Source organism: Phyllobates terribilis, unplaced genomic scaffold (genome assembly GCF_046119375.1).
Source record: "Phyllobates terribilis strain yellow unplaced genomic scaffold, ASM4611937v1 Scaffold_3__8_contigs__length_932513732, whole genome shotgun sequence".
NCBI classification, from domain to species: Eukaryota; Metazoa; Chordata; class Amphibia; order Anura; family Dendrobatidae; genus Phyllobates; species Phyllobates terribilis.
Window position 1 is genome coordinate 573,656,546 of NW_027362763.1, and position 72,089 is coordinate 573,728,634.

A 72,089-nucleotide genomic window follows, 5' to 3' on the forward strand; every position below is an offset into this window, starting at 1 on the left:
CAGAGTCATGTGGTAGCTTGTTTTTTGCGGGACAAGTTGACGTTTTTATTGGTACCATTTTCGGGCATGTGACATTTTTTGATCGCTTTCTATTCCAATTTTTGGGAGGCAAAATAAACAAAAAACAGCAATTCCGGAATTGTTTTTATGGGGGTTTTTTTATGCCGCTCCGCGTGTGGTAAAATTGATAAGGCAGCTTTATTCTTCAGGTCAGTACATTTACAGCGGTACCACATTTATATCATTTTTTATGTTTTGGCGCTTTTACACAATAAAAACTTTTATAGAAAAAAATATTTTTTTTGTATTGCTTTATTCTGAGAGCTATAACTTTTTTTTATTTTTCGGATGGTGGAGCTGTATGGCGGCTTGTTTTTTTGCCGGACAAGATGACGTTTTCAGCGGTATTTACATTCGTCTTTTTGATCGCTTGTTATTCCATTTTTTGTTTGGCGGTATGATAAAGCATTGTTTTTTGCTTTGTTTTTTTTTTGTTTTGTTTTTTTTTTTTTACTTGGTTTACTAAAGGGGTTAACTAGTAGGACAGTGTTATAGGTCAGGTCGTTCCGGACGCGGCGATACCAAATATGTGTACTTTTATTGTTTTGTTTTTTTTTTCATAATAAATATTATGGGTTCAATATATTTTTATTTTTTGGGGATTATTTTTTTCATTTTTTTTTACAATGGTGTTTTTTTTTTTTTTTTTTTTTTTTTTATATATAAACTATCCTACTTTTTTTTTTTTACTTTTATGCATTGTCCCACTATGGGACTTTCACTTTTTGCAGCCTGATCGACTGCATGGCATAGAGAGCAGCAGTTCCCTATGCCATGCAGCCTGTCAGCGCTGCACACAGGGGAGACTTGCAGTGCATGACCAAAGTAACGTCCTGCCCCCTGGTGACCCGGATGTTGTCATGACGACATTGGGTCGTCATGACAACATCTGGAAGCCGCCGCAGACCTCGCTGGACGCCGGCAGGAGAGGTGAGTATAGCTATTACCCCCCCCCCCCTTTGCCCCCGCAATGCTGCGATCGACTTAACAAATACTGTTTAGTCATATGAAATGCATTACAGGTTATTTATGGTATATTAGGTTTTTTTCCCCCCATTTTTTACAGATGATGTAAGAGATTACTCAGGTAGTACCTCTCATATCCCCTTTCATTTTTTCCTCTTTTTCTCACCCTTCGTTTCATGTTCTTTCCCCTCTTCCTTCTTCTTTTTCCCTCTTTTCTACTTTCCCTCTTTTATGCCTCCACTCATCTTCCTAAGTTTTAACTTAAATTCTCTCTCATGCTTCCATATTTTCCTCCTTTTGTTCCCCCTTTTTCAATCAACTCACTTGTTATGACTATAAGGCTATGTGCCCACGATGCAGAAATTCTCCGGATTTTTTCCTGAGCGTTTCTGCATCTCCCTGGCAGAAAAAAACACATGCGGATTGTACATGCGGATTGTACATGCGTTTTCCTGCCAGGGACAAGTGGATGTGAAGCGTTCTTCACATGCATTTCCGCATGCGGGTTGTCAATCGCTTTTCCAAGCAATTTTAGCATCACTTGGAAAGTGCTTGACAACTTGGTCACACTATATAAATCCAGGCAACCGGCATGGATTTATATAGTGTGACCGAGAGAATGTCAAAAAATAAAAAAATAAATATATACTTACCCTCTGATGGCCCCCAATGTCTTGCTTCCCTCCGTCCTGGCTGCCGGCAGCGGTACACTAAAGGACCTGCCGACGTCAGCGTCGCGTGACCCGTCACATGACCATGACGTCAGCACAGGTCCTTCAGTCCATCGCGATTTGCCGGCATGAAAGGACGAGTGCAGCGGGGGCCATCAGAAGGTAAATATAATCTTTATTTTTTATTTTATTCTTTTTTTTACATGTTCTATGGTACCCGGGTCCGGAGGAGAGTCTCCTCTCCTCCACACCCGGGTACCATCCGCACATTGAAACGCATGGATTGCGCATCTACATATGCAGTCAATGGCGGCGAAAACGCAGCACTTCCGCAAAATAATTGGTAGTGCTGCGTTTTTTTCCACAATGATAATCCGCAGCGGAAATTTCCGCAGCGTGTGCACAGCACATGCGGATTATCATTGAGGAACATGGCAGGCCTTCTACCATGTGTTTTTTAAGCATTTCTGCAGTGTTTTTGCTGCTGCGGAAACGCTTAAAAAACGCATTGTGGGCACACAGCCTATCTTCTACTTCTTGCTCCCTTCTATTCATACTACATTGTATCATGCTTTCACTTTTCTGCGCATGTCTACGCACGCTGCTATCAGCTTTTTTCTTTCCGTCTCATGTCATGTCCTCCTATACTGCGCTATTATGAAAGGTGCTTAGCCTCACCTCCCGTACCATGTAATGTGCCGCTCTTTGACCCGGAAGCCCTGGCACGGCACAACTAGATGCACATTGCCCACATATGGTGACTACCTAATACACAAGCACTGCCTCCTCTGCCTTTGCTCTGATATCCACTTTTATCTTCTTGCTTCATTTGTTGCTATTTGTTCTTTTTCCCACTTATTTTATCCTATCATTCATTTTTTGTAATCTATTTTATCCATTATCCTATTCATCCTTTTACCTCACATTACCAATATTTTTTTTCACAATTATTTCTGCTGTTACTTATTCCCCATTTTATTCCCCCTTTTTTCTCTCTATTATCTATTCATTATTTATTTAATCAGTTTTTTCATCATTTATTTTCATCTTTGCCTGTTTTCTTGGCCCTTCTTATATTCACTCATACACTTATTCTGTAGGCTTATATATAGCTTACAGGTGATCATACTATCGCCTCAATCCTGTGAGACTGCCTCCATGAACACTGATGAACCCCTGACATGCGAGGGGGGAAACATGTAGGGACGAATATGAATGCATCAAACTATAAGTACCTTATAGACATCATCTGTCTTTTATGATCTATTAGTTATTATGGTCTTGTGTTTGTGTGATTATGTCCCTGCATTTTATTTTCTTTGACCTTTATCTTTTTGCGGGTGCACTACTGAAACCATGCGTTTTCTACTTCTTTTGGTGAGTTAAGCTAACTTTCCTTGCTTTTTGGTGCATTTTATCTTGGTTTATCAATTTCCATATACTGATCATGTCCCTGTCCTGTGACAGCATATACAGTCCTACTCATCGTTATTGGCACCGATGAAGTTTAAGTACATAATGTGGAATGTCTCCTGAAAAAAAAGTCAAGTGTAAGGGTATGTGCACACGATGCAGAAATGAAGCAGAAAATTTCTGCATCTCCCTGGCAGAAAAAACGCATGCAGATTGTGCATGCGTTTTTCCTGCGGAATACATGCGGATTCACATGCGTTTCCGCATGTGGATTGACAAGCGCTTTCCAGGCGATTTTAGCATCACCTGGAAAGTGCTTGACAACTAGGTCACTCTATATAAATCCATGCAACCGGCATGGATTTATATAGTGTGACCCGAGAGAATGGTAAAAATAAAAAATACATGTATACTTTACCCTCCGATGGCCCGCGCTGTCCTGCTCACTCTGTTCTCCCGGCAACTTTGAATTGAAAGACCTGCCGACGTCACCGTCACGTGACCCGTCACATGACTCTGACGTCAGCGCAGGTCCTTCAACTCACTGCCAGCGCCGGGAACCAAGCAGACTCTCCTCTCCTCCACACCCGGGTACCATCCGCACATTAGAACGCACCAATTACACAAGTACAGATGCAGTCTTGCGGAATTGGCGCGTTCTAATGCAAGTCAATGGTTACGCAAAATTAAATGACATGCTGCGGACTTTTGAGCGCAGCGTTTACGCTGCAGAAAAATCCGCATCATGGGCACAGCACATGCGGATTTCAATTGGGGAACATTGCTGCCCTTCTACCATGCGTTTTAATGCGTTTCCGCAGCGTTTACGCAACTGCAAAAACCCCGCGGAAACGCATTAAATACGCATCGTGTGAACTCAGCCTAACAGTTTTTTTTGTTTAGAGCTTTTGTGTTTAATACAAGAGAGCAAATGATAAACAACAATTTAAAACCAAAAATAATGGGAGGGAAGAATAGAAAAACCTTAAGCTTGCTGTGACACTGGTATTGGCACCCTTTACATTAATTTAGTATGGAAACATACTTTGACTCGCCTGTGGTAAGTCACAAAAGATTCTCCTGTGATTGTCGGTGCCCATATGACATGAATTAACCAACGAATGATTACTTCACTGTTTTAAAAAGCCACATGGTAGGCCCTGTTCCTTTGTCATAATGGTGAAGACAAAGGAGCTGTCTGAGGACATCAATACTGCTATTATTAGCAAACACAAGACTTCCAGAGTATAAGACCATCTCCAAGGACCTTGGTATCCCAGTTTCAACAGTGCAGGCGCACAGCAGAACTCAGAAGGGAAGGAGCGCCATTTGACTTTTTGAATGTAAATTTTGCATTAATAATTAGCGGACGCCATGTCTGGTTTGGGAAGCCCCAGATGTGCCTAAACAGTGTAAACCCCCCCCACAAGTGACACCATTTTGGAAACTAGACCACTTAGGGAGCTTATCTAGATGTGAGGTGAGCACTTTGAACCGCCAAGTGTTTCACAAAAGTTTATAACGTAGAGCTGTGAAAATTTAAAAAAAAAAAAAATCACTTTTTCCACAAAAATGATCTCTTAGCCCCAATTTTTTTAATTTTCACAGGGGTAACAGGAGAAATTAGACCCAAAAGGTAGTGTGAAATTTTCTCCTGAGTATGCTGATAACCCATATGTGGGAGAAAACTACTATTTGGGCACACGTCAGGGCTCGGAAGGGAAGGAGTGACGTTTTGGAATGCAGACTTTGATGGAATGGTCTGCGCGTGTCATGTCTCGATTGCAGATCCCCTGATGTGCCTAAACAGTGGAAATGCCCAACAAGTGCCCCCTTTTTGGAAACTAGACCCCACCCCCCACCCCAATGAAATTATCTAGATGTGTGGTGAGCCCCTTGAACTCAACTCCCAGGTGCTTCACAGAAAATGATAATGTTGATTTGTGAAAATAAAATAAATCACATTTTTCTGTGCAAAAATATTATTTTAGCCAAAAAAAATATTTTTACAAGGGTAACAGGAGAAAGTGGACCACAAAATTTGTTGTGCAATTTCTTCTGAATAAAGTACAGAAGAACCAGGAACAGCCCTATTCGTTCCATAAATCTTCCAACTCACAATATAAACTTGTTATGAGCACTAGGTGAGTCTAATCATTAAAATATAAATTTTAATAAGAACATATAAAAACCGTATAGACGTTACCAATACCTATAGGCACAAATGCACATCAATTAGACAATATGAAAACGTAATAACACATCAAACAAACAATTGTGTTCACATAAAATACCAGAGGTATATCTCCTCACATATGTGACAGTGGTCACAACCCAACTCTACACCCAGTTCACAGTTGTCCTTCTCTTAGGGGTGAAATGGTCACACCACAAAAATACTTCACGGTATTAATAAAGAATAAGGAGACAAACTGGAGTGGTCTCACCCATAACTTTGTCCAGGAGGAAGACAGTCCAAACATCCAGACCTCTCGTATATCAAAAAGTCTTTGTCATCAGGAGGAGCGCAATGGGAGACCTATTATGCCCTAAGCATTCTGTTATAGCCCTCAAGCCCAATTGCTCCTGACCTGGCAAGGGCTGTCCACAGTTATCCCTATAGCTGGATAGCCCTACATTCAAGCGTGCGTCTCCTGACGCGTTTCACCCCTCTGGGTTCTTCAGGGGAACCAGATGCACAACAATCACAGTCCATACTACAATGTAAGATTAATATTATTCCAAAAAAGTTAAGACCAAAAAAAATGGGTAAATGGGGAAAAAGAGGCCACAAGTAGTGCCTTAAGGTTTATGGCGATACTATTAGAGGAAGAACGACAAACACTGTTAACCCTAAATGCTAGCCTTAAAGGGGTTGTCCGGTACTTTTTTTTTTTTTTTTTAAGTTGACCAATGTATTCAGCATGTGGGCATAAGTATCTCTGTAAATACCTTGTGTTGAAGATAATGCCTGTGAGCGGCGCCATCACGTGACCCCCGGCTGCAGCCAGCGCTGACATCATGACAAGTCCAGGCTGCAGCCGAGGGTCCCTCTTCCGCGTTCCACCCGTGGTTGCTGGGTTGTGGGTGGGGTTATTCCCCTGCGTCACACCCAACATCCAAGCATCCACCGCGCGCTCTCCCTCTCCCCATTCATTGGGAAAGCGCGCAGCGGATGCCGGGTGTGATGCGGGAAATAACCCCGCCCACAACCCAGCAACCACTGCAGGGACCCCAGCGCTGAGTCACGCCTCACTTGTCGTGATGTCAGCGTGGGGTCACATGATGCCTTTGAGGGGCTATCAGCAACACAAGGTATTTACAAATATACTTATGCTGACACGCTGAATACATTGGGCAATTTAAAAAAAGTACCAGACTACTTCTTTAATTCCTCTGTTGCACAAGAAGGGTTAATAAACTACTTGAATGTGGATTTGAACATCTTGAGGAGGAGTGCAGTTTAAAATGGTGTCACTTTTGGGTAAAAGTGTTGGAAAAAATTTACAAAACCAATGAGAAATCGCTGGTCAACTTTTAACCCTTTTAACTTCCTAACAAACAAGAAAAAGTTTCCAAAATTGTGCTCATGTAAAGTAGACATGTGGGAAATGTAATTTATTAACTATTGTTCGACTTTGACAGACCTGAATTAAGTTCATAAAAATTGAAATTTTTGGTCCCCCCCAAATAAACGCAAGTCATATTGAAGAAATTTTACCACTACCATGAAGTACAACATGTCACAAAAAAGACAACCTCAGAATCAGTGGGATTTGTTGACACGTTTGAATTATTACCTCATAAAAGGTACAGTGGTCAGAATTGTAAAATTTGGTCTGGTCATGAAGGTGAAAACAGGCTCGGGGTGAAGGGGTTAAAGAGTCATTTCTTACATTCGCATCTAAATGGATTTCCACCAAACTGCAGAACTGTGAGTGATGAAAGATTTTACCAAGAGTGTTACGGCCATGGAGAAAAGATATCCATCAATTCTTGCAGATTACTGTTGGACAATTGTAAGAGATGGCCTAATGCAGGAGAACGAGACAAACGAAAGAGAGTGGTCACTGAATGAGGAGCTAATGTTGTATTGCAATTTCTGTAACACTGTATAATTCGGAATAGTCCTCAGACACGTTTTAGTTATTTGAATTATTTATTTATTTAGAGGAAATTTAGCAACATCAGAAAATTTGCATAACAAAATATTCTGCATCTTTATATTTGCAAAAATAATTAATAGAAGTTTCAATACTCTGAAACATTATATGTAGCACTAAATGGAAAATCTTTGATATCATAGACACAACTAGAAATTCTCAGATTTTGAGCCAGAAACTGGTTTCATGTCATTCCTTATTTTTTGGTTAACATTCTGAACGATGCTTCTCCATGTGAAGAAGCCTCTCATGTGTACCACAGTTGGACTTCTATGTAAAACGTTTCTCGCACATAGAGCATGAAAAAGGCTTCCCCCCTGTGTGGGTTCTCTGGTGACTAACAAGATCTGATTTCTGTTTAAAACTTCTCCTACAGTTGGAAGAAGAAAATCTATTCTGAAGATCATCTGAATGAATAATTGGAGATGTCAGCTGTCCCTCTGATCTCCTGGTTTAGTCATCTGCCAAGAATAAAGCAAATTATTTTTGAATAAAATATCTGAATTTTATATTTTTTGAACATGTCTAATTAAACTGTCTGTCAAAATGGCAAGATATGTGAAAATATTGAATTATTCACCAAGACAATGACATTTCAAATAGAAAACCTCATAGAATATACTAGTAGAGCGTGGTGTTCGACTAATTGTTCATGCTACCTCTCAAATATGGAATAGAAAGCCACCAAACAATGTTATTTGGATGAAAATACCAATAAAAACCTTCTACTCATCTCACAAAATACAAGTCCCCACCCAGGTCAATCATCTGTCAGTGGAAAAACAGGTTTCCACATTAGTGGTTCAAAAGCTCTGGAAAAGCAACATGGTTTCCATAAACCAATCCAGCAAAATCCACACTCCCAAAGTTACATCTGACTTTTTTTTTTTTTTTTTTTTTTAAAAATACAAGAAATTGGCGCTTCCACAAGATAAAAACACAACACATTTTGGCTGCATCTGCCTTCATCAGGTTTCACAGAGTGGAGGCACCAATTTCTTGTATTTTTTCTAAAGCACTTTTGATACATTGGGACCTCTTGAAGGACCCTCTACAGTTTTACAAGGTGGCAGCAGACCGCTAACAATGATTTATAGGGCATATATGTTATTCTAGAGTTGTGCCTGTATGTACAACCATATAAAAGGTGACCACAATTTTTCATTAGCAATAGCTACCAATCATGATAACATCTAATACTACACTTAGATAGCGCTCCCCTGTAATCTAGGTTGCACCATGCAGCAACGTTACATTTCACACTTGCTTCAGAGCCTTGCTGTCACACACAGTGTGGGAAAGATTAAGTGCAACACGAAAGGATGAGGGGAAGTAAGCCCAGACTCTAGGGAAAAGGGGAGTGGAGACCTCTAGGCAGATCTAATAACACCCTACCGTCCCTATATTGGTTCCACACCAATTGCCAAGCAGGAAACCTTAGCCCTGTATCTCCCTAGAGCTAGGGCCTGGATAGGGAGGTGGGGGGGTGAGTCTCCACTATAAACTGTTTGCTCAAGCTAAGTTTTTCCCCCTTTAAAGATGACAAGGGAGACAGACTCCAGAGAGATAAAACCAAACATCCTCCAAGGGCATGTGAGAGGAAGTTAGACGACTGCAATAGCTCCAAGCCTATGTGGCACCCCAGGGGTCTGGTTGCCACAGTGGTAGAAATACCATGTCTGAGAGCGAGCATGGGTTTTCCTGGTCAGGAGCACTGTTGCATGCAACGCCTCCTGCCCCAGTCCAGGGAGGGGAGGAACTTGCCCTTTATAAACTGGATCTGGGGCGGGGTTAGTCTAGTCAGAGTTCCAGAGGAAGGGACAGAGCAGAGCAGCAAGGAGCTCTGTAGGAGACAGGAGCTGAAAGCCAGGGATTGAAGCTGATAGAGCTCATCCTGGCAGAAGATGCAGAGAACCGGACACCGGAGTCCGAGGCTGTGAGGATATCCACATCCAGCAGCAGAAACCACCTGGCAGGGGATTTCAGATCCTCTGGCCATAGAAAGCCCGGAGGCTCAGTCACACGCAAGGGACCGGCACCGCCATCGAGGAGCGGAAGGTACCAAAGGCCCCAAGTCACCAGCCATACGAGTGAGCACCACACGGTACACTCAGGGACGTGGGCTACTACACGACTACAGCAAGATAGCCAGGAAGAGTGCAGTCAGACGGGAAGGCCTACACCTTCACCTGGCCAGGGGGACTCTTGTTCGCTCACAGACTGACCAGGCCTCTAATGTTAGCCAGTACTCCCGGCAGGATCTTCTCCATTACCAACAGTAAAGACCCTGAACTGGACTGCACGGACTCTGAGTCATTTCTGCTGCGCCCATGCACTACGACCCTCACCATCTATACACGCTGCCCTGAGGCTATACTCCTCCCGTGGGGAGTTATACTACTCTCTGCTGGGCACACAACATCAGCCTCAGCGGTCTGCCCCGCAGCGGCGGTTCTTAGTGACCGCAATCCACGGGTGGCGTAGTCGGACATTTAAACATTAAAAACCAAATAAACAGATCCGCCACTGGTTTGACCACCCTGAGCCATGGGACCGGGTCGCCGCCACGGAGACTATAACCCCCAGCATTACACAGAGACCCGACTCCGGGTATTCCCCCACACACGGCCCAGGGGGCGCGTCACCTGCACAAGTGGAAATGACAATTTCACCGGCGACTCCCTGAAGCAGACAGAGTTTATAAACACCCAGATCAAGGTGTGTCAATCAGAGCAGGAGGGAGATTGCCTCTGGGTCCAAAAGTCAGAAGGATTAAGAAGGCGTCTGCAATGTCAAACGCAGAGACCTATGCAGCCAGATGCAGAGCGACTGATGCAGCCAGATGCAGAGCGACTGTTGCATCTGATACACCCATGACACTTGCAGTGTTGCCCAGCCACATTTAACATTTAAGTGGGTTCTTCTAATTTACAGTGTGTGTCTCCTGTAGCACAATCTGGGCATTGGGTTGGGTAATCAAATGGCAAATGTGCAATTTTCACTCTATAACATCCATTGCGTGGTAATTTCTGGAAAGTGCCTGTGTAGTCAAAATAGTCAGTGCTCCTATAGATTAATTCACTCATGGTTAAAATTTCCAAGATGGAGTCACTGTATGGGGATTTCTGCTGCTCTGGTTTTGTAAAGTAGACATGTGGGAAATGTTATTTATTAATTATTTTGTTTTACATCTCTGATTTAAGGGCATAAGAATTCCAAGTTTGAAAATTGCTACATTTTTGCCAAATTTCTGATTTGTTTTTTTCCTTCAAATAAACACAAGTCATATTGAAATTTTTTTACCACTATCATGAAGTACAATATGTCACAAAAAACATTCTCAGAATCAGGGGGATCCGAAGTATTCCAGAGTTATTACGTCATAAAGTGAAACTTGTCAGAGTTGTTAAAATTGGCCTTGTCATTAACGTGCAAACAGCCTTCGGGGGGGCGGTAAAGGGGTTAATATTGTCATTCATAAAAGTAGAATTTGGTCAGACAGACTGGACCTGGTTTTGTACGGACAATATGAGCACATTCAGCAGCACAGAAGGGAGAGAAGGTAGATTGAGTCAATAAGATATCAGGATTCTAGCAAGCCAACAGCGTCATTACCCCCAGCTTTCTCTAAAAGGCCCATCATAATATTTTTGTTAGAAAATCACTTTAACTTGTCAGCACATTCCATGGATGTGGTCATTTAGCTTTGTAGTTTACCAATCTGGGTAGATAACGTTCAGAGTCTAATCCTAGGGGGTCCTTCAGGTTGTAAGTTCTATAGAAAAGGGCTTTCAATGCCCAAAGTCATTTGAACAGTTTTGGGTGGAGGAGAATGTTGTGCTCTAGGGGCAAAATGGTGATCACACGATTGTGATACGGCCGGACTACACGACCAATAAAGCAGCCACAGCCCGGTGACTGAGCAGCAACTGACTTCTCTGCATTTAGTGATTACTACTCACCTGGGTAGTCGTATATAAGTATCTCCTCTTTACACTGCTCATCACCCTTCACATATGTCTCTGTAGTATTAACCCCTTTCTGGCCCAGGGCGTACTAATACGTATCTGTGCCCTGGGCCTTATGGGCCTGATACGAATTAGTATGCCCTGGCGATTTCGCTCGCACACAAGTTGTGCGGGCGAGATCGCCGCCGGGTGTCAGCTGATTCACAGCTGACACCCAGTGCTATGTGCAGGGAGCGGTCCCGAAATCTATCGCAGCTTTCCGGTGGCAAGAGGAGGTAAGCGCTATACTTACCTTCTCTGCCGGCGTCCTGCGGCGTCTGAGTCCGGTCCCGGATGTTGCCATGGTGACCCGATGTCATCATGACAACATCCGGGTCACCATAAAGCAGGAAGTTGCTTTGGTCATGCACAGTGTACGACCAAAGCAACTTCTCCCTGTGCAGCGCTGACAGGCTGTATAGCACAGGGATGGTTATGCATTCCTGTGCTATACAGCCGATCAGGCTGCAAAAAGTGAAAGTCCCATAGTGGGAAAAAGTGTGAAAGTTATAAAAATGTCAGAAGTAAAAAAAAAATTGTAACAATATTTTTTAAAAAAATTAAAATATATTGTACCCTAAATAAATAATCTTATGAAGAAAATAATAAGCCAATAAAAGTACACATATTTGGTATCGCCGCGTCCGGAACGACCTGATCTATAAAATTGTCCCACTAGTTAACCCCTTTAGTGAACACTGTAAAAAAAATAAATAAAAAACGAAACCTAAAACGACGTTTTATCATCATACCGTCAAACAAAAAATGGAATAAAACGCGATCAAAAAGACAAATGTAAATAAAAATGGTACCGCTGAAAACGTCATCTTGTCCCGCAAAAAACAAGCCGCCATACAGCTCAAATAAAAAAGTTAAAGCTCTCAGAATAAAGCGATGCAAAAACTATTTTTTTCTATAAAACAGTTTTTGTGTAAAAGCGCCAAAATATAAAAAGAATATATAAATGCTGTACCGCTGTAAACGTACTGATCCGAAAAATAAAGCTGCCTTATCAATTTTACCACTCGCAGAACGGCATAAAAAAAAAAATTCCTGATTTGTTGGTTTTTGTTTATTCTGCCTTCTAAAAATCAGAATAGAAAGCGATCAAAAAATGTCACATGCCCGAAAATGGTACCAATAAAAACGTCAACTTGTCCCGCAAAAAACAAGCCATAACATGACTCTGTCAGCCGAAATATGGAAAAATTATAGCTCTCCAAATATGGCGATGCAAAAACTAGTCTTTGCAAAAAAATGCGTCTTTTAGTGTGTGACAGCTGTCAATCATAAAAACCCCATATGAAACTGGCATCGCTGTAATTGCACCGACCCAAGAATAAAGACATCTAATCACTTATACCACACGAGGAATGGCGAAAAAAATAAACTTTAGGGTTAGGGTTAGGGTTGTGCTAGGGTTTGGGTTAGGGTTGGGCTAGGGTTAGGGTTAGGCTAGGGTTAGAGTTGGGCTAGGGTTTGGGTTGGCGTTGGGATTTTTTCAGAAGTAAAAAAAATAAAATGAGGACAATATGGTGACTAATGTTGAGCGCAAGTGCTCGCTACTTGAGTTTGCATCGGGTGCTCGGGTATGTACTGAGTATAGCGGGAGCTCGAGTGACATGCTCGAGTCTCCGCCCCAAATGTTTTGCAGCTACTATACAGCCAAAAAAAACTCGCGGGGATTGCCTGCCATGCACGAGCGATCCCCACATGTTTTTTTGGGGGTGTCTAATAACCGTGAAACATGCGGGGCAGGACAACTTATTCAATATGATGACCTAATGTTATCAAATTCTATGTCATACCTCTGGGTTCAAAATGTTCACTATGCCCCTTGATAAAATCCTGGAGGGGTGTAGTTTCCAAAATGGAGTCACTGGAGGGGGGGGGATTGTTTCCACTATTTAGGCACATCAGGGACTCCCCAAACGGAACATGGCTTCCGCTAATTATTCAAGGAAATTTTACATTCAAAAAGTCAAATGGCGCTCCTTCCTTTCCGAACCCTGCCATGCACCCAAACAGTGGTTTTCCCCCCACATATGGGGTACCCTTATGAAAATGCAAAATTGGGGGCTGAAAAACAGTTTTGTTGAAAAAATGTGAAAATTTTATTTTTACTGTTCAATGTTATAAACTTCTGTGAAGCACCTGGGGGTTCAGGGTGCTCACCACACATCTAGATAAGTTCCCTGGGGAGTCTAGTTTCCAAAATGGGGTCACTTATGGGGGTTTCCACTGTTTAGGCACATCAGGGGCTCCCCAAATGCAACATGGCGTCCCCTAATTATTCAAGCAAATTTTACATTCAAAAAGTCAAATGGCGCTCCTTCCCCTTCCGAACCCTGCCGTGCGCCCAAACAGTGTTTTTTCCCCACTTATGGGGTATCGGCTTACTCAGGAGAAATTGCACAACAAATTGTATGGTGCAATTTCTCCTGTTACCCTTGTGAAAATGCAAAATTAGGGGCTGAAAAACATTTTTGTTGGAAAAATCTGAAAATGTTATGTTTGCTGTTCAATGTTATAAACTTCTGTGAAGCACCTGTGGGTCTAGGGTGCTCACCACACATCTTGAGAAGTTCCCTGGGGGGTCTAGTTTCCAAAACGGTGTCACTTGAGGGGGGTTTCCACTGTTTTGGCACATCAGGGTTTTTCCTCACATATGGGGTATCTGCGTGCTCAGGGTCCATTTTTTTCTGTTACCCCTGCGAAAATGAAAAAAAATTAAGTCTAAAGTAAGATTTTTGTGAAAAAAGTTAAATGTTCATTTTTTTCTCCCCCATTCCAAAAATTCCTGTGAAGCACCTGAAGGGTTAATAAACTTCTTGAATGTGGTTTTGAGCACCTTGAGGGTGCAGTTTTTAGAATGGTGTCACTTTTGGGTATTTTCTGTCATAAAGGCCCCTCAAAGTCACGTCAAATGTGATGTGGAAATGATTTTGTAAATTTTGTTGTAAAAATTAGAAATCGCTGGACAACTTTTAACCCTTATAGCTCCCTACTAAAAAAAATTTTGGTTCCAAAATTGTGCTGATGTAAAGTAGACATGTGGGAAATGTTATTTATTAACTATTTTGTGTAACATATCTCTCTGATTTAAAGGCATAAAAATTAAAATGTTCAAAATTGCAAAATTTTCGCAAAATTTCCGATTTTTTTCACAAATAAACGCAAGTGATATCGAAGACATTTTACCACAATCATGAAGTACAATATGTGACGAAAAAACAATCTCAGAATCAGTGGGATCCGTTGAAGCGTTCCAGAGTATTTACCTCATAAAGGAACAGTGGACAGAATTGTGAAAATTGGCCCGGTCATTAACGTGCAAACCACCTTCGGGGGGTAAAGGGGTTAATATGAGTCACATCTTCACCCTGAAACAAATATGATAAAAGTCACATCTATGATTAGCTCTAATTCTACCATCTCCACTGTTCTCATTACACAAGTGTAAAGCAAGACCAAACACAAGACCTTCGCATCAGTCCACATATTATAGGGGAGATCTCCTTACACCTCTCCATCTACCTGATGATCCTGAGGAACATTGGGATCTTCTTGTTTACAGTCCTGTGGAAGAAGAGGATGGGGACATCTTCCTGGTGTTGTCCTCTTACTGGATAGAACTGGAAGAAACACATACAGGGACTGAAGTCACTCTTTACGAATGGTCTATCTTTATCTGTATGTATTTAGTCCTGTCTATTACCTGGTGATGTGTGGGGCTGGGGAACCTCCATCGTGACATCCTTTAACAGATCTGTGTGTTCTTCTAAATACTCCCAATCCTCCATTGAGAAATAGATAGCGACATCTTCACTCTCATAGGAACCTGACACATACAATCAGGAGTGTACATAGGAATCATAGGGCCCCATAGCAGAAGTTCTAATTGGGGCCCCCCCCAAAATGTAAATAATTGTCGGGGTCACAGAAGAGCAGATCTCACAACTTTCCAGCCTTTACATAGTAATTTTCCTACTGCTGAAGTCCTAGATTCCCTTTTCATTGCCCCTTAAAGTTTGATGCCAACAAAAGTGACCCCCAAACACAGTTTGATACCCCCATGGTGAATTCCTCCATATGCGCAGTATAATGACCCTACTGTACCCCACCTCAACTCCCAGGGCAAAGTATGGTGACCCCAGCACAGTATGATTCCTTCAACTGTGACCCCCATGCACTATAATGGCCCCACACTCCAGAGTATAATGCACTCGCCATGGTCCTCCACACATTAAAATAAAGCACTCACCATGGTCCTGTATGCCATATAATGCAGCCACCCATAGGGTAAAATGCAGCCCCAGTCCTCCAGTATTACCAGGATTCAATGATTTAAAAAAAAATAAACACATACTTACCGCTCCTCATTCCCTGCTGCTTCAGTCTCTGCAGCGCATCTCTCTCATCACCTCAAGCAGCTGCCAGCTCCACTGTCTGACACAGCGTGGCATGTCATTACGGCATTGCGTCAGACGCAGAGGATGAATGATGGGAGAGGGAGTGTCACATGACATTCCGTCCTCCATCATTGCTTTCAACCATGGCCGGCTCCAGGCGAAAGAGTCTCAGTGGGCCCCTTTAACACATACCTCGATTCATGATGCACAGATATGGCAGAGAAATATAGGTATACAACACAGGGCCCAGCCTGCCCCCTCATCGTTCACATATGCAGACAAGCACACACACAATACGCAGACATGAACACGCACACACACAGTACGCAGACACGCACACACATACAGTACATATTTGAACAGATTCTTAAAAACACGTAAAACAGATATAAATATATATATATACAGTGGTGGCCAAAAGTATTGGCACCCCTGCAATTCTGTCAGATAATACTCAGTTTATTCCTGAAAATGATTGCAATCACAAATTCTTTGGTATTATTATCTTCATTTAATTTGTCTTCAATGAAAAAACACAAAAAGAATTGTCCTAAAGCCAAATTGGATATAATTCCACACCAAACCTAAAAAAGGGGGTGGACAAAAGTATTGGCACTGTTTGAAAAATCATGTGATGCTTCTCTAATTCGTGTAATTAACAGCACCTGTAACTTACCTGTGGCACCTAACAGGTGTTGGCAATAACTAAATCACACTTGCAGCCAGTTAACATAGATTAAAGTTGACTCAACCTCTGTCCTGTGTCCTTGTGTGTACCACATTGAGCATGGAGAAAAGAAAGAAGACCAAAGAACTGTCTGAGGACTTGAGAAACCAAATTGTGAGGAAGCATGAGCAATCTCAAGGCTACAAGTCCATCTCCAAAGACCTGAATGTTCCTGTGTCTTCCGTGCGCAGTGTCATCAAGAATTTTAAAGCCCATGGCACTGTGGCTAACCTCCCTAGATGTGGACAGAAAAGAAAAATTGACAAGAGATTTCAACGCAAGATTGTGCGGATGGTGGATAAAGAACCTCGACTAACATCCAAACAAGTTCAAGCTGCCATGCAGTCCGAGGGTACAACAGTGTCAACCCGTACTATCCGTCGGCGTCTGAATGAAATGGGACTGTATGGTAGGATACCCAGGAAGACCCCACTTCTTACCCCGAGACATAAAAAAGCCAGGCTGGAGTTTGCCAAAACTTACCTGAGAAAGCTTAAAACGTTTTGGAAGAATGTTCTCTGGTCAGATGAGACAAAAGTAGAGATTTTTGGGAAAAAGCATCAACATAGAGTGTACAGGAAAAAAAAAGAGGCATTCAAAGAAAAGAACATGGTCCCTATAGTCAAACATGGCGGAGGTTCCCTGATGTTTTGGGGTTGCTTTGCTGCCTCTGGCACTGGACTGCTTGACCGTGTGCATGGCATTATGAAGTCTGAAGACTACCAACAAATTTTGCAGCATAATGTAGAGCCCAGTGTGAGAAAGCTGGGTCTCCCTCAGAGGTCATGGGTCTTCCAGCAGGACAATGACCCAAAACACACTTCCAAAAGCACTATAAAATGGTTTGAGAGAAAGCACTGGAGACTTCTAAGGTGGCCAGCAATGAGTCCAGACCTGAATCCCATAGAACACCTGTGGAGAGATCTCAAAATGGCAGTTTGGAGAAGGCACCCTTCAAATATCAGGGACCTGGAGCAGTTTGCCAAAGAAGAATGGTCTACAATTCCAGCAGAGCATAGTAAGAAACTCATTGATGGTTACCGGAAGCGGTTGTTCGTAGTTATTTTGGCTAAAGGTTGTGCAACCAAGTATTAGGCTGAGGGTGCCAATACTTTTGTCTGGCCCATTTTTGGAGTTTTGTGTGAAATGATCAATGATTTGATTTTTGCTTCATTCTCTTTTGTGTTTTTTCCTTGCAAGCAAATTAAATGAAGATAATAATACCAAAGAATTTGTGATTGCAATCATTTTCAGGAAGAAACTGAGTATTATCTGACAGAATTGCAGGGGTGCCAATACTTTTGGCCACCACTGTATATATATATATATATATATATATATATATATATATATATATGTACACACACATACACACTGTCATACACACAAGACACATTAGAAATACACTGCTCAAAAAAATAAAGGGAACACTTAACACAATGTAACTCAATGTAAGTCAATAACACTTCTGTGAAATCTACCTGTCCAGTTATGAAGCAACACTTGTGAATCAATTTCTCCTGCTGTTGTGCAAATGGAACAGACAGCTGGTAGAAATGATAGGCAATTAGCAAGATACCCCCTATAAAGGAGTGGTTCTGCAGGTGGTGACCACAGACCATTTCTCTGTTCTCATCCTTTTTGGCTGTTGTTTTGGTCACTTTTTCATTTTGCCATTGCTCTCACCCCTAGAGGTACAGTAGCATGAGGCGGTGTCTACAGTACAACCCACAGAAGTTGCTCAGGTAGTGCAGTTCATCCAGGATGGCACATCAGTGCGAGCTGTGGCAAGAAGGGTAGCTGTGTCTGTCAGCACAGTGTCCAGAGCATGGAGCAGATACCAGGAGATGTGGAGGGAGCCATAGGAGGGCAACAACCCAGCAGCAGGACTGTTACCTCCTCCTTTGTGCAAGGAGGAACAGGAGGAGCACTGCCAGTGCCCTACAAAATGACCTCCAGCAGGCCACAAATGTGCATGTGTCTGCACAAACGGTTAGAAACCGACTCCATGAGGTGGTATGAGGGCCCGACGTCCACAGATGGGGGTTGTGCTCACAGCCCAACACCGTTGCAGGATGCTTTGCATTTGCCATAGAACACCAGGATTGGCAAAGTTGCCACTGGTGCCCTGTGCTCTTCACAGATGAAAGCAGATTCACACTGAGCACATGTGACAAACGTGACAGAGTCTGGAGATGCCGTGGAGAGCGATTTGCTGCCTGCAACATCCTTCAGCATGACCGGTTTGGCAGTGGGTCAGTAATGGCGTGGGGTGGCATTTATTTGGAGGGCCACACAGCCCTCCATGTGCTCGCCAGAAGTAGTCTGACTGCCATTAGGTACCGAGATGAGATCCTCAGACCCCTTGTGAGACCATATGCTGCTGCGGTTGGCCCTGGGTTCCTCCTAATGCAGGACACTGCCAGACCTCATGTGGCTGGAGTGTGTCAGCACTGCAGTTCCTGCAAGATGAAGGCACTGAAGCTATGGACTGGCCCGCCCGTTCCCCAGACCTGAATCCGATTTAGCACATCTGGGACATCATGTCTCGCTCCATCCACCAACGTCATGTTGCACCACAGACTTTCAAGAAGTTGGCGGATGCTTTAGTCCAGGTCTGGGAGGAGATCCCACAGGAGACCATCCGCAACCTCATCAGTAGCATGCCCAGGCGTTGTAGGGAGGTCATACAGGCACGTGGAGGCCACACACAATACTGAGCCTCATTTTGACTTGTTTTAAGACATTACATCAAAGTTCGGTGAGCCTGTAGTGTGTTTTTCCACTTTAATTTTGGGGGTGAATCCAAATCCAGGCCTCCATTGGTTAATAAATCTGATTTCCATTGATGATTTTTGTGTGATTTTGTTGTCAGCACATTCAACTTTGTACAGAACAAAGTATTCAATGAGAATATTTCATTCATTCAGATCTATGATGATTTGAGTGTTCCCTTTATTTGTTTGAGCAGTGTATATTTAATATGGGGATTGGGGAATGTGGCAACAAGCCTCACTTACCTCCCCCGGCCTGTGTTCCGTCCAGCAAATCAGGCATGTGACTGTGCAGGGCCACCGACGTGTCTTTGGCCGTCAGACACATGGCCTTGGACCATCAGGGGGGCCCACTCGCTGTTGGGGCCCGGACCCACTTGAGGCAGCAGTCGGTATTAGGGCAGCAGTCGGTATAGGGGCAGCAGTGAGTAGTGTGGCACCCCAGGTCTGGTCACCACAGTGGCAGCAATGTCATGTCTGAGCAGGTGGGAGGTTCCTTGGTTGGGGACAATTAGCAGGCAGCACCTCCTGCCTCAGTCCAGGGAGGGGAGAAACCTGCCCTTTATAAACTGGATCTGGGGAGGGGTTAGGGAGACCAGTTAGAGATCAGCCAGAGACAAGTTCCAGACAAGTTGCAGATAGAGACATGTCAGCAGCAGGCTGAGGAGTCCCTGTAGGCAGAGGAGGAACACGAGGCCAGGAGGGGAACTAGCAGAGTGGCCAGAGACTTACAAAGCTGGACATTAGAGTCCGAGGCTGTGAGGGTTATAAGTCTAGCAGCAGAAAACCACCACGCAGGGGACTTCAAGTCCTCTTGCCCAAGGAAGCCCGGAGGCTCAGCCACACGAGAGGGACCACTACTGCTCAGGAGGGGTGAGAAGTACGGAAGGCCCGAGTTGCCAGTCATACGGGTGAGAACAACACAGTACACTCTGATATCCGAGAAAGAGTGAAGTCAGCACGGTAGGCCTACAAACTCCCCCTGACCAGCGGGATTTCCCAGTTGCTCTCAGACTGACCAGGCCTCCATTGTTAACCTGTATTCCGGACGGGTCCCTTAATACTACCAATAGTAAAGACCCTGAATTACATGACAGACTCCGTGTGGTTACTGCTGCTTCCGCGCACCATCACCACCAACATTCCTATTTACTGCCCTGAGGCTATACTCCTCCCGTGGGGAGTTAAACTTCTCTCTGCTGCACCCACAACACCAGCCTCAACGGTCTGCCCTGCAGCGGCGGTTCACTCTGACCGCAATCCACGGGTGGCGTAGTCGGACATTTAATATCACAAAACCCTATAAATAGACTGCCATTTGGGTTGACCACCCTGAGCCATGGGACCGGGTCCCCGCCACACGAGGACTACAGCCCCCAGCATCCGACACGGGTCCGGTTCCGGGTATCCCCACACACACATGGCCCAGGGGGCACGTCAACATTTTCCGTAGTCGGCAGGATTTCGTGCCCGCCACCAACGGGTACTGCGTGCCTGAAGAAAAACTGTAAACCTTACTTTGGTGGAGTTTCCCGCCATCCGCAGCCATTTCCCGCCATCCGCGGCCATTTTCCCGCCATCGGGCGCCATCTTTGGGACGCCGCGCGGGAAGAAGAGGGGCGTGGACGAAGAAAGCGCGCGAGAACTGGAGCCCCGCCTTACGCACGGGCGCTGCGCAAGGTCCTGAAAGGAGCCGAGCGGACGCTGACGTCACCAGGACGCGACGCAAGGTCCTCAACCCCGACAGTCGCCTGCGGAGCCGCAGCCTACAGAAGAAAAACAACGGAAGGTAGGCCACGGTTGACTAGGGGGGGAAAGAGGATGACGGAAGTGGAGGGAACTGTCACCGGCAGCGCGGCCGCTGCCGCAGTAATGCCGTTCACGATGCCTTATATCCCCGGAGCGGCCTGGTTGCCCCAGTACTCAGGGGAGTCGCATACCCTGAGCGACTTTAAAGAGAGACTGTATAGCCTATTCAAGGTGTACCCCCTGACGGTAGAACAAAAAGTGACCATACTGATAGGCCAGTTAACCGGCGCGGCCCAACGAGAAGTAAAGTCCTGGTCAGTCAGGGACAAGGGGACCATGAAGGAGATTTTAGCCCGTCTAAAGGACACTTTTGATACCCGCACCTCAGCAGAGATCAAAATGAGATTTTATGGGTGCAAGCAGCGGGCCCAAGACAGTATAAGAGACTATGCTTTGAATTTGCAAGAGGCCCTGAGAGCCATTAAGCAGGCAGACCTTGACAGTGTGCGGAATGCAGATAAACTGCTGACTGAACAATTCATTGAGGGTCTGCTGTCCAGCGCCCACCGAACTCAGTTACGCCTGATGGCCCTGAAGAACCCTGAGTTAGACTTTGCACAGTTTAAGGACAGAGCCATCCGGGTACTCCGAGAACCTGCACCCGGTGGCGTTGCGGCCTCCAGGCGCCCTGCTATCACTTATCACCAAGAGGCGGCGCCCCAGTCTACAGAATCTGCAGGAGCCAACGCACAGAATAGTACCCCGTCTACAGACCTGCACCATCAGGTCCAAGAACTGACTAAAAGCGTTGCCGCGCTAACCAGGACTGTGCAGTCGTTACAGGTATCCTCTCCAGGAAAGATCCAACTGGCTACCAGTCCGGAGGACGTCCCGTGGCACCGACAGAAGAGGATCCCGCCGTCCAGAGGGAAGCCAACGGACCGCTACGACCAGGATGGACAACCCATCTGCCGCCGCTGCAGCCAGCCAGGACATATTGCGAGGTACTGTAATTTAAACGGGCCCAACCTGGGGCAGAGGGCCAACCCCCAGGTGTAAGATCATCAGGCCCGTCAAACTGGCGTGACAAGTATGTGGGGGGACGACCGGTCTTGCCTGTGGTACTGGATGGCATTCCCATGAGTGCACTGTTGGACACTGGGTCACAGGTAACCACCATCCCCTATGTGCTTTTCAAGCGATACTGGGATGACACGGATATTACCCGCTACCCAGATAATGACTTGAGCATCATCGCCAGCAATGGTCAGCTCGTGACGCAGGTGGGGTTCAAGGAGGTGACCATCAAAATTGGTAAAGTTGAACTGCCGGCGCAAGGACTGATTATTGTGGACAGTGACCGTCGTGAAAGTCACCCTAAAATAACCTTGGGTACTAACGTGATTGAAAATTGTCTTTCAGAGATAATTGTTATATTACAGCAGGTTGCAATGAATGCCAGCTCCAGCCAGCAGCGGGTCTTACAAAAGGAAATCAGAGCCCTGATGAAGCGGCAACAGGTAGAACTGTCTGGTGGTGAGATTGGAAGCGTTAGGATGAGTGACCCATTCCCTATCGCCATGCCCCCAAAAAGTGAAATGATGATCTGGTGCCGGTCTGCAATCGGGTTAAGAGGTAGAGACTACCAAGCTATGGTGGAACCCGTTTACTCCGACAGTAGGCCTACCATTTTGACATCACGGGGCGTGGTTGATGTCCGCTATGGGAGGGTACCAGTCCGCATCCTAAATATTGGGGAAAGAGAAATACACTTGCCCCGGTATGCCACTCTAGCCAAATTGTTCACCATTAACCAGAACTCTGTAAAGGCCGTGGAACCCTTGCCTCCATCTCAACCAGAGGAGGGTAACGGCTCCAAGAAACAAATGGAGGACTGGTGTCAGAAACTGCATGTGGGCACCGACTCCACTCCCTCACATCAAAAACAGGGAGTCTACCGGGTGGTTCAGGAGTACGAAAGAGTCTTTAGTAAACACCCGCTAGACTTTGGGCAAGTAAAGGGGGTAGAACAGCAAATCCCCACATTAGACCATCCACCCATAAAAGAGAGATCCCGGCCTGTACCCCCTGCACACTATCAGAATGCCAAGGGTATGTTACGAGAAATGAAGGAGGCTGGGGTGATCAGGGATAGCTATAGCCCCAGGGCAGCTCCTCTAGTTCTTGTAAAAAAGAAAGATGGCACGATGAGGATGTGTGTAGATTATAGAATGGTCAACAGAATAACACACAAAGATGCGTACCCGTTACCTAGGATAGAGGAGTCTTTGGCTGCATTAAAATCTGCTAACTTCTTCTCTACTTTGGATCTCACTAGCGGGTACTGGCAGGTTCCTGTAGCAGAGTCAGACAAGGAGAAGACCGCCTTTACCACCCCGATGGGTCTCAGTAAATTCAACTGTATGTCGTTCGGACTCTGCAATGCACCAGGGACCTTCCAGAGGCTGATGGAGTGCTGTCTGGGGCACAGAAATATCGAGACGGTCCTACTCTACCTGGACGATGTCATCGTGTATTCCAAGACCTATGAGGACCATCTAAAGCACCTGGCAGAGGTGTTCGATGCCCTGGCAGGCTTCGGCCTAAAGGTGAAACCCTCCAAGTGTCATCTACTGAAGCCAAAAGTACAGTACCTGGGACACGTGGTGAGTGCTGATGGAGTAGCCCCAGACCCTGACAAGATCACGGTGATTAAAGACTGGCCAAGACCCTCCAGCATAAAGGAAGTGCGGCAGTTCCTCGGGTTGGTAGGCTACTACCGAAGATTCATCTCCGGGTTCACCAAAATGGCAGCCCCTATGCAGGACCTCCTGTTAGGTCAGTCAAGGACTAAAAGTCAGAAGCCGCCCTTTAAGTGGGACAAGCTGGAGGAGGAGTCTTTCTGCCAGCTGAAGATGGCCCTCACGGGGGATGAGATCCTGGCCTACCCTGATTACGGACAGCCTTTTATCCTCCACACCGACGCCAGTAACGTGGGGCTAGGAGCCGTGCTGTCCCAGATCCAGCAGGGCAGAGAACGGGTAATTGCTTATGCTAGCAGAAAGCTGAGACCCACAGAGAGAAACCCTGAGAATTATAGCTCCTTCAAGCTAGAGTTCCTGGCAGTGGTGTGGGCAGTCACCGAACGCTTCAAGCATTACCTGGCTTGTTCTAAGTTCACTGTGTACACAGACAACAACCCGCTGACACACCTGGACACTGCAAGACTTGGTGCCCTAGAGCAGATATGGATGGCCCGGCTGTCCAATTATGAATTTACTATCAAATACCGGACAGGGCACGCAAATGCCAACGCAGATGCATTGCCCAGAATGCCTCAATTGCAGGACGGGGGAGAGGATACAGAAGAACTGGAAGAAATTGAACTCCCTGCATTCCACCGTCATGGGATCACCCAGTGTTCACACTGCGTAAAGGAGAGGTGCTCTGCCACCGCTACGTTCAATCCCTTACCCCACCACGGCTGGGCAGAGACACAAGATAGTGACCCCGCAGTCCACCTGGTAAAAGAGATGCTGACCCAGGCTGATGCCCATCTTGATCCGGATGCTCCAGAAGAGGTCAAGCAGCTGTGGAAGGAGAGGAGAAAGCTGTTTCTCTATGAGGGGAGGCTGTGCCGCAGAACCGTCAACTCTCGAACACATGAGCTGATCTGGCAGGTAGTGGTCCCAAGGCGGGATGCGGCTATGGTCCTAGAAGCATACCATGACGGAGCAGGGCACTTTGGATGGAAGAAGCTGGAGTTCCTGTTGCGTGAGCGGTTCTTCTGGGTAGGCATTAGAGGCGCTATCGAGAGATGGTGCAGAGACTGTGGCCCGTGCAACCTAAGGAGGAAAGACCACGCCAGCCAGAAGACTCCCCTGCGGCCCATCATCACAAAGCAGCCCCTTGAGCTGGTGGCCCTGGACCACGTAAAGCTGGCTCCGAGCAGATCGGGATACGTCTACGCCCTCACAATCGTAGATCACTACTCCCGGTTCCTCGTGGTGGTTCCTGTCAAAGACTTAACAGCTCAGACGGCCGCCAGAGCCTTTCAGCAGCATTTCTGCCGTCCACACGAGTATCCAGAGCAAGTGTTGACTGATCAAGGTCCAGCGTTCGAGGCTGAAGTCTTTCAGGAATTCTGCAACCTGTATGGCTGCAAGAAGATAAAGACAACGCCTTACCACCCCCAAACCAACGGGATGTGTGAGAAAATGAACCAGGTAGTAATAGACCTGCTCAAGATGTTGCCCCTGGAGGAACGCAGCCTGTGGCCTGAGAAACTGCCTGATCTGGTGGACTTGTATAACCATATCCCATTGGGTTCTACCAACTGCACCCCGGCTTACCTAATGAGAGCAAGACCTGGTAAGCTGCCAATTGACCTGGAGATGGGAGTCCTGACACCCGAGGACACCTCACCAGAAGCAGACTGGGACACAGAGCGACAGCAGCAGTACCGGAAAGTACAGGAGTGTGTGGAGCGAAGTCTATCTCAAGCAAGAGAGAGACAAGAGAGGAATTACAACCAGTATGCTCCTGCTGCTCCAGTGGCAGGTCTTGAAGAGGAAGAGACAGCTCCACAAGTTGGATGACCAGTGGGAGAAAGACCCGTACACCGTACTGCCCTCAAGCTATGAAAACCCAAAGGTGTGTGTTATCAGTAAGGATGGAGGAGAGACCACAGCCACTGTCTCCAGAGACCACCTGAAGAGGTGTCCCAAGCAGCTGCAAAGTGCTGATGAAGACCAAGATAGCCCTCAACCCACAGAGGAAAGGGAAGAAATGGTCAGTGCAGTGCTCGGAGAATTTCCCCGGTCCTGGAAACAAATCAACAACGTCATAGTGGTACCCGTCCTTACCTTCCTCCAGCCAACCCCTCAAGAGCCCACAGAAGAACCAGTAGTGTTGGAAGAGCAAGTGGCCCCGGAGGCAGAGGATTCCGTACCAGCTGCTCAGGAGAATCAACCCTCTGGTAGTAGTGAACCTGCCATGCCCGTGGTGAGCCAAAGAGTATGCAGAAAGCTGCCCAACCTACCCGTGACATCTGCAAACACCTCTATTGCAGACATGAGCACACCCAGTACACAGGGGGTGGAATCAGGGGACCCAAATAGAGTACCACCAGATAGTGGGTTACGTAGGTCCGCCAGGAGCACTAGGGGTCAAATACCAGCTCGCTGGAGAATCTAAATGCCAAGCATATATCTACCTGTATATTGCAAATGTTTAATGTTTGTTGTCTGGTTACTAATTATGTTTTTCTAGTTACCCAACAGGGTCCATGGACTAACAGGTTATGGACAGTGAATAACCGGAACTACCTTGTACATAGTTGCACCTGGTAAGGTGCCCTCTTTTGAAGACGACCACAGAACACAAAACCCGTGGAGGTGGCTGAAGACGTGGTCCGACTCCAGATCATCAATGCCCTGTAGCCACCCCAGGGCCTACGTGGAGGGTTTAGGACGGGTCCCTCAAAGTGCATCATGGGTGACAAGGACACCTGGTTACGGGAGCGCCGTGACCTAAAAAGACTAAACTTCTTGTACATAAGTTGTTTGTTTATACCATGTTATGTTTTGCAAAATGTGTTTAGTCCTGGAGTACTACATTTCACTAGGGGGGAATGTGGGACCCCAGGTCTGGTCGCCACAGTGGCAGCAATGTCATGTCTGAGAGCAGGTGGGAGGTTCCCTGGTTGGGGACAATTAGCATGCAGCACCTCCTGCCTCAGTCCAGGGAGGGGAGAAACCTGCCCTTTATAAACTGGATCTGGGGCGGGGTTAGGGAGACCAGTTAGAGACCAGCCAGAGACAAGTTCCAGACAAGTTGCAGATGGGGACAGGTCAGCAGCAGGCTGAGGAGTCCCTGTAGGCAGAGGAGGAACACGAGGCCAGGAGGGGAACTAGCAGAGTTCGTCCTGGCCAGAGACTTACAAAGCCAGACAGTGGAGTCCGAGGCTGTGAGGGTTATAAGCCCAGCAGCAGAAAACCACCACACAGGGGACTTCAAGTCCTCTGGCCCAAGGAAGCCCGCAGGCTCAGCCACACGAGAAGGACCACTACTGCCCAGGAGGGGTGAGAAGTACGGAAGGCCAGAGTCGCCAGTCATATGGGTGAGAACAACACGGTGGTACACTCAGAGACGTGGACTACCACTACACTACAGCAGGATAGCCAAGAGAGAGTGAAGTCAGCACGGTAGGCCTAGAAACTCCCCCTGACCAGCGGGATTTCCCAGTTGCTCTCAGACTGACCAGGCCTCCATTGTTAACCTGTATTCCGGACGGGTCCCTTAATACCACCAATAGTAAAGACCCTGAATTACATGACAGACTCCGTGTGGTTATTGCTGCTCCCGCGCACCATCACCACCAACATCCCTATTTACTGCCCTGAGGCTATACTCCTCCCGTGGGGAGTTATACTTCTCTCTGCTGCACCCACAACACCAGCCTCATCGGTCTGCCCTGCAGCGGCGGTTCACTCTGACCGCAATCCACGGGTGGCGTAGTCGGACATTTAATATCACAAAACCCTATAAATAGACTGCCATTTGGGTTGACCACCCTGAGCCACAGGAGGACTACAACCCCCAGCATCCGACACGGGTCCGGTTCCGGGTATCCCCACACACACACACGGCACTTCATCTGGCCCCCTACTGCTCTGCCGCCCCTGCATCAGAGGCTTCCTCCTGCTCTGCCACCCCTACATCGGAGGCCCCTTCCTGCTCTGCCGCCCCTGCATCGGAGGCCCCCCTCCTGCTCCGCTGGCGGTGTTTGAATGCCGGCACTTCCCCAGACATGGCCACGTGTAGTGCACTGTGCAGCTATGTCTGATAGTAATGACTAGTGTTGAGCGAGCACTAAAATGCTCGGGTGCTCGAAGCTCGAGCCAAGCTCACCGTGATACTCGGGTGCTCGACCCGAGCAACAAGCCCAATGTTAGTCTATGGGATACCCGAGCATTTTTGCGGCGGCACCCCCGGCAGTCTGTAGAAAGCCTAAAAAGTGCCCAAAACGATAGTGACAGTGCTCAAATGACATGGGGACAGCATGGGGATCGCCCAGGAAGCATTTTTGACCCCCAGGTCACTGCGGTCAACAACGTGGTCAGAGGTATTAAGCCACTTTTACGGGCTCACAATAAAACGTTCAAAAACTAAACTGAAACTGCTTTCCTGTGAAATATGTTAAGGAACATCCTTTCCAGGGTAAAGACTTGTGTATAAGGTAAAATAAATAACCAAAAACAAAAATACTCCTCCACACCTTGGGCTATGTTCACAAGTAGCATTTTTTATGCGATTTTGCACTTTTGTATTGCTTTCAACCGTGACAAATGCATTCACCGGGAAATGTAATTTTAACATTTTACAACCTTATCTGGCTATGTGCTGTGTGACACATGCATACAGTGCTGAAAAGACATGGGAACAGCATGGGGAAAACCCCTGGAAGCATCTCTGACACCCAGGTGACTGCCTAAAAGTGTTCCCATCAGAAGTGATCCTTGCCGCATCAGAAGATGCAGACTTGCAACTATCCCCGTGCAAGTCCTTGTCCCAGGGCAGTGTTCAATTGTACCTCCCCCATTCCTTGCAATGCAAGCGCAAGTATGCAGCCAACCACCCACCCACCCCCAGGCTGCAATACCATACTGCTTGCTTGCACTTGAAATTGGGTCTTTTAGGCATGTGGAGGCGGAATCTGGCCACCACGTCATGGCTGTGTCGGCGGCTTGGTATCCATACTCAGTCCCCAGCCGCCCGGCAGCCGGGTGTCCACGCTTGGTCCTCAGCCGCCAGGGGACGACCAGGTGTCCATACTCAGTCCCCAGCCGCCCCGCACAGTCCCCAGGAGCCTGGGGGCGGCCGGGTGTCCATAAACGGTCCCCAGCCGCCCCTATTTGTCCCGGTGCGCCTTATACACAAGCGCGCATACCAAAACATTACCTGTGCCCTCCCCAGTGCATTTAGTGGGAAGGACAGCCTAACCACAAACACGTGGACAAGTGAATGTGGCCAGGGATGGTCCATCTCACTGACACCTTCACATTGGGTTAATATTATAGAAGCCGGGACACAGTTGGACACTGGGATGCAACACGTCCTCCAGACATAGAGGATTGCGGGTCCTGAGTCAATCAGGCTTCAACATAAAGTTCAGAAGGTAGACAGCAGCAGTGCTCGGCCTCCTACACAACGAGTAAATTATTCATGATTATGAGGCCATCCATCTCCTTAGCTTTCTGTTCCTTGGAATGCAAGCGCATGTATGTAGTAGCGGCTAGGGCTGAGGTGGTTAGCGTTTTGGCGCATATCCTACCTCCTCCGAGGATTGCTGGATGTTTTCCTGCTACTATCCCAGTTCTATGACTCCCGTTAAAACAAAGCTTCAGGTGATGAATGATGGATGAGGTGGTGGCAAAGAAGAAAGAGCAGGAGGAACAGGGACCATTCACATCAATATCAGGCCAGTCAACCACACATGTCTTGTAGGATATGTTTCTGTACAAAAAGGAGCGGTTCGGCTACACAGTTATAGGGCATACCGTGAGTGCAATGCCTACCAAAATTTTGAGGCACTCCAATGCCCCTTGGAAGTGGCATGGAGGTCAGAGGACCTTAACTAAACCGTTTTTTCCATTTATAGCAACTGGGTCTCCTGTACACTATTGGCCTAAGCAGTGAATGGAAGGCTTTCCAAAAATTATGAGGAACTGCAATGCCCCTTGAAACAGACGTGGATTACAGCGTACTAAAAACCTTCTACCCATTATTGGGGAGTGGGTCTCCCTTAGTGTTCGCCTATGCATTGAAAAGCAAAAGCTGACTAAAATTAGGAGGAAATGCAATGCCCGTTGGAAGAGTCGTGGAGGTTAGAGTTAATTAAAACAACATTTCAATGCCCCTTTGAAGAGCTGTGGAGTTCAGAGTGGTATAACAAGACGGTTTTAATGCCCTCTGGAAGAGACGTGGAGGTCACAGTAGCTTAACAAGATGGTTTTAATGCCCCTTGGAAGAGACGTGGAGTTCAGGGTGGTTTAACAAGACGGTTTTAATGCCCCTTGGAAGAGACATGGAGTTCAAAGTGGTTTAACAAGACGGTTTTAATGCCCCTTGGAAGAGACGTGGAGGTCACAGTGGTTTAACAAGACGGTTTTAATGCCTCTTGGAAGAGACGTGGAGTTCAGAGTGGTTTAACAAGACGGTTTTAATGCCCCTTGGAAGAGACGTGGAGTTCAGAGTGGTTTAACAAGATGGTTTTAATGTCCCTTGGAAGAGACGTGGAGGTCACAGTAGCTTAACAAGATGGTTTTAATGCCCCTAGGAAGAGACGTGGAGGTCACAGTAGCTTAACAAGACGGTTTTAATGCCCCTTGGAAGAGACATGGAGTTCAGAGTGGTTTAACAAGACGGTTTTAATGCCCCTTGGAAAAGACGTGGAAGTCACAGTAGCTTAACAAGACGGTTTTAATGCCCCTTGGAAAATATAATTCTTTAATTCTCTGCAGAGAGCATTGCAAAAGACAGACAAGTGGGATGCTGATGCTAATGATGACATCATCGCCACTCACCATCTTGGTGGACTCCTCAAAGCTTGTCAGGATGGTACATATCACATGAGCTGATCTGGCAGGTAGTGGTCCCAAGGCGGGATGCGGCTGTGGTCCTTGAAGCATACCATGATGGAGCAGGGCACTTTGGATGGAAGAAGCTGGAGTTCCTGTTGCGTGAGCGGTTCTTCTGGGTAGGCATGAGAGGCGCTATCGAGAGATGGTGCAGAGACTGTGGACCGTGCAACCTAAGGAGGAAAGACCACGCCAGCCAGAAGACTCCCCTGCGGCCCATCATCACAAAGCAGCCCCTTGAGCTGGTGGCCCTGGACCACGTAAAGCTGGCTCCGAGCAGATCGGGATACGTCTACGCCCTCACAATCGTAGATCACTACTCCCGGTTCCTAGTGGTGGTTCCTGTCAAAGACTTAACAGCTCAGACGGCCGCCAGAGCCTTTCAGCAGCATTTCTGCCGTCCACACGGGTATCCAGAGCAAGTGTTGACTGATCAAGGTCCAGCATTCGAGGCTGAAGTCTTTCAGGAATTCTGCAACCTGTATGGCTGCAAGAAGATAAGGACAATGCCTTACCACCCCCAAACCAACGGGATGTGTGAGAAAATGAACCAGGTAGTAATAGACCTGCTCAAGACGTTGCCCCTGGAGGAACGCAGCCTGTGGCCTGAGAAACTGCCTGATCTGGTGGACTTGTATAACCATATCCCAGTGGGTTCTACCAACTGCACCCCGGCTTACCTAATGAGAGCAAGACCTGGTAAGCTGCCAATTGACCTGGAGATGGGAGTCCTGACACCCGAGGACACCTCACCAGAAGCAGACTGGGACACAGAGCGACAGCAGCAGTACCGGAAAGTACAGGAGTGTGTGGAGCGAAGTCTATCTCAAGCAAGAGAGAGACAAGAGAGGAATTACAACCAGTATGCTCCTGCTGCTCCCCTGGCAGGTCTTGAAGAGGAAGCGACAGCTCCACAAGTTGGATGACCAGTGGGAGAAAGACCCGTACACCGTACTGCCCTCAAGCTATGAAAACCCAAAGGTGTGTGTTATCAGTAAGGATGGAGGAGAGACCACAGCCACTGTCTCCAGAGACCACCTGAAGAGGTGTCCCGAGCAGCTGCAAAGTGCTGATGAAGACCAAGATAGCCCTCAACCCACAGAGGAAAGGGAAGAAATGGTCAGTGCAGTGCTCGGAGAATTTCCCCGGTCCTGGAAACAAATCAACAACGTCATAGTGGTACCCGTCCTTACCTTCCTCCAGCCAACCCCTCAAGAGCCCACAGAAGAACCAGTAGTGTTGGAAGAGCAAGTGGCCCCGGAGGCAGAGGATTCCGTACCAGCTGCTCAGGAGAATCAACCCTCTGCTAGTAGTGAACCTGCCATGCCCGTGGTGAGCCAAAGAGTATGAGGAAAGCTGCCCAACCTACCCGTGACATCTGCAAACACCTCTATTGCAGACATGAGCACACCCAGTACACAGGGGGTGGAATCAGGGGACCCAAATAGAGTACCACCAGATAGTGGGTTACGTAGGTCCGCCAGGAGCACTAGGGGTCAAATACCAGCTCGCTGGAGAATCTAAATGCCAACCATATATCTACCTGTATATTGCAAATGTTTAATGTTTGTTGTCTGGTTACTAATTATGTTTTTCTAGTTACCCGACAGGGTCCATTGACTAACAGGTTATGGACAGTGAATAACCGGAACTGTACCTTGTACATAGTTGCACCTGGTAAGGTGCCCTCTTTTGAAGACGACCACAGAACACAAAACCCGTGGAGGTGGCTGAAGACGTGGTCCGACTCCAGATCATCAAAGCCCTGTAGCCACCCCAGGGCCTACGTGGAGGGTTTAGGACGGGTCCCTCAAAGTGCATCATGGGTGACAAGGACACCTGGTTACGGGAGCGCCGTGACCTAAAAAGACTAAACTTCTTGTACATAAGTTGTTTGTTTATACCATGTTATGTTTTGCAAAATGTGTTTAGTCCCAGAGTACTACTTTTCACTAGGGGGGAATGTGGCACCCCAGGTCTGGTCGCCACAGTGGCAGCAATGTCATGTCTGAGAGCAGGTGGGAGGTTCCCTGGTTGGGGACAATTAGCATGCAGCACCTCCTGCCTCAGTCCAGGGAGGGGAGAAACCTGCCCTTTATAAACTGGATCTGGGGCGGGGTTAGGGAGACCAGTTAGAGACCAGCCAGAGACAAGTTCCAGACAAGTTGCAGATAGGGACAGGTCAGCAGCAGGCTGAGGAGTCCCTGTAGGCAGAAGAGGAACACAAGGCCAGGAGGGGAACTAGCAGAGTTCGTCCTGGCCAGAGACTTACAAAGCCAGACACTGGAGTACGAGGCTGTGAGGGTTATAAGCCCAGCAGCAGAAAACCACCACACAGGGGACTTCAAGTCCTCTGGCCCAAGGAAGCCCGGAGGCTCAGCCACACGAGAAGGACCACTACTGCCCAGGAGGGATGAGAAGTATGGAAGGCCAGAGTCGCCAGTCATATGGGTGAGAACAACACGGTGGTACACTCAGAGACGTGGGCTACCACTACACTACAGCAGGATAGCCAAGAAAGAGTGAAGTCAGCACGGTAGGCCTAGAAACTCCCCCTGACCAGCGGGATTTCCCAGTTGCTCTCAGACTGACCAGGCCTCCATTGTTAACCTGTATTCCGGACGGGTCCCTTAATACCACCAATAGTAAAGACCCTGAATTACATGACAGACTCCGTGTGGTTATTGCTGCTCCCGCGCACCATCACCACCAACATCCCTATTTACTGCCCTGAGGCTATACTCCTCCCGTGGGGAGTTATACTTCTCTCTGCTGCACCCACAACACCAGCCTCATCGGTCTGCCCTGCAGCGGCGGTTCACTCTGACCGCAATCCACGGGTGGCGTAGTCGGACATTTAATATCACAAAACCCTATAAATAGACTGCCATTTGGGTTGACCACCCCGAGCCACACGAGGACTACAACCCCCAGCATCCGACACGGGTCCGGTTCCGGGTATCCCCACACACACACGGCACTTCATCTGGCCCCCTACTGCTCTGCCGCCCCTGCATCGGAGGCTTCCTCCTGCTCTGCCACCCCTACATCGGAGGCCCCTTCCTGCTCTGCCGCCCCTGCATCGGAGGCCCCCCTCCTGCTCCGCTGGCGGTGTTTGAATGCCGGCACTTCCCCAGACATGGCCACGTGTAGTGCACTGTGCAGCTATGTCTGATAGTAATGACTAGTGTTGAGCGAGCACTAAAATGCTTGGGTGCTCGAAGCTCGGGCCAAGCTCACCGTGATACTCGGGTGCTCGACCCGAGCAACAAGCCCAATGTTAGTCTATGGGATACCCGAGCATTTTTGCGGCGGCATCCCCGGCAGTCTGTAGAAAGCCTAAAAAATGCCCAAAACGATAGTGACAGTGCTCAAATGACATGGGGACAGCATGGGGATCGCCCAGGAAGCATTTTTGACCCCCAGGTCACTGCGGTCAACAACGTGGTCAGAGGTATTAAGCCACTTTTACGGGCTCACAATAAAACATTCAAAAACTAAACTGAAACTGCTTTCCTGTGAAATATGATAAGGAACATCCTTTCCAGGGTAAAGACTTGTGTATAAGGTAAAATAAATAACCAAAAACAAAAATACTCCTCCACACCTTGGGCTATGTTCACAAGTAGCATTTTTTATGCGATTTTGCACTTTTGTATTGCTTTCAACCGTGACAAATGCATTCACCGGGAAATGTAATGTTAACATTTTACAACCTTATCTGGCCATGTGCTGTGTGACAGATGCATACAGTGCTGAAAAGACATGGGAACAGCATGGGGAAGACCCCTGGAAGCATCTCTGACACCCAGGTGACTGCCTAAAAGTGTGCCCATCAGAAGTGATCCTTGCCGCATCAGAAGATGCAGACTTGCAACTATCCCCGTGCAAGTCCTTGTCCCAGGGCAGTGTTCAATTGTACCTCCCCCATTCCTTGCAATGCAAGCGCAAGTATGCAGCCAACCACCCACCCACCCCCAGGCTGCAATACCATACTGCTTGCTTGCACTTGAAATTGGGCCTTTTAGGCATGTGGAGGCGGAATCTGGCCACCACGTCATGGCTGTGTCGGCGGCTTGGTATCCATACTCAGTCCCCAGCCGCCCGGCGGCCGGGTGTCCACGCTTGGTCCTCAGCCGCCAGGGGACGACCGGGTGTCCATACTCGGTCCCCAGCCGCCCCGCACAGTCCCCAGGAGCCTGGGGGCGGCCGGGTGTCCATAAACGGTCCCCAGCCGCCCCTATTTGTCCCGGTGCGCCTTATACACAAGCGCGCATACCAAAACATTACCTGTGCCCTCCCCAGTGCATTTAGTGGGAAGGACAGCCTAACCACAAACACGTGGACAAGTGAATGTGGCCAGGGATGGTCCATCTCACTGACACCTTCACATTGGGTTAATATTGTAGAAGCCGGGACACAGTTGGACACTGGGATGCAACACGTCCTCCAGACATAGAGGATTGCGGGTCCTGAGTCAATCAGGCTTCAACACAAAGTTCAGAAGGTAGACAGCAGCAGTGCTCGGACTCCTACACAACGAGTAAATTATTCATGATTATGAGGCCATCCATCTCCTTAGCTTTCTGTTCCTTGGAATGCAAGCGCATGTATGTAGTAGCGGCTAGGCCTGAGGTGGTTAGCGTTTTGGCGCATATCCTACCTCCTCCGAGGATTGCTGGATGTTTTCCTGCTACTATCCCAGTTCTATGACTCCCGTTAAAACAAAGCTTCAGGTGATGAATGATGGATGAGGTGGTGGCAAAGAAGAAAGAGCAGGAGGAACAGGGACCATTCACATCAATATCAGGCCAGTCAACCACACATGTCTTGTAGGATATGTTTCTGTACAAAAAGGAGCGGTTCGGCTACACAGTTATAGGGCATACAGTCAGTGCAATGCCTACCAAAATTTTGAGGCACTCCAATGCCCCTTGGAAGTGGCATGGAGGTCAGAGGACCTTAACTAAACCGTTTTTTCCATTTATAGCAACTGGGTCTCCTGTACACTATTGGCCTAAGCAGTGAATGGAAGGCTTTCCAAAAAGTATGAGGAGCTGCAATGCCCCTTGAAACAGACGTGGATTACAGCGTACTAAAAACCTTCTACCCATTATTGGGGAGTGGGTCTCCCTTAGTGTTCGCCTATGAATTGAAAAGCAAAAGCTGACTAAAATTAGGAGGAAATGCAATGCCCGTTGGAAGAGTCGTGGAGGTTAGAGTTAATTAAAAACAACATTTCAATGCCCCTTTGAAGAGCTGTGGAGTTCAGAGTGGTATAACAAGACGGTTTTAATGCCCTCTGGAAGAGACGTGGAGGTCACAGTAGCTTAACAAGACGGTTTTAATGCCCCTTGGAAGAGACGTGGAGTTCAGGGTGGTTTAACAAGACGGTTTTAATGCCCCTTGGAAGAGACATGGAGTTCAAAGTGGTTTAACAAGACGGTTTTAATGCCCCTTGGAAGAGACGTGGAGGTCAGAGTGGTTTAACAAGACGGTTTTAATGCCCCTTCGAAGAGACATGGAGTTCAGAGTGGTTTAACAAGACGGTTTTAATGCCCCTTGGAAGAGACTTGGAGTTCAGAGTGGTTTAACAAGACGGTTTTAATGCCCCTTGGAAGAGACGTGGAGGTCACAGTAGCTTAACAAGACGTTTTTAATACCACTTGGAAGAGAAGTTGAGTTCAGAGTGGTTTAACAAGAAGGTTTTAATGCCCCTTGGAAGAGACGTGGAGTTCAGAGTGGTTTAACAAGATGGTTTTAATGTCCCTTGGAAGAGACGTGGAGGTCACAGTAGCTTAACAAAATGGTTTTAATGCCCCTAGGAAGAGATGTGGAGGTCACAGTAGCTTAACAAGACGGTTTTAATGCCCCTTGGAAGAGACATGGAGTTCAGAGTGGTTTAACAAGACGGTTTTAATGCCCCTTGGAAGAGACGTGGAGGTCACAGTAGCTTAACAAGACGGTTTTAATGTCCCTTGGAAGATACAATTCTTTAATTCTCTGCAGAGAGCATTGCAAAAGACAGACAAGTGGGATGCTGATGCTAATGATGACATCATCGCCACTCACCATCTTGGTGGACTCCTCAAAGCTTGTCAGGATGGTACATATGTCAGACATCCAGATCCACTCCTGAGGTCTTATGTGTGGAGTCTGACCTGAATATCGATGGCCTTGTTGCAGCTGGTATTCCACAACTGCTTTCTTCTGCTCACAAATCCTTTGCAACCTGTCACCACACACATCACACACCAGTCGGTGTACCGGAAGCTGCAAACGCTGCTGCAACACAGCAAGGGCGGCGGAAGCTGTAGCTGTCTTCCGAAAATGAGCTGACAGGCAGCGTACTTTGATGAGCAGATCTGGCAACTCAGGGTACGATTTAAGAAACCGCTGAACCACGAGGTTAAGCACATGAGCCAGGCATGGTATGTGTGTGATCTCGCCTCGCCTCAGAGTCGCCACCAGGTTACGGCCATTGTCACACACGACCATGCCTGGATGTAGGTTTAGCGGTCTCAGCCACAGATCTGCCTGCTCTTTCACAGCTTTCCACAACTCACAAGCAGTGTGAGGTTTATCACCCAAGCTTATGAGTTTCAGCACAGCCTGTTGCCGCTTGGCTGAGGCAGTACTGCAGTGCTTCCAGCTTGTAACTGATGTGGTGATATCTGAGATGGAGGCTGAACATGAGGAGGAAGAGGAGGATGATGCGCAGGAGCTGTACACTGTGGGGGCAATGCTGACTGACATAGGGCCCGCAATCCTCAGTGTGGGGAGGATGTGTTCCATCCCAAGGTCCGACTGGGACCCGGCTTCCACTATGTTTACAGAGTGTGCCATCAGGGAGATGTACCCTGGCCACAAGCACTTGTCCACGTGTCCGTTGTCAGGTGGACTCTCCCAGTAACTGCGTTGTTGAGGGCACGGCAGATGTTTTGGGACACGTGCTTGTGTAGTGTGGGGATGGCACACCGGGCAAAATAGTGTCGGCTGGGGACCAAGTACCGAGGGACGGCCACCGCCGTAAGGTTGCGGAAGGATTCCATCTCCACCATCATAAAAGTCAGCATTTCCCAAGCAAGCAGTCGTGAAATGTGCGAATTTAGGACTGTGGCCTGTGGGGCGTTGGCTGCGAATTTGCGCTTTCGTTCAAAGGTGGGGGATATGGACAATTGAATGCTGCGGTGGGACGTGGACGTTGATGCTGTTTCTTGAGAAACTTGCATAACAAGTGAAGACTGAGAGGAGGGGGCATCTTTGCATGCAGTATGGACAGGGGATTGCCTTGCACGCACAACAGTGGGTTCTCTTACACGCACAACAGCGGAAGAAGCAGTGGTGAAAAAAAGGTAAAAAAGTGGATAATACAGAGATTTGAACCGTGCAACTGCCAAACCACAGTTCTAGTTATCTGGCCTACACCAGACTCTTTTAAACAGATATATTTGTGTCTGAACAGTCAGCGAGACACTCAAAATGTATTTTTTTATGCAAAAAGATGGATTACACCCAGATTTGCACCGTGGAAGAGGAAAACCACAGTTCTAGTTATCTGGCCTACACCAGAATCTTTTAAACAGATATATTTGTGTCTGAACAGTCAGCGAGACACTCAAAATGTTTTTTTTATGCAAAAAGGTGGATTACACCCAGATTTGAACCGTGGAAGAAGAAAACCACAGTTCTAGTTATCTGGCTTACACCAGACTCTTTTAAACAGATATATTTGTGTCTGAACAGTCAGCGAGACACTCAAAATGGTTTTTTTTATGGAAAAAAGGCAAAAAAGTGGATAATACAGAGATTTGAACCGAGGAAGAAGAAAACCACAGTTCTAGTTATCTGGCCTACACCAGAATCTTTTAAACAGATATATTTGTGTCTGAACAGTCAGCGAGACAATCAAAATGTTTTTTTTTAATGGAAAAAAGGCAAAAAAATGGATAATACAGAGATTTGAACCGTGGAAGAGGAAAACCACAGTTCTAGTTGTCTGGCCTACACCAGACTCTTTTAAACAGATATATTTGTGTCTGAACAGTCAGCGAGACGCTCAAAATGTTTTTTTTTATGGAAAAAAGGCAAAAAAGTGGATAATACAGAGATTTGAACCGTGGAAGAGGAAAACCACAGTTCTAGTTATCTGGCCTACACCAGAATCTTTTAAACAGATATATTTGTGTCTGAACAGTCAGCGAGACGCTCAAAATGTTTTTTTTTATGGAAAAAAGGCAAAAAAGTGGAAAATACAGAGATTTGAACCGTGGAACTGCAAAACCACAGTTCTAGTTGTCTGGCCTTCACCGGACACTTTTAAACAGATATATTTGTGTCTGAACACTCACAGACACACTCAATTTTTTTTTTTTGGGGGGGTGGGGAATACCAAAAGGATAATAAGACGGGTATTTGTACAGTCTGACTGAGGGAAAAAAAGAAAAAGAGGATTTAGATGAAAAAAAAAGGATTTTTCCTGGCCCCTGAGACCTGGGGCTAAGTCTAGCAATTTGAAAAGCAGCACACAGGACTGTAATGCAGTGTTTGTTGGTTTAACCACTGCGTCTCCTATACAGCCTGCCGGCCTGCCTGCCTGATATCTGGGATGGATATTAGTCCTGAGAAGGACTGTTTGTTTGATTTTGCAGGCTTTAGAGACCCTAAACTACCTATTTCGCAGTATAAATCTCTCCCTAACTCAGCAGCACTCTCCCTACACCGTCTAATCCGGAGCGACTGTGCCCAAGATGGCGGCGCCCGGTTTTTAAATGCTCAAGGTGACGCTGTGTGGCCAGCCAATCACTGTAATGCCCACAACCAACATGGCTGCGGCATTACAGTGACTGGCTGGTAATCCCTGCATGTTCATTGGCTCTGTAAAGAGCGCCAAACATGCAGGGAGGGAACCCGAGCTCCCGCCCGAGTAACCCGGAAATGCTCGGTGCTTGCCGAACATCCCGAGTAGTGAGATGCTCGGGCGAGTACCGAGCAGTGTCGAGCATGCTCGCTCAACACTAGTAATGACGCGTCAGGGGCGACACACAAGGACAATTAAAGGCGCAGTGTCGCCCCTGCTGTGTCAATCATTATTACCAGACACAGCCATGCAGCACACTGCGCGCAGCTATCTCTGAAGTGCCGGCATTCTTGCAGCAGGGCTGGCAGAACAGGAGTGGGGCCACCGATACAGAGGCGGCGCAGCAGGAGGGGGGCCCCCGATACAGAGGCAGCGCAGCAGGAGGGGGGCCCCGATGCAGGGGCAGCGATGGTACACGGTGCAGGCTACAGCTATGGTGCCCCCTGGCTCACCGGCCCAATAGCAGTCGAGTGGCCTGCCGCCATTGGCGGTACACCACTGTATACAATGATACAGTCATCCCACCGATCCTTTCATAGCGTTACTGTATAATGTCCCAGCATTTCCACCTTTTCAGTCAGAAGATCAATAACCTTGTAGACGACTTCTAGGATATTCTGCTCATTGATGTCCTCATGTATCATAGGGTGAGGTGGAGGCCCAGTGATGGGGCTTAGGGGTCTTCCCCATCCCTCAGAACAGGGGCCTGACAGTGCACACTAGAGGTCTTCTTCACTACTGTGTAATCCATCCTGGTTATGGAGAGACATTAATGAATCTCACAACAGATATTTCCAGAGACCTCACCTCTCCAGTTCTGTCCATCTATTATTTCCATAGATAAGAATGATGTAATGTAATGTCATCAGAATCTCTCACCTTTCCAGTAAGCCGGCAGAGGATCTGTAGAGTAGGGTGGAATGTTTTCTCGGCCATCTTGACTCTGTCCATATCAATCTTTGAAGATCAGGAAAATTCTCATATAGATGATCCGATATTGTAGAGACCTGAATGAGAAGATGAGCCAATGGAACATCATAAAAATCCTGTGTAAGGTTAAGAAACACATGGGGAGATTATTTTACAGTATTTAGTTTTCCTCTTTGTATCTACTAATAATATATATATATTTTAGGCCACAGACAACATGCAGTTTCTTCCTTGGAGTCTGCAGCTGACTACGCTTCTCAGATTCATCTTCCATAACGCTAATTCTCGTCTCATTTACCAACACTGGAATCGGCATTAGCATTAGTGCAGGAGATATTAATTACACATGACATGAGGAATAACTGATTCATGATGAGGTCGACATCTTCAACTACAGATCTAGAAATAAATTTGGCCAGAGTCTGTCACTGACTACATCACCCCCGGCCAACTATATGAATGTTTCCCCTCTTCCCCAGGCTATAATCTTCTATCATGTTAGATCTCTTGTCTGATTCACACACAGAAGTTTGAGCCATTTATAAAAAGCTTATTTGTAAGAGCACCAGGACCAGGAGTTATTTGCTGAAAATCTCTCCATGTACAGTGTTTTTTTCCCTCTGGATATAATTTTTTGGGGCATTTTCTTGTAGGCTTCCATATATTACATGAAACACCAACAAAAAAACAAACAAAAAACAGATGTTAAAATGTTATGAAATAAAATAGGGGAAGGAGGTACTGTGGGAACATTAAACAGTGTGGGAACCAAGAAAGGGGCACCGTACTATGAGAGCAATACATGTTTCCTTGGTTCCCGTCTTTCGTAGTTGGGTTGTATGTATCCATCAGCAGAAAATGAACAAAACCATTGTGATTGTTATAAGGTGGCAACACAAAACCACCCTAAATATAATTTTTTAAAACAATCCCAGAATTTGTGTATCTTAAGGGTAAATCACTATCTAACCATTTGATCAGAGCTGATACTATTAAACTTAATTGTCTAAACAGACTTTCCTTCAAATACACGAAAGGCCACTTTCCCCTGTTTGTCATGCCAGAACTGTTCAAGGATTATTAAAGGTGATAGTTTCCCATCAATTAGAAGGGACACATGTGGATATTGGTGTTTTTTTATCTGCTACAGTTCTGGTGGGATTTACTCGTTAAAGTGCCCTTGCGGTAAAGCGAATGTTGGACAAATGTCACTATCAATTAAAATCAGACTGAACGAACATCAGTCCTCTATTCAGCTCTATGAATCTAGGATGAAATAAACTGCAACAAAAAATACAAAAAACAAAGAATGGAAAAAAGCAGAAGTTTGGTGAGACCACCACCAGACATTTCTCGGAGATGGGTGATATAAGTGTAATGCCAGTGATGCACTACTCTGCCACAGGTCACGCACCGTGTGGTGTGCAGAAGTTACCACTTCGCTAAGGCAGGGATAAAAATATAAGAATTAAGTTTGACACCAGGGTGCACTTAGTTTCTGTTTCCTGGTAGTGTGATGATATATATAATGCGATCCAATAGTGCAGAAAAACAGAGAGGCCAATGAGGCTATTGATAAACCTTACTTGTTGCATGAAAACACACATACATCCAGATCAGCGATGATTCAACACAGAAAAAATAAAAAGTTAGTTTTGTGCCAGTTGCTACTGCACCCTGCTGGGGAAGAGCCAAGTCGGTTTTAGCTTAGTGTCAGTAGGAGGCTGACAAGGGACTGGACCCAGGCCTGTTTCTGCCTTAGATCTTGTTGTTTATGAAGGACTTCCCTTTTTCTTTCAGATACGGTTTGTGATTGAATTGGGTCACTGATGTCTTACCTCGAATTGTTTCGCTACTGTATCCTCTGGTCTATGAAGCAGGACTTAACACTGCAAGAGTGTTTGGAGTGCCCCGGCGGATGATTCTTGCCACTAATCCCCTGCCCGCTCTACTCCCCCAAGCCAGACAGTGCAGGGAAGGAAGACGGATCTGTTACCTGCCAGCCGCCTGAAGTTCTGCAACCAGGTTCTCTCATGCCCGTCTTCATCACCAGCTTATGAAGAAAAATTCAGGACAGGTATGTCCTACCAGCCAGTGAGGAGTTTCCATTAAATCTTTACAACCTATGGGTACATCACAGGTCGCCTTCCCCTGTCAGGCGGGCTCCGGCGATGAGCCCGAATCTTTTCTGGAACAAGAAAGAAGATGTCATCAGCTGACATGTGCCTTTAATAGCCGCAGGTGAAATCGCAATCCACCCATGGATGTTAACATTTTAAATGCCGCTGTCCATCTCTGACAGCAGCATTTAACTTGGCCGCTCCAGAAGCGTGTCACTAGCTCCGCGCAAAGGCGCCCCTGTCACGTGATCACAGGGCACTGATGGGTTGCCATGACAACCCGGGGTCTGCAGGAGACCCCTGTAGTTGTCAGTGCCGAACTGCTATGAGCACCACCCCATGGCCGGTGTGCATAGCAGATGAGCATTTTTCGTGTAACACAAGTGATGTGATGATCGCAGCTTCAGTTCTCCTAAGGAGACTATTGAAGTAAGTGAAAAGCAAAAAAAAAAAAAAGTTTGAAAATGAAAAGGGAATGGGCCATAAAAAAAACAAAATTGCAACAATTGAAAGATGTAAAGTATTAATGTTTAAAAACAAATGAAAAATATTTTTTTTTTAAATTAAGAAAAATTGAAAGTTTGACATTTTTACTTTTAAACACTAGGGGGAGCAGCTGCTGAAATTTGCAATGAAAACCTAATATACAACTAGCTCACATTATGACTGCAGTAAATGTGGGCGGGGTCTGCTGACATGTGTGACGTCACTCCTCTCCTCTTCTGGGCGTTTGAAACAGGATAAAAAGGATGAAGTTCAGTATCACAGGGTGGAGCCATTTTGTTGGTGACTGCAAAGTGATACGGACAAGTACAGTGTCACAGGATGGCTGGCAGCAACGATTCTGTTAGTTGGTGCTGCTCGTTGTACCATAAGCTGGGGTTAGATATGTGGAGGGCATCACGTGCGTGATTAGATATGCTTGTGACGCGCCCCCGGGGCCTGTGTTATGCAGGGGAACCCGGAACCGGGCCTGTTGTAGAATGCTGGGGGTTGTAGTCTCCGTGTGGCGGTGACCCGGTCCGTGCCCAGGGTGGTCAAACCAGTGGCAGTCTTAATGTATAGCAAATGTCCGACTACGCCACCCGTGGATTGCGGTCAGTGGGGACCGCCGCTGCGCTGCCGACCGCTGAGGCCGGTGTTGTGTGTGCAGCTAAGAATGGGATGACTCCCCACGGGAGGAGTATAGCCTCAGGGCAGCTAATGTGAGAGATGATGGGAGTGATGGTGTGAGGGTCCCAGTGCTAATGGTGCTGGTGCGGCAAGGAATCACAGAGACGTGAGGTGCAGTTCAGGGTCTTTACTGATGGTACAAGGCAGACCCTCCCGGGAGTACTGGCTAGTATAAGGGGCCTGGTCAGTCTGCGAGCAAGCAGGAGTTCCCCTGGCCAGGTGGAGTTGTAGGCCTCCCCGTTTATCTGCACTCTTCCTGGCTACCTTGCTGTCAGCGGTTACAAGTAGCCCACGTCCCTGAGTATACCGTGTGGTGCTCAACCGTATGGCTGGTGACTTGGGGCCTTCTGTTAGCCTCCGCTCCTGGATGGCGGCGTTGGTCCCTTCTTTGTGACTGAGCCTCCGGGCTTCTATGGCCAGAGGACCTGGAATCCCCTGCCGGCTGGTTTCTGCTGCTGGGTATAGATCAGTCCCCACAGCCTCGGACTCCTGTGTCCGGTTTTAGTGTCCTCAGCCAGGGCGAGCTATATCTCTGCTCACAGCCCCTGGCCTTCTGCCTCTGCTCCTACAGAGCTCCTGTTCTTGCTTTCCCTGTGTCTGGAACTTCACTCCAGGCTCTGACTGCTCTGCTTGTTCTTCAGGCTCTGTCTCTGTCTGCAGCTTCACTCACTAATCCCGCCCCAGACCCAGTTTATAAGGGCAGATTCCTCCCCTCCCAGGTCTGGGTGGGCCGTGTTGCATGTTTAGGGCTCCTGACCAGAGAAACCTCCCACTTGCTCTCAGACATAATATCTCTATTACTGTGGCAACCAGACCCCTGGGGTGTCACATTCCCCCCTAGTGAATTTTAGTACTCCGGGACTAAACACATTTTTTTAAAGAAACATAAATACAGGGTATAACAATAACATATTTACAAGAAGCTTTAGTTCTTTAAAGGTCACGGCGTGTCCGCAACCGGGTGTCCATATCACCCAAGGTGAAGCTTTAAGGGAAGTAGGGGACCTGTCCAAAGCAAACCCCTTGCGTTGTCCTTGGGCGTGGCTGCAAGGCTGGAGCTAGCTACTTTGGGCCGCAAGTAGGCCACGCCAGACAGGTTTTATCTTCCGCGGCCGTCTTCGCAAGAGGCACCAAGGTGCAACTATCTACAAAACTGTTCCGGTTATCCAGCGTCCATAACCTGTTAGTCCATAAAAATCTGCAGGGTAACTGAGAAACATAATTAATAACAGGCAACAAACATAAACCATAAACATTTTTCAATAAACAGTCAACTTTACAGTGCACTGGTTTAGATTCTCCAGCGAGCGGGCATCTGACCTCTAGTGACTCTAGTAGACCTACGGAGCTCACTAACTGGTTCTGCACTACAGGGTGTAGGAGGTGTTATGGGCAAGCTGGGCAGCTTTCTGCGCACTCTTTGGCTCACTAGGGGCACGGCAGGCCCACTACTAGCAGAGGGTTGATCCTCCTGTACTGCTGGTGTTGACTCTTCTGCCTCTTGGGCCGGCTGCTCTTCCAGCTCTACCGGTTCCTCTGTAGGCACTTGCGGGGCTGGCTGGAGAAAGGTGAGGACGGGTACCACGACAGCGCCGTTTACTTGTGTCCAAGACCGGGGGAAGTCTCCGAGTACGGTACTGATCATTTCTTCCCTTTCCTCTGCGGGTTGAGGGTTTTCTTGATCTTCTTCAGGGCTTTGCAGCTGCTCGGGACACTTCTTCAGGTGGTCTCTGGAGACAATGGCTGTGGTTTCTCCTCCATCCTTACTGATTACGCAGATTTTTGGGTTCTCATGACTTGATGGCAGTACGGTGTACGGGTCCTTCTCCCACTGGTCGTCCAACTTGTGGAGCCGCCTCTTCCTCTTCAAGACCTGCTCTCCAGGTACCAGGGGAACAGCGGGAGCATACTGGTTATAAGCCTTCTCTTGCCTTTCTCTAGCTTGAGACATACTTCGCTCGACGCTCTCCTGTACTTTCCGATACTGCTGCTGCCGTTCTGTATCCCAGTCTGCCTCTGGCGAGGTGTCCTCAGGCATCAGGACTCCCATATCCAGGTCAATAGGCAGCTTACCAGGTCTTGCTCTCATTAGGTAAGCCGGGGTACAGTTGGTGGAACCTACAGGGATGTAGTTATACAGGTCCACCAGATCGGGCAGTTTCTCAGGCCACAGACTGCGTTCTTCCAGGGGCAATGTTTTTAGCAGATCTATCACCACCTGGTTCATCTTCTCGCAGAGTCCATTGGTTTGAGGGTGATAGGGCGTTGTTCTTATCTTCTTGCAGCCATACAGGTTGCAGAACTCCTGGAAGACCTCCGCTTCGAAGGCTGGTCCTTGGTCTGTCAACACTTGGTCCGGGTACCCGTGTGGACGGCAGAAGTGCTGCTGGAAGGCTCTAGCTGCTGTTTGAGCCGTTAAGTCCTTGACCGGGACCACCACCAGGAACCGGGAGTAATGATCTACGATTGTGAGGGCGTAGACATACCCAGATCTGCTTGGAGCCAGTTTCACATGGTCCAGGGCTACCAGTTCCAGTGGCTGTCTGGTGATGATGGGCTGCAAGGGAGTCTTCTGGCTGGCACGGTCCTTTCTTCTCAGGTGGCACGGGCCACAGTCTCTGCACCACCTCTCGATGGCTCCTCTCATGCCTACCCAGTAGAACCGTTCACGCAACAAGAACTCCAGCTTCTTCCATCCGAAATGCCCCGCTCCGTTGTGGTATGCCTCCAGAATCATAGCCGCGTCTCGTCTTGGGACCACTACCTGCCAGGTCAACTCATGTGTTCGAGAGTTAACCATTCTCCGGCACAGCTTCTCCCTGTAGAGGAACAGCTTACTTTTCTCCTTCCACAGTTGCTTGGTCTCCTCTGGAGCATCTGGGTCAAGACGGGCATCGGCCTGGGTCAGCATTTCCTTCACCAAATAGACTGCGGGATCACTGTCTTGCGTCTCCGCCCAGTTGTAGTGGGGCAAGGGATTGAACATCACGGAGCGCCTGTCCTTCACACGGTGGGAATACAGGGTAATCCCATGACGGTGGAACGCAGGGAGCTCAACTTCTTCCAGATCTTCTGGATCTTCCCCTACGTCCGGTAAATTCGGCATTCTAGACAGGGCATCCGCGTTGGCATTTGAGCGTCCTGCCCGGTATTTCATGGTGAATTCAAAATTGGACAGGCGGGCCATCCATCTCTGTTCCAGGGCACCGAGCCTTGCAGTGTCCAGGTGTGTCAACGGGTTGTTATCCGTGTACACGGTGAATTTGGAGGAGGCAAGGTAATGCTTGAAACGTTCGGTCACTGCCCACACTACTGCCAGGAACTCCAGCTTGAATGAGCTATAATTCTCAGGGTTCCTCTCCGTGGGCCGTAGCTTTCGGCTGGCGTAAGCGATTACCCGTTCTTTCCCTTGCTGGATCTGGGACAGTACGGCTCCTAGCCCGATGTTGCTTGCGTCCGTGTGGAGGATAAAGGGCTGGCTGTAGTCTGGATATGCCAGGATTTCATCCCCCGTGAGGGCCATCTTCAGCTGGCTGAAGGACTCCTCTTCCAGCTTTTCCCACCTAAAGGGCGGCTTCTGGTTTTTGGCTTTCCGAGATTGACCTAACAGGAGGTCCTGCATAGGGGCTGCCATTTTGGTGAAACCGGGAATGAATCTTCGGTAGTAGCCTACCAACCCGAGGAACTGCCGCACTTCCTTTATGCTGGAGGGTCTTGGCCAGTCCTTAATCACGGTGATCTTATCAGGGTCAGGAGCCACTCCGTCAGCACTCACCACGTGTCCCAGGTATTGCACCTTTGGTTTCAGGAGGTGACACTTGGAGGGTTTCACCTTTAGGCCGTAATTCGCCAGAGCTTCGAACACTTCTGCCAGGTGTTTCAGGTGGTCCTCGTAGGTCTTGGAATAGACGATGACATCGTCCAGGTATAACAGGACCGTCTCGAAGTTCCGGTGTCCCAGACAGCATTCCATCAACCGTTGGAAGGTTCCTGGTGCGTTGCAGAGCACGAACGGCATGCAGTTAAATTCGCTGAGACCCATCGGGGTGGTGAATGCGGTCTTCTCCCGGTCCGCCTCTGCTACGGGAACCTGCCAGTACCCGCTAGTGAGATCCAAAGTAGAGAAGAAGTTAGCAGATTTTAATGCAGCTAAGGACTCTTCTATCCTTGGTAACGGGTACGCATCTTTGTGTGTGATACGGTTGACCTTCCTGTAGTCTACACACATTCTCATAGTGTTGTCTTTCTTTTTCACTAAGACCAGTGGAGCTGCCCAGGGACTACAGCTGTCCCTGATTACCCCAGCCTCCTTCATGTCTCTAAGCATCCCCTTGGCGTGTTGGTAGTGTGCCTGGGGTACGGGTCGGTATCTCTCCTTTATGGGAGGATGGTCTCCCGTGGGGATGTGGTGTTCTACCCCCTTTACTCGCCCGAAGTCTAGCGGGTGTTTACTAAACACTCTCTCGTACTCTCGAACCACCCGATAGACTCCCTGTTTCTGGTGTGAGGGAGTGGAGTCAGTACCCAAATGCAGTTGCTGACACCAGTCCTCCATTGGTTTCTTTGAGCGGTTACCTTCCTCTGGTTGAGATGGAGGCAAGGGTTCCACGGCCTGTACAGAGTTCTGGTTGATGGTGAACAATTTGGCTAGCGTGGCATACCGGGGCAGGTGTACTTCTCTCTCCCCAATATTTATGATGCGAACGGGCACCCTCCCATGACGTACATCGACCACCCCCCGTGCTGTCAAAATGGTGGGCCTACTGTCTGAGTAGACGGGTTCTACCATTGCTTGGTAGTCTCTACCTCTTAGACCAATAGCTGCCCGGCACCAAATCATCATCTCACTTTTTGGGGGCATGGCAATAGGGAACGGGTCACACATTTTCACGCTACCTATCTCACCACCAGATAGTTCCACCTGTTGCCGCTTCATCAGTGCCCGGATCTCTTTTTGGAGCACACGCTGCTGGCCGGAACTGGCGTTCTTGGCAACCTGCTGTAAAATGAGAATCACCTCTGCAAGACAATTTTCAATCACATTAGTTCCCAAGGTTATTCTAGGGTGATTCTCATGACGGTCTATGTCCACTATAATCAGTCCTTGTGCCGCCAGTTCGACTTTACCGATCTTAATGGTCACCTCTTTGAATCCCACCTGCGGCACGGGCTGACCATTGCTGGCGATGATACTCAGGTCGTCATCTGGGTAGCGGGTTATGTCCGAGTCATTCCAGTACTGTTTAAAGAGCACGTACGGGATGGTGGTGACCTGTGACCCGGTGTCTAGTAGGGCACTCATAGGAATGCCATCCAGTACCACAGGCAAGATTGGACGTCCCCCTACGTATTTATCACGCCAGTTTGATGGGCCTGATGGTCTTATGCCTGGGGGTTGGCCCTCTACCCCAGGTTGTGCCCGTTTAAATGACAGTACCTTGCCACATGTCCGGGTTGATTGCAGCGGCGGCAGATGGGTCGTCCGTCCTCGTTGTATCTGTCGCTGGGTCTTCCTCTGGCCGGTGGGGTCCTCCTCAGTCGGCGCCACGGGACGTCCTCCGGTCCGGATGCCAGCTGGATCTTTCCTGGAGAAGAGACCTGTAAAGACTGCACAGTTCTGGTTAGCGCGGCAACGCTCTTAGTCAGCTCTTGGACCTGATGGTGCAGGTCTGTAGCCGGGTCACTGTTTAAAGCCTGCGCATCAGCTCCCACAGGCCCTGCAGACAAGGGCGCCGTCTCCTGGTGGTAAGTGATAGCAGGGCGCCTGTGGGTCACAGCGCCACCTGGTGCCGGTTCTCGGAGCACCCGGATGGCTCTGTCCTTGAACTGTGCAAAGTCCAGGTCAGGGTCCTGTAAGGCCATTGCCCGCAACTGGGTTCGGTGGGCATTGCACAGTAGACCCTCAATAAATTGTTCAGTCAACAGCTTATCTTCATTTCCCACGCTGTCAGGGTCTGCCTGCTTAATGGCTCTCAGGGCCTCTTGTAGGTTTAAAGCATAGTCTCTTATACTCTCATGTGCCCGCTGTTTGCACCCGTAAAATCGGAGCTTTATTTCGGCTGAGGTGCGGGTGTCAAATGTGTCTTTCAGCAGGGCTAGTATCTCTCTGACAGTCCTCTTCCTCCCAGGTGGCCAGGACTTTACCTCCCTTTGGGCTGCCCCGATTAATTCGGCCACCAGGATGCTCACTTTTTGCTCTTCTGTGAGGGGGTACACCTGGAAGAGGCTATCCAGTCTTTCTCTAAAGTCATTTAGAGTATGTGACTCCCCTGAGTACTGGGGTAGCCAGGTTGCCCCCGGGATATAGGGCATGGTGAATGGCATGACTGCTGCAGCGGTTGCGCTGGCGGTGGCTGTGGCAGTGGAGCTCCCCTCGGTATCCGGCATCCTCCTCCCCCCTAGTGGACCGTGGCCTACCTTGCGATGCTCTTCTTCCGTAGGCCGCGGCTCCGCAGTCGATCGTCGGGGTTGAGGACCTGGCGTCGCGCTCCGATGACGTCAGCGTCGCTCTTCCTCCCTTCCAGGACCTTGCGCAGCGTCAGAGCGTGGGGCGGAGCGTGGGGCGGAGCTTCGGATCTCGCGCGCTTTCGGCGTCCACGCCCCTCTTCTTCCCGTGCGGCGTCCCGAAGATGGCGTCCGAAGGCGGGAAGCAGCTGCGGATGGCGGGAAGAAGGCAGAAGACGGCGGGAAACGGTCCAAGATGGCGTCTGATGGCGGGAATCGGCTCCGGATGGCGGGAAACGACTCCACAGGTAAGTATAAAAGTCTCTTTTTCAGGCACGCAGTACCCGGTGGTTGCGGGCACGAAATCCTGCCGACTACGCCAAAGTTGACGCGCCCCCTGGGCCTGTGTTGTGCAGGGGAACCCGGAACCGGGCCTGTTGTAGAATGCTGGGGGTTGTAGTCTCCGTGTGGCGGTGACCCGGTCCGTGCCCAGGGTGGTCAAACCAGTGGCAGTCTTAATGTATAGCAAATGTCCGACTACGCCACCTGTGGATTGCGGTCAGTGGGGACCGCCGCTGCGCTGCCGACCGCTGAGGCTGATGTTGTTTGCGCAGCCGAGTATGGGATAACTCCCCACGGGAGAAGTATTGCCTCAGGGCAGCTAATGTGAGAGATGATGGGAGTGATGGTGTGAGGGTCCCAGTGCTAATGGTGCTGGTGCGGCAAGGAATCACAGAGACGTGAGGTGCAGTTCAGGGTCTTTACTGATGGTACAAGGCAGACCCTCCCAGGAGTACTGGCTAGTATAAGGGGCCTGGTCAGTCTGCGAGCAAGCAGGAGTTCCCCTGGCCAGGTGGAGTTGTAGGCCTCCCCGTTTATCTGCACTCTTCCTGGCTACCTTGCTGTCAGTGGTTACAAGTAGCCCACATCCCTGAGTATACCGTGTGGTGCTCACCCGTATGGCTGGTGACTTGGGGCCTTCTGTTAGCCTCCGCTCCTGGATGGCGGCGCTGGTCCCTTCTTTGTGACTGAGCCTCCGGGCTTCTATGGCCAGAGGACCTGGAATCCCCTGCCGGCTGGTTTCTGCTGCTGGGTATAGATCAGTCCCCACAGCCTCGGACTCCTGTGTCCGGTTTTAGTGTCCTCAGCCAGGGCGAGCTATATCTCTGCTCACAGCCCCTGGCCTTCTGCCTCTGCTCCTACAGAGCTCCTGTTCTTGCTTTCCCTGTGTCTGGAACTTCACTCCAGGCTCTGACTGCTCTGCTTGTTCTTCAGGCTCTGTCTCTGTCTGCAGCTTCACTCACTAATCCCGCCCCAGACCCAGTTTATAAGGGCAGATTCCTCCCCTCCCAGGTCTGGGTGGGCCGTGTTGCATGTTTAGGGCTCCTGACCAGAGAAACCTCCCACTTGCTCTCAGACATAATATCTCTATTACTGTGGCAACCAGACCCCTGGGGTGTCACACTTGGAGTAACACATGCTGGGATTAGGTACAGGGCTCAGTGTAGTGTATCACACAGGATGGGATTAGATACGCAGTATCTAATGTATGTAATGTCGACTGCGTACCGTCCACTTCTACGGGAGCATTATACCACTGCTCCTATATAAGTGGATGGAGCGGTTTAACACATCTCTAAAGGTGTGACCCTTCTGAATATTTTTTGGGGGGATGGGGAGGAAGGGCAATTAGTGTGTGAGCCCTCTCCATTCACTTGTATGTGACCAGTGGTGTAGTGTGTGACCTCTGCTCTGTCCACTACAGCGGGTTCATGTAAAAGCATATCTCATAACTTAGCAGCCTTTACAAAGTAATTTTAATTTTATTGAACCCATTAGATTTCCATATAGTACAATGCGCGCCATACAGTGCTCAATACAGACTAAAGACTAGAATCAGAGCAGCGCCATTTTGTTGGTGACTGCACTGTGATCTACACTGGCCTGGAAGAGCAGCATGGACCGGAGTGTGGTGGTGACTTCATCCATTCGTGAGCATCAAGGCTTTGGCGCTGAAGGGCCAAGCATGGTGCATTTGTGCACAGGCAGACATAAGAGGGGATGGTAGGGAAGAGGCATGGAATATAAGAATATGCCCCTCTCCCCTCATATTTTTGTCTCTGCACAAAAAGCACTGCCTGACCCTTCACTGCTACAGCCCTGATACTTACCAATGGATGAAGTAGTCACTGCTACTACAGTCCACAGTCTTCACTGCTGTCTGCTGCTTCTCTGGTCTCCTCGCAACCCAGGACCGGTAATACAAGAAGTGAACAGTTCAGCTTGTGACGTGCCCAGGGGATGGAGGCGACTTGGCGCCCGGGCCTAGTTGACAGTGCTGGGGGATGCAGCGGTGGCCGGCTCCCGGGGCCGTACCCTGGAGTCACTCTTAAAAAGCAAAGGAGGAATGGGAAAAGGTATATGGGATAGGAAAAAGTTTGTGACGCCACCCGTGGTGTCTGGTGAGGATCACCAGCGCTGCTACAGTCCTCTGAGGCCGGTGATCAGGCAGCTTAGATGGTGCTGCTCCCCACAGGTGGAGCAGGGCCTCAGGGCAGCGTAGGAGAGGGGATGCAGGACAGAGGGGACCCAGCCGGGTCGGAGGAAGAATAGGCACACACACGACAGTTCACTTCAGTACCTTTACTGGTGGTGTTTCAGGCACGATCCAGGGCACTGTAGGGTGAAGGGTGCATTTCATGACTCTCCCCAGTGAGCGGGTGTGGGGCCTCCTGTTTCTTGCCTTTTCCTGGTAAGTTTATGACCTGCCTGAAGCTAGGCCTAACTTGGTCTCTGTCTTGCACCGGCTGACCTGGTGGTAGGGCCTTCTGATGGAGTTCACACTCCCTGGTCTCTTGGGCCTTAGTGACTCCTGACCCAGGTATATCAGTCAGCTTTTGGTGTTCCTGGGACATATAGTTCGCCAGGGGTTCCGGTAGTTTCTGCTGGTCCTAGAGATCCTTGCAGACACGGACCCGGTGTCCGGTAAATGATCTTGGGGTGAGCTGGCTTAGCTCCTCTGCCCCCTATGTAGCTCGCTTACTCCACTTGCTTTCGGCCTTTCGGGGCCCTCGCTAGGCTTCACACTGGCAGTAGGCCTCGCTACTCTTCACCGCTCTTATGGCGTCGGCACGCCTTAGGCTCACTAATCTGAGCTCCCTGAGTCTAGGCTGGGCTGGCAACTTCTCTGCTGAAGCAGACTGACCTCCTCACAGACTAGACTGAACTGCCTAGCTCCACCTTCCCTTTTTATATCCCTATCCGGGCTCCCTCTGGTGGTCTGAGGTGGAAGGTGGAGGTGTGTGAATGTTACGAGGGCCTCTTGTGGAGGAATCCATCCATGCACCCCTCTAGGATCTGTGGCACCAATGCACAGCAGGGCGCCACATTCCCCCCTAGCAAAGCTCAGTACTCCCGGACTGAAGTACTTTTTATAACAACAAAACAATAACTCTTCCCTTTATGGGAGGCACTTTGCTTAAACGTTACATATAAAACATTATAAATAATAAATAGGTATATACAATTCGATAAGCAACCCCAGAATTCAAGTCTCTTCTTGTGAGGTTCCCAGACAGGATGTCCATCTCACAGGGTAGAGTACTTAGTAGTTTGAGGGACCTGTCCCAAACCCTCCACGTAGGCCCTGGGGTGGCTGCAGGACATGGCGATCCTGAGTTGGACCTCCGTTAGTGCCACACAAGACAGGTTTTTTCTTCTGAGGTCACCTAAAGGGGCACTCCAGGGAGTGCAATCATTTACAAGAAATAGTTTTTGGGCTGCACATAGTCCTCAGCCACAAAGTTCTTTATGTACCCTACGGGTAACTAGAGGCAACAAAGGGAGTGTCCATTTCACTTAGATTGTCCATTATAAGGCAAAACACAAAGTAATAAATACATATACATGAAAATACACAATATAATACCCCAGGGGCAACTATCTACACTGTCAGAGTTTCCTTCTTACTCTCTGTATCTGACAGGGGTCTGACCTCTGGTGCTACGTGTCGATCTGCGTAGTACGGGAGTGTGGATGGTATCTGTGTCTGCACCGTCTGCTACCCTGTCAGTTCTACGTGTGGGTAGATTGTAAAACTGCCTTAACCGCTCTATGGGACTGGCAAGTGTACCATTGGCTGGGCCTTCTTGCTCTGCTCCTACCGGGGATTCTTCTTCCGGGGATTCTTCTTGAGCAGGCTCTTCTTCAGCACTTACAGGCTCTACTTGCTATGGAGGGTCTTCTGACTGTGGAAAGAAGTGGATCACAGGGATTATTACTGCTCCTCCTAGTTGAGGCCAATCTGCCGGGAAATCTCCTAAGTCAGTATGGAGTACTGCTTCTTTAGGATCCTCCGGTACGGTGAGAGGCACTTCTTCTTGGGGCTTTAGCGGGTCTGGACACAACTTCAGATGGTCTCTAGATACCGTTGCAGTTGTTATTCCTCCGTCTCTACTAATCAAACAGGTCTTTTTGTTATCAAATCTTGAGTTTAACACAGTGTAGGGTTCTCTCTCCCACTGGTCATCAAGTTTGTGGTTTCTCCTCTTCCTTTTTAACACCACTTCTCCTGGTGTGAAGGGTTCTGCGGGCTCACTTTTATTGTAGTGGGCTTCCTGCTTGTCCCTCACCCGAGTGAGACTGCCTTCGACACAGGCCTGTACTCTTCTGTACTGCTCCTGTCTGGTTGTGTCCCAGTCCTCAGTGGACATATCTGCTTCTGGTTCTACTACACCAAGCTCCAGGTCCATGGCAACTTCTCGGGTCTGGCTCGCATGAGATATGCTGGAGTACAATTGGTGGAACTCACAGGTATGTGGTTGTACAGATCTACAAGGTCAGGCAGTAGGTCTGGCCACTGATTTCTCTCCTCTAGTGGTAAGGTCTTCAGCAGGTCGATGACGATGTTATTCATCTTTTCACAGAGACCGTTGGTTTGGGGGTGGTACGGTGTAGTCCTGATCTTTTTACACCCGTACAAATGGCAGAACTCCTTGAACAGTTCGGCTTCAAAGGCAGGGCCTTGATCTGTCAGCACCTGCTCCGGGTATCCATGGGGCCTGCAGAAGTACGCCTGAAACGTCTTCGCTGCAGTTTCTGCTGTCAGGTCCTTGACGGGAGCGACCACCAGGAATCGAGAGTAGTGATCCACCATGGTCAGGGCATAGGAATATCCTGACCTGCTGGGTGACAGCTTGACATGATCCAGGGCCACGATCTCCAGGGGACAAGTCGTCTTGATGGGTTGCAGGGGTGCCTTCTGGCTACTGTAGTCTTATCTTCTGAGGCTACAGGGTCCACAATTCCGGCACCACCTCTCAATGGAACTGCGCATTCCTACCCAATAAAACCGACACTTCAGCAGGGTTTCTAGCTTCTTCCAGCCAAAGTGCCCCGCCTGATCGTGGTAGGCTTCCAACACCATCTGGATGTCTGTCTTGGGCACCACTATCTGCCATACCATCTCATGGGTTTTGGGATTGACGTACCACCGGCACAGCTTCTCTCGATAGATGAACAGCCGGCTCTTCTCACTCCACAGCTGCTTGGCTTGGAGAGACGCTTCCTTCTCCAGGGAGGAACCTTCCTGGGTTATCAGTTCTTTGATACGGCTGACAACCGGGTCACTGTCCTGGGTCTCCTTCCAGCTGTGGTGAGGCAGGGGGTTTAACGTCTTACCACGTTGCCTCCTGGAGGCTCGTTGCTCGTGGACCATTCCATTCCGATGAAAGGCAGGTAGTTCAATCTCCTCCAAGTCATCCACTTCTTCTTCAGTGTCCGACTGGTGAGGCATCCTGGACAGGGCATTGGCGTTGGCGTTCTTGCGGCCCGCCCGGTACTTAATAGTGAATTGGTAGTTTGACAGCCGAGCCATCCACCGTTGCTCGATGACTCCTAACTTGGCTGTTTCTAGATAAGTCAAGGGGTTGTTATCAGTGAAGGCAGTGAACTTACTGGAGGCTAAGTAGTGCTTGTGTGTCACCCTGGCCTGGATGCCACAAGTGTAATAAAGCTGTGTCTGAGAGCAAGGGGGAGGTTTTCTAGTCAGGGGAACATTAGCATGCAGTACCTCCTGTCTCTGGCCAGTAGGGGGAGTAGGCTGCCCCTATAAAAGCTGGAACTGGGGGCAGGGTTAGGGAGAACTGGACGACCTGTCTCACGACTGAGACGTGTCCCAGAGCAGAGAGGGACAGTTGTATTGCACCCTAAGAGGAAGTGTGGAAGTAGAAGAGCCACAAGCCAGAGACAAGAGGCGAAGTGAGCCTGTCTTGGCAGACAAAGAACTCAATTTACCAGACTTTGGTGTCTGAGGCTGTGAGGATTCCACGTCCTGCAGCAGATAACCAGTCCGCAGGGGACTGTATGTTCCTTGGCCTAAGAAGCCACAACAGAAGGGACCAGCAAAGGCGTACCAGGCCGGGAGTAGAAAGGGACTCACGTTGCAGGCCATACAGGCGAGAATACACGGTGAGCTCGGACCGTGGGCTGTTACCCTATCAGGAGGAGATAGCCAGAAGGAGCGCAGAGAGCACGGTAGGCCTACACCCTCACCCTGACCAGGGCCAATTTCCCAATTGCTCTCAGACATCCAGGTCCCCTCCTAGCCGGGACTGTTTGTGGGTCAGTTCACATGTTCTAGTAAAGACCCTGGACTGCAACCTGTTGTCTGCGTGCTCCTTGCTCCTCCAGCACTAACGGTACTGGGACGCCCTACACCATCACCCCCATCTTCCATTATACTGCCCTGGGGCCGCACTCTTCCCGTGGGGAGTCACACTATCCCAGCTGCATACTTCATCAGACCCAGCGGTCTGCCTTGCAGCGGCGGTTCCTAATAACCGCAATCCACGGGTGGCGTAGTCGGACATCACTTAAAACTTATAAAGGGACTACCACTGGTCTGACCACCCTGAGCCACGGACCGGGTCGCCACTACTACCCCCATCGTTCCCCTATTGCCCGGATCCGAGTGCCCCACGGCCCAGTGGGTGAGTCACTTGAACCGCTCGGTGATGGCCCAGACCAGGGCTAGGAACTCTAACTTGAAGCTGCTATAGTTCTCTGGGTTCCTCTCGGTCGGGCGGAGCTTTCTGCTTGCATAGGCGATCACCTTCTCTTTGCCATTCTGCTTCTGACTCAGTACATCTCCTAATCCTTCGTTGCTGGCATCAGTGTACAGCAGGAACGGTTGGCTGTAGTCAGGGTAGGCTAGGATCTCTTCGCCGGTCAGGATCCCCTTCATCACATTAAAGGATTCAGCTTGCTCCTTACCCCACTGTAATGTGGGATTTCTGCCTCTGTGGGACTGTCCTACTAGGAGGTCTTGCAGAGGCGCCACTTTCTTAGTATAGTCCTTCACAAACCTCCGGTAATACCCGACTAGCTCCAGGAACTGACGTACCTCCTTGAGGCTCTTCTGCTCCGGCCATTTCTGGATGGCAGTGACCTTCTCCGGGTCTGGTGCTACTCCCTCTGGACTAACGATGTGCCCCAGGTACTGTACCTTTTGCTTGAGCAGGTGGCACTTTGAGGGCTTCAGCTTCATCCCATAACGGGACAGCGACTCAAATACTTCTGCCAGGTGCTTCAAGTGGTCCTCATACGTTTTGGAGTACACTATCACGTCGTCCAGGTATAGTAGTACAGTCTCGAAGTTGCGGTGTCCCAGGCAGCACTCCATCAATCTCTGAAACGTTCCGGGGGCGTTGCAGAGTCCAAACGGCATACTATTGAACTCGCAGAGTCATATCGGGGTGGTGATGGCCGTCTTCTCCCGATCCTCCTCAGCAACAGCTACTTGCCAGTACCCACTAGTGAGGTCAAGAGTGGAGAAGTAATTTGCAGACTTTAAGGCAGCCAGGGATTCCTCTATACGTGGTAAAGGGTATGCATCTTTATGTGCAATGTGATTTACTTGTCTGTAATCTACACACATTCTCATGCTTCTGTCCTTTTTCCTGACTAGAACTAGGGGAGCTGCCCAGGGACTACAACTATACCTTACTACCCCTGCCTTCTTCATGTCGTGCAACATCTCCTTCGCCTTCTGGTAGTGTGCTGGTGGTATAGGCCTGTAACGTTCTTTCATGGGTGGCTGGTCACCTGTGGGGATATGGTGTTGAACCCCCTTAATCCTCCCAAAATCAAGTGGGTGCTTACTGAATACCTGCTCGTATTCTTGAACCACACGGTGTACACCCTGCTTCTGATGGGCAGGAGTGGTGTCTGTCCCAACATGGAGCTGTTGACACCAATCCTCCACCTGGGTTGCCGGGTCATTATCCTCCACTTCATCTGGTGAGGTTAAAGACTCCGCCGTGTGTATGGAGTTGTTATTTACTGTGTACAGTTTGGCAACAGTGGCGTAGCGTGGTAATCTAACCTCGTCCTCCCCATAGTTTTGGAGGCATACGAGCACCCTCCCATTGCGTACATCCACTACCCCCCTGGCAGTCAAGAGTGTAGGCCTATGTTCCGAGCTAAGGGGCTCTACTACCGCCTGGTAGCTCCGTCCTTTGAGACCTATTGATGCTCTACACCAAATCAGCATTTCTCTCTTCGGGGGAATCACAGTGGGTACCGGGTCTGTCACCCGTACATTACCAATTTCACCGCCGGTTAGCTTTACCTGTTACTGGTACATAAGGGCTCGGATTTCTTTCTGCAGCACCCTTCTCTGCCCTGGTCTGGCAGTGTCAGCTATCTGTTGGAGCAAGAACACCACTTCTCCCAAACAGTTACTAACAATATTAGTGCGAAGTACCATATACAAGTTCATATCATCAGGATTAGTCTCTACTACAATTAGTCCCTGGTTCTTCAGTTCCACTCTTCCCACCTTTACTGCCACATCCTTAACCCCGACTAGGTTAAGGGGGAGGCCGTTTGAGGCATAGACGGAAAGATTTGGATCTGGTGGGTGAAGTTCGTCTATAGACCAGAACCTTTTGTAGAGGACATCAGGCATGATGGTTACCTGAGATCCTGTGTCCAGCAGAGCGGGTGTCGCGATGCCGTCCAGCACAATGGACAGGAAAGGTCTTCCTCCCACGAACCTGCGGTACCAATTTGATGGGCCTGGGGGGTCTACTCCTGGGTGTCGGCCCTCGGCCCCAGGGTTTTCTTGCTTAAAGGACAGCTCTGGACGGTGTGACCTGTCTTGTGGCAGCGGTGGCTGACAGGGTCCCTCGGCGGGCGGCGTTGGTCACTGGTCCTCCCAGGGGGCGGCGTTGTCCTCCTCCTCCTTCTCATCCAGGGGATATCCTCAGGGCTGTTGGCTAGCAGGATCCTTCCTTCTGCCTCGGTCTCCGTCTCAGCTGCAGGGCAATCAGTACAGTGGTCAGGGTTTTGCTCAACTGACGCACTTCAGAGCGCAAGCTGTCCAGCTCACTAGGAGACGTTGCTGGAACCTTGGCTTCAGCAGCCACCGGGGAAAAGGTGGACACTGTAGGCACTGGGGTTGCCCCACCCTGGTAACATTGGATAGCAGTTGTTTCCAGGGGCTGCAGTCCTTTTATAGCCATGTCCTTAAGGGTGTCAAAGGTGGCATCTGGATGATCCAGGGACCACCAACGTACAGTCTGACTCTCCTCTTGGGACCTCAGTCCCCGGATAAACTGTTCCTTCAGCATTTTGTTTTCATCACTGATGCTGGTTGGACTGACCTGTTTCAGAGCTCCCAGGCATAGTCCCTAACACTGTCCCCCGGTTGCTGAGAGCAGTTGTAGAACCTCATCCGGATGTATGTCTCAGTACGATTCTCAAAGACAGTCTGTAACTTTTTAAAGATTGCGGACACTGACTCCTGGTCTGCGGCCAACCAGGTTTCCACTTCTCGCTCCGCAACACTGGTCAATTGTCCTAATACAACAGCGGATCTTTGCTTGCCTGTCATAGAGTACATGTCCAGTATACCGCATATTTTCCTTTTAAATCCAGACAGGGTATCTGGTTTGCCGCTGTACTGGGGGAGCCACTTCGCTCCAGGGATGTACGGTAGGGCCATGGGTATGACAGGGGTTACAGGCCCTGCTGGTGGAGCGGCTGCTTCGGCCTGCTCGGCGCCGAGCGCGGGTTCATTATCAGAGCCGGTAACCGGTACTCCGGCGTTGTGCTATTCCTCGGACATTCTGGCGCCCCCCTAGCGAACCGTGGCCTACCTTCTTTTCTTTTCTTCCGGTAGGCCGCAGCTCCGCAGGTGACGGTCTTCTTCAGGACCTTGCATCGCTTGCGTCCTACGTCAGAGCGCTCACTGGTGCTCCTTCCAGGACCTGACACTTCCTGGTTTGACGTTGAGGCGTGGGACGTGTCCGGGGCTTCGCGCGCTTCAGCTGGTACGCCTCTCAGTTTCCTGCGGTTACGCCCTTCTTCCCGCTCGGCGGCACAACAATGGCGGCGATCTTCGCCACAGTTAATTACACAGTTCGGAATAAAGGCGCACAGTACCCGGTGGCAACGGGCATAACACTCCGTCGTTGCAGCGGGCACGGGATCCTGTTCGTGACGCCAGGAAGAGATGACGAGCCCAGGGGATGGGGGCGACTCGGCGCCCGGGCCTAGTTGACGGTGCTGGGGGATGCCGCGGTGGCGGGCTCCCGGGCCGTACCCTGGGGTCACTCTTAAAAAGCAAAGGAGGAATGAGAAAAAGGTATATGGGATAGGAAAAAGTTCGTTACGCCACCCGTGGTGTCTGGTGAGGATCACCGGCGCTGCTACAGTCCTCTGAGGCCGGTGATCAGGCAGCTTAGATGGTGCTGCTCCCCACAGGTGGAGCAGGGCCTCAGGGCAGCGTAGGAGAGGGGATGCAGGACAGAGGGGACCCAGCCGGGTCAGAGGAAGAATAGACACACACACGACAGTTCACTTCAGTACCTTTACTGGTGGTGTTTCAGGCACAATCCAGGGCACTGTAGGGTGAAGGGTGCATTTCAGGACTCTCCCCAGTGAGCGGGTGTGGGGCCTCCTGTTTCTTGCCTTTTCCTGGTAAGTTTATGACCTGCCTGAAGCTAGGCCTAACTTGGTCTCTGTCTTGCACCGGCTGACCTGGTGGTAGGGCCTTCTGATGGAGTTCACACTCCCTGGTCTCTTGGGCCTCAGTGACTCCTGACCCAGGTATATCAGTCAGCTTTTGGTGTTCCTGGGACATATAGTTCGCCAGGGGTTCCGGTAGTTTCTGCTGCTCCTAGAGATCCTTGCAGACATGGACCCGGTGTCCTGTAAATGATCTTGGGGTGAGCTGGCTAAGCTTCTCTGCCCCCTATGTAGCTCGCTTACTCCACTTGCCTTCGGCCTCTCGGGGCCCTCACTAGGCTTCACACTGGCAGTAGGCCTCGCTACTCTTCACCGCTCTTATGGCGTCGGCACACCTTAGGCTCACTAATCTGAGCTCCCTGAGTCTAGACTGGGCTGGCAACTTCTCTGCTGAAGCAGACTGACCTCCTCACAGACTAGACTGAACTGCCTAGCTCCACCTTCCCTTTTTATATCCCTATCCGGGCTCCCTCTGGTGGTCTGAGGTGGAAGGTGGAGGTGTGTGAATGTTATGAGGGCCTCTTGTGGAGGAATCCGTCCATGCACCCCTCTAGGATCTGTGGCACCAATGCACAGCAGGGCGCCACACTTGAGGTTACAGTTCCTGGTGATAGAGGGCAAGTGGCGCTCAGACAATGCAGGGCTACAATAAAATGGCAAATCCAATAAAAGGTATACATGGGAACTACAGAAACAATATTCCATATATCAAATACATTTTAGCCAATTTAATTAAACATAAAAACACCACAAGACAAAAAGACATGTTAAGAAATATAAAACAGCTCAAAGGGGGAAGGGTATGTCACCATAATAATAAATTTAATATTTAATTTAAGAGCCTTTTCATGAATGGTACTATAGAAATCATGTAGCTGGAAAAGATCAAATAGCCCAGAATATTATAATACAATGTGGACTAGTGCATCCACTGGATTAGTCCAAACTTAATTCATAAATAAACCTACAAAAGGAACAGTACAGAAGACAAATAATGTCATATATAAAGTGCAACAAGAAACATAACTAACTTAATTGACTGATTTACTGGACCAATCACCAATGTACAGTACAGACCAAAAGTTTGGACACACCTTCTCATTTAAAGATTTTTCCGTATTTTCATGACTTTGAAAATTGTACATTCACACTGAAGGCATCAAAACTATGAATTAACACATGTGGAATTATATACTTAACAAAAAAGTGTGAAACAACTGAAAATATGTCTTATATTTTAGGTTCTTCAAAGTAGCCACCTTTTGCTTTGATGACTGCTTTGCACACTCTTGGCATTCTCTTGATGAGGTAGTCACCGGAAATGGTCTTCCAACAATCTTGAAGGAGTTCCCAGAGATGTTTAGCACTTGTTGGCCCTTTTGCCTTCACTCTGCGGTCTAGCTCACCCCAAACCATCTTGATTGGGTTCAGGTCTGGTGACTGGGGAGGCCAGGTCATCTGGCGTAGCACCCCATCACTCTCCTTCTTGGTCAAATAGCCCTTACACAGCCTAGAGGTGTGTTTGGGGTCATTGTCCTGTTGAAAAATAAATGATGGTCCAACTGAACGCAAACCGGATGGAATAGCATGCCGCTGCAAGATGCTGTGGTAGCCATGCTGGTTCAGTATGCCTTCAATTTGGAATAAATCCCAACAGTGTCACCAGCAAAGCACCCCCACACCATCACACCTCCTCCTTCATGCTTCACTGTGGGAACCAGGCATGTAGAGTCCATCCGTTCACCTTTTCTGCGGCGCACAAGGACACGGTGGTTGGAACCAAAGATCTCAAATTTGGACTCATCAGACCAAAGCATAGATTTCCACTGGTCTAATGTCCATTCCTTGTGTTCTTTAGCCCAAACAAGTCTCTTCTGCTTGTTGCCTTACTTAGCAGTGGTTTCCTAGCAGCTATTTTACCATGAAGGCCTGCTGCACAAAGTCTCCTCTTAACAGTTGTTGAAGAGATGTGTCTGCTGCTAGAACTTTGTGTGGCAATGACCTGGTCTCTAATCTGAGCTGCTGTTAACCTGCGATTTCTGAGGCTGGTGACTCAGATAAACTAATCCTCAGAAGCAGAGGTGACTCTTGGTCTTCCTTTCCTGGGGCGGTCCTCATGTGATCCAGTTTCTTTGTAGCGCAAAGTGATGGTTTTTGCAACTGCACTTGGGGACACTTTCAAAGTTTTCCCAATTTTTCGCACTGACTGACCTTCATTTCTTAAATTAATGATGGCCACTTGTTTTTCTTTACTTAGCTGCTTTTTTCTTGCCATAATACAAATTCTAACAGTCTATTCAGTAGGACTATCAGCTGTGTATCCACCTGACTTCTGCACAACACAAGTGATGGTCCCAACCCCATTTATAAGGCAAGAAATCCCACTTATTAAACCTGACAGGGCACACCTGTGAAGTGAAAACCATTTCTGATGACTACCTCTTGAAGCTCATCAAGAGAATGCCAAGAGTGTGCAAAGCAGTCATCAAAGCAAAAGGTGGCTACTTTGAAGAACCTAGAATATAAGACATATTTTCAGTTGTTTCACACTTTTTTGTTAAGTATATAATTCCACATGTGTTAATTCATAGTTTTGATGCCTTCAGTGTGAATGTACAATTTTCATAGTCGTGAAAATACAGAAAAATCTTTAAATGAGAAGGTGTGTCCAAACTTTTGGTCTGTACTGTATACTGCCCCAGACAGTAAGGCCCAACCGGGTGCGAGACAATACCGCCGCGGAAATGCATTAAATCCGCATCGTGGGCACAGAGCCTTATACTAAATCCAGAGCTGCAGTCAGTATTCTGCTGTTACATTGTGTCTTATACTCCAGTCACCTCCAGAGCTGCAGTGGAAATGTCTACATACAACTTCAAACCTCACAATAATGTATCAACCTAACATTTTTTACACTTTACCTAATCTATTTATTCTTTACATTCTGTTATTTTTCTGATTCTTTAGCATTATGCAGGGGGCATGACATGATTTTTACGGACATGGTTTAAAATATGTGGCCGTCCTAGAGGGCAGGTAGGAAGTGACAGACCCCACACTAGACATAGAGGGCAGGCGGAGTGACAGACCCTGCACTATACATGGAGGGCAGGCAGGGCTGCTACCAGGAATTTCAGGGCCCCATACTGGCAAAATATTTGGGCCCCCTTGAGACTCCGCCAAAGGGACATAGTGTCACCCTGCACAGTAAAAGGACCCCCCACTGAAAACAGTGTCCTCAAAAATAAAATACATCACAACTGTAATAATATCCCTTAATTAGCCCCTACAGTAAGAATCCTAAATCCTGTCCCCTTTCCTGTAATAATGGACCCCATCCTGGTCCCCATGTGTCTCCATCCTGCCCCCATGTGTCTCATTCCTGGCCCACATGTGTCTCCATCCTGTTCTCATATGTCCTCCCATTCTGGCCCCATATGTCTACATCCTTCCCCCCATCATGGCCTCTCTCATCCTGGCCCCATATGTCCTCCCATTATAGCCCTATATGTCTCTATCCTGTCCTCCATATTTCCTCCCATCCTGGCTCCGTATGTCCTCCCAACCTGCTCCCTTGTCTCCATCCTGCCCCCCCCATATGTCTCCATCCTGCCCCCTATATGTCCTCCCATCCTGGCCCCATATTTCTCCATCCAGCCCCCCATACATCTCCATCCTGCCCCTTCATATGGCCTCCCATACTGGCCTCATATGTCTCCATCCTGCCCCCCATAGGTTTCCATCCTGTCCCCCATATGTCCTCCCATCCTTTCCCCATATGTCTCCATCCTGCCCTTCCATATGTCCTCCCATCCTGGCCTCATATGGCTCCATCCTGGCCCCCATAGGTTTCCATCCTGCACCCCCATATGTCTCTATCCTGCCCCCATATGTCCTCCCATTCTTTCACCATATGTCTACATCCTGCTCCCCCCCCCCATATGTCTCCAACCTGTCCTCACATTGCAGATGTCAGTACATAAATAATAAAGTTTCTCCTTACCTGATCACGGTTCAACGGCGTCCTGTTCCTCAACCATCTGAGGCGCAGACATGTCGGCGCTTGACAGTGACGTCATACGCCGGCGACGTGTGCACCGACGTCAGCTGCCGGCCTCAGATTGTCTGGCACAGGGGTCCTCAAACTTTTTAAACAGGGGGCCAGTTCACGGTCCCTCAGACCATTGGAGGGCCGGAATATAGTTTTTTAAAAAAAATATGAACAAATTCCAATGCACACTGCACATATCTTATTTTGAAGTAAAAAAAAACAATACAGGAACAAATACAATATTTAAAATGAAGAACAAGTAAAGTTAAATCAACCGGTATTTCAATAGGTAGGTAACTGTACCCAATAGGCAGCATAGGTCCCCAATAGGCAGGTAAATATGCCCAATAGGCAGCAAAGGTCCCCAATAGGCAGCATAGGTCCCCAGTAGGCAGGTAAATGTTCCCAATAGGCAGCATAGGTCCCCAATAGGCAGGTAAATATCCCCAATAGGCAGCAAAGGTCCCCAATAGGCAGCATAGGTCCCCAATAGGCAGCATAGGTCCTCAATGGGCAGGTAAATGTTTCCAATAGGCAGGCTGTTTCCCCCTTATAATGCCATATGCAGGCTGTTCCCCCCCTTATAATGCCCCATGCAGGCTGTTCCCCCCTTATAATGCCCCATGCTGGATGCCACCCCCCATATAATGCCCCATGCAGGATGTCCCTTTCTCACACCATATAATGCCTCATGCAAGATATCACTCCCCTGTCTTTATAATGCCCCATGCAGGATGTCACCCCGCATATCATGCCCCATGCAGGATGTCATCCCCCCATATAATGCCCCATGCAGAATGTCACCCCCCCCATATAATGCCCCATGCAGGATATTACTCCCCTGTCTTTATAATGCCCCATGCAGCATGTCACCCACCCCATATAATGCAGCATGTCACCCCCCATATAATGCCACATGCAGGATGTCACCCCCTATATAATGCCCCATGCAGGAGGTCACCCCCCCATATAATGCCCCATGCAGGATATCACTCCCCTGTCTTAATAATGCCCCATGCAGCATATCACCCCCCATATAATGCCCATGCAGCATGTCACCCCCCCATATAATGCCCCATGCAGCATGTCACCCCCCCCATATAATGCCACATGCAGGATGTCACCCCCCCATATTATGCCTTATGCAGCATGTCACCCCCCCCATATTATGCCCCATGCAGCATGTCACCCCCCCATATTATGCCCCATGCAGGATGTCCCTTTCCCCCCATATCATGCCCCATGCAGGATGTCACCCCCCATATTATACCCCATGCAGCATGTCACCCCCCATATTATACCCCTTGCAGGATGTCACCCTCCATATAATGACCTACGCCTCCATACATTAAAAAAAAAAAAAATCCAATACTCACCTCACTTCTCACTTACTGCCGCTGCCGCTGCTCTGGTCTGGACTCCAGCGTCGCGGCGGCGTTGTCCCGCTCTGCGCTGCCTGTGACAGCACTCGGGAGGGCGCGGTGTAAAGACGTCACCGCGTCCTCTGACCTGAGACGTCACAGGAAGCGCAGAGCACGGAAGACAGCGGATCTGCAGAGGCACTGGGAGAGGTAAGTATCCGCCTGCCGGGGCCCTGAGCAAGCGGGGGGAAGGGCGTGTCCTCGGACGCACATTCAGTTACTGAACCAGCAGAATCCTGCCCCTGTAACCCGGTGAGCAGAAGCAAAAATAGGGAGGCCCAGTCCGTGCCCCCCTCCTTGCTTCTGTTCACCGGGCCCTATATGGCAGTAATGCCCTAATGGCAGCCCTGAGGACAGATAGAGAGTGACAGACCCCGCACTACACATAGAAGGCAGGTAAATTGACAGACCTGAACTACACAAGGATGGCATGTAGATTGACAGACCCTGCACTGTACATGGATGGCAGGTAGAGAGTGATTATATCATACTACATATAGATGGCAGATAGAGATGATCCTAACAATTTATTTTGCATCAGTACAAGAACCCGAAACATAGAGCCAATGTCATTAAAACTATCCTCTGTGTAAAGAATAAGGAGTCCAGCAAGTGATGATCAGGCCTCCACAGAGCCATAATCTCAACATCATTCAGTCTGTCTACAATTACATGAAAAGACAAAAGGATTAGCAGAGGAACACTGTATGATGGTCCCACCCACAACTCGTCAGTTCATCAGATGACCCCCAAACTCTGCATTCAAGCCACAGTACACTCTGAAGACAGTGAAGCATGATGGTGCAAGCATCATGATATGGGCATGTTTCTCTTACTATGGTGCCAGACCTATTTACCGCATACCAGGGATCATGGACCAGTTTGCATATATTATAGTACCCGAAGAGGTCCGGTTACCTTCCAAGAGGATATGCCCTTGAAATAGGTGTTTCAACAAGACAACGACCCTAAACACACCAGTAAATGAGCAAAATCTTAGTTCCAGTCCCACAAAATTGAGGTTATGGAGTGGCCAGCCCAATCCCTGAACCTTAATCCGATAGAACACTTCTGGGGTGAAATAAAAATGCTGTTTCTGAGGCAAAGACAACAAATGCCCCAAAATTGTGGGATGTAGTCAAAGCATCCTGTCTAGAATAACAGTTGACAGGTACCAGAAGTTGGCTGACTCTATGCAACATAGATGTGAAGCAGTTCTAAAGAACTGTGGTACTGGTTATACAACTAAATATTAAGTTAGTGATTCACAGGAATGCTAAATCCCTAAAAAAAAGAGTACATATTGTGACTTTGTAAAGACAAATGCAGACACTGCTATTTTTTAGAACAGCCCAAGGTTCATTTTTTGTTATTTTCTGTAAAGCAGCTAAAATTATACACATTTCTCTTCATGTTTTGAATTACAAAACAGAGTGCAATGTTCCCAATGCATGGAAATAAAGACTAGTATAAAGATTTTGTGCTTAACTCATGTTTTTGAACACACTGCTATTATTTTGACCACTACTATATGTCCCCCATCCTGGTATATATCTTTCATCCTGGCCCCATCCTGGTATATACAGTATATCGCCTATTCTGCTATATGTCCCTTATCCTTGGCCCCATCCTGATATATATCCCCCATCTTAGTATATGTCATCCGTGCTGCTGCTGTTCTTTAATGTATAAAATAAAATCAATTATCATACTCACGAGGGGCGTACATACGTAGAAGTCATGGTGCTCCATAGAAGAAGTATAATGCACTCCCCATAGACCTCCATATACAGGTACTTCTCACAAGATTAGAATATCATCAAAAAGTTAATTTATTTCAGTTCTTCAATACAAAAAGTGAAACTCATATATTATATAGAGTCATTACAAACAGAGTCATCTATTTCAAGTGTTTATTTTAATGTTGATGATTATGGGTTACATCCAATGAAAACACAAAAGTCATTATGTCAGTAAATTAGAATACTTTATAACAACAGCTTGAAAAATGTTTTTAAAATCTGAAATGTTGGCCTACTGAAATGTATGTTCAGTAAATGCCCTCAATACTTGGTCGGGGCTCCTTTAGCATCAATTACTGCATCAATGTGGCGTGGCATGGAGGCGATCAGCCTGTGGCACTGCTGAGGTGTTATGGAAGCCCAGGTTGCTTTGATAGCAGCCTTCAACTCGTCTGCATTGTTGGGTCTGGTGTCTCTCATCTTCCTCTTGACAATACCCCATACACTCCTGGACAGAAGTTATGTCGCTTATCCATGTTATGTAAATAAAAGCTTATAACCTGAAGTTAAATTCATCCATTGGTTTTATAAATTACTCTTTTGAAAGCTGAAACCCTCCCAAATTTGGTTTAGGTTAAGAAAATAAATTGGCATCAATGCTGAAATATTAATCATTTAATGAACACAGAATGGTCAGATTTTGACAAGACAAAAGAAAGTAATGTGATATTCAAACAAATAATTATCTTAAAATACAAATATATGTTGCATAACATTGGTGAATGAAGTTGTGGTGCTATTAGAGTCATATTTAATATTTTGTGTGACTTCCATGAGCTTGAAGGACTGCATCCATGCGGTTCAACAATGATTCATACAATTTATTAATGAAGTCATCAGGAATAGCAAAGAATGCAGTCTTACATGCCTCCCAGAGTTCATCTAGATTCTTTGGTTTTGTCTTCCAAGCTTCCTCTTTCATCCTATCCCAAACATGCTCAATGATGTTAATGTCTGGTGACAGGGCTGGCCAGTCCTTGAGCACCTTGATCTTTTTTGGAGGAACTTTGTTGTATAGATGGATGTATGAGATGGAGCACAATCCTGCTGCAGAATTTGACCCCTTTTATGATTTGGAATGTAAGAGGTAGCTAATACTTCTTGATATTTTAGGCTATTGATATTGCCTTCCACCTTGCAAATGTTTCGCACACCCCCATACTGAATGTAACCCCAGACCATGATCTTTCCACCACCAAATTTAACTGTTTTCTGGGTGTATTTTGGATCCATACGGGCCGGTAGGTCTCCTGCAGTATTTGCCGCGTCTGTGGTGTAATTCTACTGAAGATTCATCAGAGAAATCCACCTTCTGCCACTTTTCCAGCGTCCATCTGTTTAGCAGGCTGTGGGACTTTGCAAATGCCACACTGTTTTTTATTTGCCTTTTGTTTAGTGCTTGCTTCTGGGCACTGATTCGACCATGGAGGCCATTTCGAGACAGAATCCTACAAACTGTTCTAGTTGACACAGGGACTTGAGGTGACCAGGCCTGTTGGAGCTCTGCTGCAGTGGAAGGGGGGCTTGCTTTTGATTTTCTAACCAACAAACGTTCCTCTTGAGCAGTTGTCTTGCGTGGTCTGCCGGACCTGGGCTTGTCAAACACATCTCCAGTCTCTTCAAATTTTTTTTAATTCTGTGTACTTGACGCTGAGACACATTAAAGGTGCCAGCCACCTTTGCAGTGGATCTGGTCTTCAGCCTCTTGATAATCAAGGCTTTGGTCGCAGGGTGGATTTTTGGCATGTTGTCAGAGCTCAAGTTGCAGTTCAAGTGAAGGTCTGGGGTGCTGGGTTTCTTTTAATACACACCCACTAATTAACCGATCATTTACTGAGCACTGGTGAGGATGTGAACTAGGATTGGGTGCATTATATGACCAGGCGACAAAACTTTTGTCTTGCGAAAATCTGACCATTCTGTGTTCATTAAATGATCAATATTTCAGCATTGATGCCAATTTATTTTCTTAACCTAAACCAAATTTGGGAGAGTTTCAGCTTTCAAAAGAGTAATTTATAAAACCAATGGATGAATTTAACGTCAGGTTATAAGCTTTTATTTACATAACATGGATAAGCGACATAACTTCTGTCAGGGAGTGTAGATTCTCTATTTGGTTAAGGTTAGGTGAGTTTGCTGCCAATCAAGCACAGTGATACTGTTGTTTTTCAACCAGGCATTGGTACTTTTGGAAATTTCCATCTCCAAAAAGCTTGTCGGCAGAGGGAAGCATGAAGTGTTCTAAAATTTCCTGATAGACGACTGCGCTGATTTTGATCTTGATAAAACACGGTGGACCTACACCAGCAGATGACATGGTTCCCCAAACCATCCCTGATTGTGGAAACTTCACACTAGACCTCAAGCAGCTTGGATTGTGTGCCTCTCCACTCTTCCTCCAGACTCTGGGACCTTGATTTCCAAATGAAATGCAAAATTTACTTTCATCTGAAAACAACACCTTGGACCACTGAGCAACAGTCCAGGTCATTTTCTCCTTGACCCAGGTAAGACGCTTCTGGCTTTGTCTATTGGTCATGAGTGGATTGACATAAGTAATGCGACACTTGTAGCCAATGTCCTCGATACGTCTGTGTGTGGTGGCTCTTGAAGCAATGACTCCAGCAGCAGTCCATTCCTTGTGAATCCCCCCAAATTTTTGAATGGCTTTTCTTAACAATCCTTTCAAGGCTGCTGTTATCCCAATTGCTTGCGCACCTTTTTCTACCACACTTTTTCCTTCCACTCAACTTTCCATTAATATGCTTGGATACAACACTCTGAACAGCCAGCTTCTTTAGCAATGACCTTTTGTGGCTTACCCTCCTTGTGGAGTGTGTCAATGACTACCTTCTGGACATCTGTCAAGTCAGCAGTCTACTCCATGATTGTGGAGCCTACTGAAACAGACTTAGGAACCTTTGTAAATGCTTTGGAAGCCTTTGCAGGTGTTTTTTGTTAATTATTCTAATTTACTGAGATAATGACTTTTGTGTTTTCATTGGTTGTAAGCAATAATCATCAACATTAACAGAAATAAACACTTGAAATAGATCACTCTGTTTGTAATGACTCTATATAATATACGAGTTTCACTTTTTGAATTTGAAGAACTGAAATAAATTAACTTTTTGATGATATTCTAATTTTGTGAGAAGCACCTGTAGTATAATGCATCCCATAGTCTTTCATATAATATAATGCACAGCTCATAGTCCTCCATATAATATCCTGCACAGCCCATAGTCATACATGTAGTATAATACACAGCCCATAGTCATCCATGTAGTATAATACACAGCCCATAGTAATCCATAAAGTATAATGTACCCCCATAGTCACCCATAAAATATAATGCACTCCATAGTCATCCATGAACTAGTATGGCCACAGATTAAAAAACAAAACAAAAAAAACACTCACCTATCCTTCGCTCCCTCCGCTGCACGTGTCCTCTTGTGAAGCCGGTAGTTGACTTTGGCCTGCGACAGGACCATAATAAGGTCACTGCCATGCACCCTGTCACATGCACGTTGATGTCAGCTGCTGGCCTCTGATTGGCTGGCAGAATGTATTGTACCCGATGAGTCTGTGCAAGGCAATACACTTCAACTGGATGTTACTTGTAAATGTTTCAACAATAAGGCATGAATGTGTAAGCCAGTGACCGG